This window comes from Triticum aestivum, chromosome 5A (genome assembly GCF_018294505.1).
Source record: "Triticum aestivum cultivar Chinese Spring chromosome 5A, IWGSC CS RefSeq v2.1, whole genome shotgun sequence".
Classification (NCBI taxonomy): Eukaryota; Viridiplantae; Streptophyta; class Magnoliopsida; order Poales; family Poaceae; genus Triticum; species Triticum aestivum.
The window spans coordinates 192,574,254-192,646,342 of NC_057806.1; positions in this window are offsets into that span (position 1 = coordinate 192,574,254).

The following is a 72,089-nucleotide window of genomic DNA, read 5'->3' on the forward strand; positions in this document are numbered from 1 at the left end:
GCAAACCAATATGACAATGAATGCTCAAGTCATGTATATGATGATGATGGAAGTTGCATGGCAATATATCTTGGAATGGCTATGGAAATGCCATAATAGGTAGGTATGGTGGCTGTTTTGAGGAAGGTATATGGTGGGTTTATGGTACCGGTGAAAGTTGTGTGGTACTAGAGAGGCTAGCAATGGTGGAAGGGTGAGAGTGCGTATAATCCATGGACTCAACATTATTCATAAAGAACTCACATACTTATTGCAAAAGTCTATTAGCTATCGAAACAAAGTACTACTACGCATGCCCCTAGGGGGATAAATTGGTAGGAAAAGACCATCGCTCATCCCCGACCACCACTCATAAGGAAGACAATCAATAAATACCTCATGCTCCGACTTCGTTACCTAACGGTTCACCATACGTGCATGCTACGGGAATCACAAACCTCAACACAAGTATTTATACTAATCCACAACTACCCACTAGCATGACTCTAATATCACCATCTTTATATCGCAAAACTATTGCAAGGAATCAAACATATCATATTGAGTGATCTACAAGTTTATGTATGATTTTATGACTAACCATGTGAATGACCAATTCCTGTCATCTCTCCAAATAGATATAAGTGAAGCAAGAGAGTTTAATTCTTTCTAAAAAAGATATTCCCACGCTCTAACAAATATAAGTGATGCAAAAGAGCATTCTACAAATGGCGGTTCTATGTAAAGAGAAACATGCAATCCAAACTTCAAATGATATAAGTGAAACACATGAAGCATTCTATAAAGACATACTCAAAATATATAAGTGAAGTGCATAGAGCATTCTGTAAATAAACCAAGGACTATCTCATACCAGCTGGTGCATAAAAGAAAAATGAAAACTAAATGCAAAAGACGCTCCAAGATTGCACATATCACATGAACGAAACAAATCCGAAAACATACCGGTACTTGTTGAAGAAAGAGGGGATGCCTTCCGGGGCATCCCCAAGCTTAGATGCTTGAGTCTCCTTGAATATTTACTTGGGTGCCTCAGGCATCCCCAAGCTTGAGCTCTTTCCTATCTTCCTTCTTCTCACATCGAGACCTTCTCGATCATCGAACACTTCATCCACACAAAACTTCAACAGAAAACTCAGTAAGATCTGTTAGTATAATAAAGCAAATCACTACTCTAAGTACTGTTGAAAACCAATTCATATTTTATTTTTGCATTGTGTCTACTGTAATATAACTTTTTCATGGCTTAATCCACAGATATGAATTGATAGTTTCATCAAAACAAGCAAACTATGCATCAAAAATAGAATCTGTCTAAAACAGAACAGTCTGTAACAATCTGAACATTCACCATACTTCTGATACTTGAAAATTTCTGTCAAAATTAGAAAAAATAAACAATTTGTATAGAAAGACATTGCAAAAGAATCAGAACCATTTGACATTCCAGCTAAAAATGTAAAATCACGCACTACAACCAAAGTTTCTGTCCTGCACCATACAAACCAACAAGCAAATGTAAACATCCTAAAGGCAAACCTTGGCACATTATTTTTATAATACAATGGAATTGTACAAGGGGATAATTATTTTTGTTGAAAAGTTTCTGTAATCAAGATTCACAAAGTTGTCGTGAGCATGAACAAAGTTCAAGGAGCTCTCCCACTTCAACAATGCCTGTCTTTCTCACTTTCACTTTCCTTTTTGAAAATTTTTGGGTTCCCCTCTTTATTTTTGTTGTTTTTAAACTATATGAAAGCACTCAACAGAAATAAATGACTCCCTAAAACTTCCGGGTTGTCTCCCTGGCAGTGCTTTCTTTAAAGCCATTAAGCTAGGCATATAGTGCTCAAGTAATGAATCCACCCGGATCCCAAGGTATATCAAAGCCAATTTTAATTAAAAATGAGTTGTAATTTAGTAGTGAGCACAAAGTAACATATACCATGCAAAAACGGATTCTAATTCTCTTCCTATGCATGGCATGTCATAAAAGAACAATTCATGCACAAAAAGTAAAGGCCAATGCATAGTATAAATAGTTTCTTGCAATTTTGTTGTATTGGAAACATAGAGAGGTGGGGATATAGTTCCTCTCTCATAATAATTGCAAGTAGGAGCAGCAAGCACAGGCATATTATATTCATCAAAATCATCATGTGCAACGGTATAAGGCAACCCATCAATATAATCCTTAATAAGGGTAAACTTCTCCGATATAGTGTAGTTGGGAGAATTCAAAAATATAATAGGACTATCATGCGTGGGTGTAATAGCAGCAATTTCATGTTTAACATAAGGAACTATAGCAAGTTCATCTTCATAAGCATAATTCATATTGGCATCTTGGCCACAAGCATAGCAAGCATCATAAAAAGGGATGTTTCAAAAGAATCAACGGGATCATAGCAATTATCATAGCATTCATCCTTCGGTAAGCATGAAGTGAAATTAAACAATGTATGAGTTGAAGAGTTACTCTCATTAGAAGGTGGGCATGGGTGATCAATCCGCTCTTCCTCGTTTTGTTCTTCGCTCTCCTCCTCATCTTTTTCATCCAATGAGCTCACAGTTTCATCAACTTCTTCTTCCATAGATTCCTGCAATATATTAGTCTCTTCTTGGACAGCGGATACTTTCTCAATAAGTGCATTAATACCATAATTGTATTCATAATTATCATAGCAATATTTAAGGATAGCTAAATTTTCAGGTCTATACACCGGATCATCAAAATCTTCAAACTCTTTAAACATAGATTCAATTTCATAAGCACCCATAAAAGCATCAATTTCTTCTATTTGTTCCACATCATAGTAATCATATATACCATTAGCATAAGAAGCTAAGGTTTTATTATCATTAAATTCGCATAAAAAGGGAAGGTGTGGAGCCTTCATCCTAGAGCAACAAGTATAATCATATCTCAAGCATAGTTGCCTAGCATACCAATTCAATATATGAATTTGATCCCATAATAGTTTCCCTTTTTGTGTCAAGCGGTAATCCCTAAAGTATTCACGTTGATCAAATGTTACTCCCATTACATAATCGAATGGGGTTTTCTCAGGATTATTAAAGTAGTACATAATATCTTTCACATAACCAGCATCGAGGGTTTTAGGAGGTTCCCCATCTCCATGAGCAGCAAGTACACCTAATTTTTTTTGGTCTTTCGTGTTCCATATCCATAACTAAAGATAAATAACAACTAAGAACAACAAATAAAAATTACTTAGTGATAAAGCAAACAAGCACACACGAGAATATTCACCCCACACTATTTCTCCCCGGCAACGACACCAAAAAAAGGTCTTGATAACCCACAAGTATAGGGATCACAACAGTTTTCGATAAGTAAGAGCATCGAACCCAACGAGGAGCTAAAGGCAGAACAAATATTCCCTCAAGTTCTATCGACCACCGATACAACTCTACGCACGCTTAACGTTCACTTTACCTAGAACAAGTATGAAACTAGAAGTATTATGTAGGTGTTGTTGGATAGGTTTGCAAGATAATAAAGATTACATAAATAAAAAAGTAGGGGCTGTTTAGGTAAAGACACTACTAAGTTAGTTTTAGTAAAGAGCTTTTTGTTACGAGAAAGTTATTTGTCCCTAGGCAATCGATAACTAGACCGGTAATCATTATTGCAATTTTATATGAGGGAGAGGCATAAGCTAATGTACTTTCTCTACTTGGATCATATGCACTTATGATTGGAACTCTAGAAAGCATCTGCAACTACTAAATATCATTAAGGTAAAACCCAACCATAGCATTAAAGCATCAAGTCCTCTTTATCCCATACGCAACAATCCCCTTACTCGGGTTTGTGTTTCAGTCACTCACGCAACCCACTATAAGAGAATCCTGAACGTATTGCAACACCCTACAGCAGGGATCCCTCATGCTTGCGCGACACGGAGAGCACCATAGGACAGCACCAATAATAAAACTTGCAACTCAAACCAATCTTGTTCATCAAATAGCCCATAGGATAAAACAGATCTACTCAAACATCATAGGATAGCTATACATCACTGGGAAATAATAAATAGCGTTGAGAACCATGTTTATGTAGAGATTACAGCGGGTAAGATAGAGGTTACACCGCTGCATAGAGGGGGGAAGAGTTGGTGATGATGGCGGTGAAGTTGTTGGTGAAGATTGCGGTGATGATGATGGCCACGGCAGCGTTCCGGCGCCACCGGAAGAGAAGGGGAGAGGGATCCCCTTCGTCTTCTTCTTCCTTGACCTCCTCCCTATATGGGAGAAGGGTTTCCCCTCTGGTCCTTGGCCTCCATGGCGTGGGAGTGGCGAGAGCCCCTCGAAGATTGGATCTGTTTCTCTGTCTCTCTCTGTTTCTGCATTCTGGTATGGTGCCCTTTCACCGTTTCGTGTATATATGGAGATCTGTAACTCCGATTGGATTGAAACCTTCACCCAGATATTTTTCCAAAAATTAGCTTTCTTGCGGCCAAAGTAGATCATCAACCACCTTACGAGGGGCCCACAAGGGTAGGGGGCGCGCCTGCCTGTAGTGGTCATGGGCCCCACCCTCGTGGCCACCTCGGGCACCGTCTCGCGTTGATTTTCTTCCCAAAAATCACAAATATTCCAAAATAATTCTCCGTCCGTTTTTATCCCGTTTGGATTCTGTTTGATATGGATATTCTGCAAAACCAAAAACATGCAACAGACAGGAACTGGCACTGGGCACTGGATCAATATGTTAGTCCCAAAAATAGTATAAAAAGTTGCCAAAAAGTATATGGAAGTTGTAGAATATTGGCATGGAACAATCAAAAATTATAGATACGACGGAGACGTATCAATTCCCGCTTCAGAAGCTAGTATACTATGTATCCACTGTCCTTACACCATGTAAATCCCGGTACCCCCATTAGTAAAAGATAGCATGCATGGTCTCCATGGCATCCCGAAAGCTACGACACTACTTCCAGGAGTGTTCGATCACGGTGGCTTCCGAAGTACCACTCAATGACATAATAAACAACCGCGATGCCACGGGCCGGATTGTCAAATGGGCCATTGAGCTCCTTCCATTTGCTATTACATACAAACCACGCCGAGCTATTAAATCCCAAGTACTGGCTGACTTCGTTGCCGAATGGACAAAGGCCGAACTCCCTAAAGAGTACGGCACATATTCCAACTGGGTTATGTACTTCGGTCGCTCTAAAATGCTAGCAGGGCTGGGACAGGGCGTCGTTTTGACGTCACCCATGGGAGACGTCGTTCAATACGTACTCCAAATACTATACACATACTCCAATAATGCAGTCGAATACGAGGCCTTATTGCATGGTGTCCAGATGGCTGTCTCCATGGGCATACAACGCCTGGAAGTGCACGGGGACTCAAACCTTGCAATATCTCAAATAAATGGAGACTTCGATGCCGAAGATCCGAAGATGGCGTCTTATTGTAATGACGTCCTAAAAATGTCAGCTCGGTTCGAGGGACTCGAGTTTCATCACGTGGCACGAGAAGGTAATCAAGCGGCGGACGTTCTTGCTCGTATTGGCGCCAAGCGCGACCTAGTCCCACCTAACATCTTTCTGGAAAGGCTTTTCAAGCCATCCGTAGTGTGGCAGGGGGAAAGCGGGAACACTAGTCCGGATCCGAACACAACCCCAGATTCCGAACACACCGATATCATTGGAGGCTCAGCCACCGAAATAACACCGTCGGCCCATCTCATTATGGCAGTCATTGCCCCATGGACAGAACCCTTCTTGGCCTACCTTAATAGGAAGGAACTTTCTGAGGATCAGAATGAGGCCCGCCGCATTGTTCGGCGTTCGAAGGCCTACAAGGTTCACAGTGGAGAACTCTATAAGAAAATCGCTACCGGAGTCCTTCAAAGATTCATCTCCGAGGAGGAGGGGTGATAGCTCCTGGCTGAGATTCATGCCGGTCTCGGCGGGCACCACGCCGCAGCTCGGGCCCTTGTTAGCAAGGCCTTTCGTATAGGGTTTTATTGGCTGACGGCCTGAGCATATGCACAGGACCTTATCCAACATTGCGTCGGATGCCAACTCTTCGCCAATCAAAGCCACATGCCTCCCACTGCCCTACAAACAATCCCCATCACTTGGCCTTTTGCGGTCTGGGGACTGGACATGGTTGGACCCCTTAAAGCAGGAAGCCATAAGAAAAAATATCTGCTGGTCATGGTGGATAAATTCACTAAGTGGATAGAGGCCAAACCAGTTAAAACGGCCGAGTCCAGGCCGGTGATATAATTTTATATCCGGTGACGTACACCGTTAGGGTGTCCCACACAACATCATCACTGATAACGGCTCTAATTTCACAGCCGACGAAGTGAAAACCTGGTGCGCTAATCTAGGCATCAAGCTCGATTACGCATCTGTCTATCATCCGCAGACAAACGGTCAAGTCGAACGGGCCAATGGTCTTATAATGAGCGGCATCAAACCAAGGCTGGTGCGGTCTTTGAAGGAATCAGACGCACACGGGGTCGAGGAGCTTGACTCCGTACTCTGGGGGTTGCAGACCACGCCCAACCGAACTACCGGATACACACCTTTTTTCATGGTGTACGACGCAGAGGCTGTGCTACCCTGCGACATTATACATGACTCACCTCAGGTGCGCATGTACGAAGAGAGAGAGAGAGGCCGAGCTTGATCGGCAGGATAGCCCAGACGCCCAGGAGGAGGAGCATGATGTCGCAAAAGCCCATTCCGCATTTTATCAACAACAGGCCCACAGATATTAATGTAGAGAAGTACGGGCCAAGACTTATAACGTTGGCGAACTCATTCTACGCTTGCCATAGAAGAAAAAGGACAAACTCAAGCCCAAATGGGAGGGTCCCCTCATCATTGACGAAGTCCTCACCGGAGGAGCGTACCGCCTGCGTGATGTGTTAAACAATTGCCTCGAGCCAAACCCTTGGAACGCGCCTAGACTCCGAAGATTCTATGCCTAAGCGCCGAACTCTTTGTTCGTCTCCTTCTCCCTGCTGTTTCCATAATACTTTTTTCTTTCCTTCTCTCTCTTTTAGTTTTTCTCTTTAACCTTAAAGCTTTCATGCGGTTAGACCGCGCACCTCGGACGCACACATATGCCTTCAAATGTGTACGTCCATTATACCTGGGGGGTTCTTGTATAGAAGCTTTCTATTATTCTCCGGGCATCAAGCTCATCACATACGCGTTTTCCCCATATGTACCTTTTCTTCGCCATTATATGCATTGACATGACTTAAGTTTTGGCCAAGCTGGGTTGCCTGGATCCCGTGCTTATGCCCTACGTTTCCGTTAGTTCGGCTAGGGCATAAAGGGAGCACCTCTGCGATTGTTACTGCCGGGTCATCCGGATGTGTATCTCAGACTGGGTGAAGCCGAAAGCTAGCGTTCTTAAGAGAATATTCGGTCGGTGAATTAAAGATGTTTTTTACATTCGCTCCATTTGCGAACCCCCAGAATATATATATATATATATATATATATATATATATATATATATATATATATACTGCGATTTTTTCAATCACAGTTCGGACATGCGCTCTAACGCATGCACACCCAGGGAAAGGAACCCTTAACGGAACTATTCTCTCTGGAAGATGTTTCTTACATAATGTAATATAACATAACTACACTACTAGGGAAAACCTTATACACAGAATCTTAGCAGCAGCGTGGTTCATTTCAAAATAGTTGACAGCTTATTTCCATTGACAGCTTATTTTAATTATTCAAACAATGTGCGGAACATGGTAGACAAAACCTACTACACCGATGGCTCTGAGTTAACTTATCAGGAGAAAAATCATCTGGTCGCATTTTTGTACTGATCTTGAGAATTACAATATCTATAATAAAACTCCTCCACATTATGGTCAATACGTGCCACTAGTGCACGTGTTAAACTACGGTAACATCCATGTAGATGTCATGGTAAGATTTTTTACTACTACGACATCCGTGCATCTTTTGCATAAATTCTTTTAAAACTTAACTACATTGCTAACTATGAAGTTATTACTATGTTCTTCAACAGAAAATTCTGGATGATTGTGTGCCTCATCTGATGAATCAGAAAGATCCCTTTAATGTTTTGAACATACAGCTAGGTCGTCCTATGAATCTCACCTGTCCATATCGGATTTCTAAAAGAGATGGAGACATGAAAATCACAAAATGGAAAAAAATGTATGGACAGTCGTAAGGAGCTACTTGGAAGCAACATTGTGCGAAAGGCAAGAATTGGATACATGATAATCTCCATTCTCCATAATGGAGAGTCAGGGGCTATCTTGTTTTATGCTATTTTACCTAAGAGAATATAGTAGGTTCTAAGAGAATGTAGTAGGTCCTATCAGGTACAATATTTATTATGTGGTACAATGTGTTAGAGTTGACGATGAGGAGTAGTTGTGATTATGACTAGTGACCAACTTGCTATGTGATGTCTCATTGATGAAAACGATGATCATGAGGAGCTGTTATATGACAATGATGTATTATGATGATAAGTTGTTAATGATATGATGATGATGACGATGACAATGATGACGATGATATTTATTATATCATTGGGTGAAAGAACCGCGGATTAGTTTCAAGTGGATGTCCATCCACTTGAAACTAGTCCACGTTTCTTTCACCTAGTGATGTAATAACTCATTATGATGTAAAAACAATCTCTAAATTGCCACTGTATGAAAACTTGTATAAAGGTGTATGAATAAAACATGAAATAAGAAAGAAATAAAATACAAAATAATAGTAGTAGCGCATGCAGGGAGAAGCACTACTAGTAATTACCAGTAGTGCTGTTTGGAGAAAACGCTACTACTAAGTCGATATAGCAGTAGCGTGGGTTAACCCACGCTACTGCTAACCTTTAGCTGTAGAGCCGTACCAGTAGCGCACCATCCCGCGCTACTAATAGGCCTAAAACCCGCGCTGCTGGTATGCTTTTCCCTAGTAGTGCTAGCCGGATACAACTTGTTTGTTCAAGCAACTATGACCCCTACGCCTGGTGTCCACGCATACCCCGGTCTATTCGGCTGCACGGGTATTTTGAAACACTGCGCGCCTTCGGGTCCAGAGGGCAAAGCAAAAAGGTCTGCCATGACAATCGTTTTACAATTCAGCTAGACGAAAAAATTGTAACATCCCAAAATTCTAAATTTTGGAATGTTATAATAATTAGATAGATTTGATTGATTGTTTGATTGATTATCTGAAAGTGAGTGAATTCGAAACTTTTTGAAAGTTAAATGAGAGGGAATAAAAGGACTTTCCCAAACTTTCATCTTGCATTTATGATCTCCGGGAATTCAAATTCTTTTCACCACGAAACCCTGGAGAGAAGATGACATGACTTCTTCCATTTATTTAAATGACAAGGGGTGTTGAAAATATTTGAATTTCATTTGAGAATATTTCCAATTTTGAAACTTTATGCAACTCAATGATTTTCGTGAGAGAAGATAAAATGCCTTCTTCAAATTATATGAAATATGAGTTGGGAGTTTCAAAGAATTAAATTCAAAGTTCTTTCGAATTTATTTTCAATTTGGAATTATTTGGGTTTTATTCAAATTATTTTTCTCCAAAAACAAAATACATGGAAATTAGGGTAACATGATTCCCTACAATAGAAAATTGGAGAAAAATTAATTTGAAACCATTTTGGTATTTTTTAAATGATTTTTAGTGGGTTTTATTGAATCAGTAGCATTGTTTGATTTATTGGAATTTTTGTAGATTTTATTTAAAGTTATAAAATTGTTCATGTTGTAGGAATTCTTTTTCTGAAAATTGTGATATATTATATGCCTATGTAAATTTTTTATTTATTTAGTTTTTATTTTTCTTTCTCTGGATTTTTTTTTAAAATAAAAAAATAAAAAACCTTCGGACCGACCGGACCGAGCCGACCCAGTTCGCCAGGCCACGGCCCAGCCGGCCCAGCACATCGTCTCCGATCTCGGGAGGATCTCCCGAGCAAGCACGCCGCCGCGCGCGTATCTCGCCTGGATGCCTCGCCGCCGCCTTTCCCCTGCCCCCTCGCGCACGCTAGCCAGCGCTGCACCTCTCCGCCCTTAAAAGCTGGACCCGGACCCCTGGACCTCTTCTCGCCGCCGCCTCCTCCGCAGTCGCCGCCGCCTCCTCCCGCAGTCACCGCCGCCCCGGCAAGATCCGCCACCGCGCCGCACCGCCGCCTCGCCGCCGTCGCCTCCTGCCGCTGCACGCCGCTGCCGTTTGCGCCGTCGCCGAGCCGTCTGCCGGTGCCCACGCCGCCCACTACCATCGCCGGTGCTGCCTTGCTCGCGGAAGCCGCCACCCCGCCTCGTCGTTGACCTCGCTGACGCTGACGAAGAAAAAAACCGACGAAAACCGCCGGTAAAACCGCCGAACTGTCCCGGTTTATTTTTTTTGGTTTTTCTTCGCGTTTTTTTTTCTCTGATCGGTTTAGATTAGTGATCGTTCGCTCATTTAGGATCTGGAGCGGACAGGTTCGTTAGTTAACGTTCGGTAGCGAACGTTCGTTATTTACAATTTTCCTTTTTTTGTTAAATTCGGCCAGGGACCTATATGTGAGGATTTTCTTTACAGATTAGTCCCTGTTCATCAATCGATCACTACCTTTTAGCCGTTTATCCAAATCCAACGAAACCAACGCCCACGTCTTCGTTACGATCTCCTCTATCCAGTAAAACAACTTAAACATGTTTTTGAAAAGTTTAAAATTTGAATTAGAACAGATTTGAATTCAAACTTCTTTTGATCATATCTTTTTATCCGTAACTCCGTTTCAGTTGATTCTTTTTGCAAATCGAAGCTCTTGACCTAAACTTTCTGATAAGGCCAAATTCACATAATTTTGGTACTATTAGAAATTGTTTTATGTTGCAAGAGTTATTTGTTTGGTTTTGATGTTTTCCGAATCGACTTCTTCGATCTTTCTGGTCTTTTGAGTGAGTTCTTATGTGTGCTTACTATTGCTTGCTTACGATAGATTGACCGGGGTGTGACGAGTAGAACTATCAAGAGTTATGAGTGCGAATCATCTTCACCAACATTGCAGGCAAGTTCACACTTTGATCATACCTTTTTCATACCCAGTTTTTATTGCATTAGATCAAACCTCCAACATTGCATGATTCAGATCTAATTAAATTGTGGGATGGGAAGTAGTTGATGAGGTAGGAACCTATTTCCCTACATTCGAACCTTGGGAGTTACATTTACATTATGCTTACATTTCCATGCTGTGCTCGTAGACGTGGATTGGGTTTTGAGAGTATTCATGACAGATGTGAGATTGTTAATTAATGGTTTACTTAAGGTGGCAACTTAAACACACATCTGGGTGGATTGAGGCACCTGGTTATTCTAGGATTGCCTTTCTAGGCACCTGGGTAGACAAGGATTGCCTGTTTTTTGATGGACCGCCACCTAGGCTCAAAGGGATCATGAGATTATTCATACTAGAAACTTCCGTGTGCAGCCACAAGCTATTATGGGCTCTAGCATAGTTGATTAAGTCGTGCGAACTCTTACAGGGTAGACTAGCAGATGTGGGGGAAAGTAGGTGTAACGGTCTATCCATCGTAAGGTGCTAGCGCTTCTGAAAGACTATGTCTCGGTCATCCGTCTTCTCAAACATCATGTAGTGCGAGAAACCAAACGGAGGCGATCGAGTCTTGTGGGGGAAAGTGCGCAAACCTCTGCAGAGTGTATAAACTAATCATGATTAGCCGTGTCCCCGGTTATGGACATCTTGAGTATCTAGTTCTTGGATTATCCTGTTGATCTCATCACGTTACTTTAAATGAATATTGTTGGGTTTAATGATGTTACTTAATTGGGATTGAGAATGCTGTCAACCATTCTCAATGTTCAACAACCACCATGATAGTTAAATAAAATTTATTCCTTTGCAGTAGGGAAAAATTGGCTTTACGGAAAACTATAACCATAGAGCTTTTCCACCAGCCAAATATGCATGTAGTGATAGCCTTTATTCATCATTCTCTATGGTGTGAATTTGCTAGTACATTCAATGTACTGACCCTTTGTGGCTGCAACGTCTCATGTTGCAGGATTTCTTACGATGAGTAAGTGATACGTTAGGGTTACGATTTCTACAGTTAACTTTGCCGTTGGTGTTGATGGGAATCCACAACCTTGTTACTTCCGCTATTTTGGATTGAGGTAATAGTATTTACGTTACTTATACATGTGATTTACCTTTGTTATAAATCCTCGAGTACTGTGTGTGTCAGCATACCGATCCAGGGATGACACTTAAGCACAGAGACTTGATCCATTCGGGTCGGGTCGCTACAAGATGGTATCAGAGCACATGTTGACTGTAGGACGTGACCCTAGGAACTAGCAAGACCATAGCAAAGATTTTTCTCTACAACTTTCCCTTTCAAAAGGATCTTTTACCTCTCTTCTCTTCTGAGCTTATTCAAAAATTCCCTTTAGTGAGACCATACCCCTTTCCCCTTTTGACCACACGAAGATTCGACTGATGAGACCACTTCAAGAAGTACAAGATATTGGACAACTAAGACCACTTCGGAATGAAGAGTATTTTTCATGCATCTGAATAATGGAAACTACAACGGTTGAAGACCGAAGACAAGTAGAATTTGAAGGCTCTGAAGAATTCCCAGATTTGTATGACCTAGGAAGGCTACCCTTATGGAACTTGGCAGACTATGGAAGTTGTCAATACCCGAGATCAAGGTGTATCGAAGAAAGACTGAAACAAGGAGCATGAGAACTCAAAGTTTTGTCAAAGAAAACCCTAAGGCAAGAGATATCAACTATGGAATGATAGCTCATGGGAATGACAAGCAGAAACATGGTTATCCGTGATGTCATTGCCCGCTGATGCTATTGTCACCGTGCTGAGTTAAGGATGCTTTCTTCAGAATGGATTTGATGGAAGAAGGCTGATGGAGCACCTATTAGTAAGATGAAGTTTTAACCTTAGCCGGTGTATCGCCAGGATCTGGAGTAGTACATCAAGAAGTTTAAGATGGAGCTCCGTGAAGCCGTATTAGACAAGGAAGCATTCCGTGAAGAACTCATGAACCAAAAGCTAAAAGTAGCCAAGCAGGAGGAGCAAAACCTTGAGATACCGGAGATTCGTTAAGAACTGAAGGACAGCAGGATCATGGTTCATGTCAAGGATGTTGAAACCCGGAAGTTTGGAATGCAACTCCAGAAATATTAAAGGACGTCACGAGAGAATTTGCTACAACAGAGATGAGCTGGCAAAAGAACTTGAGAAAGACAAGCATGATCGGAAGAAGCCATTGGAGACATGAACAAGGCTTGAAGAGATTGGAGGCGTTGAAGATTTATTGACCTTTAGAAGACCAAACCCCTGTTATATACCTACATTAGATGCGATGTTTGCGAGCTGTCATTTGTTTGATGTTTTTCCCGACAGCCACAAATAAAATCTGTGTTTTCAAAACTTTTGTTTGTATTGTCTGTATCCCTCTCTATCTCTCTTATCTCACCCCAAACCCATGGACCCAATAAAGGATGAATGAAGATGAGCTTATATTTTCTGGACCGATGAGTCAATTGGAGACGGACCAATGGATTCAGAACATGGAGGATCACATGGAGAATAACCCTATAGCTAGAAAGGATATGACCCAGCATGCTCTTCAGTGCTTTGAAAGAGGTGCTGCTACTTGGTGGAGAATGTACCAAACCATGAATGGATGGCAAGGAGTAACCACTTGGAAAGAATTTAAGTTGACTTTGCCAAAGTCTCGGTTTGTGTCCCAGAAGTTGAAGCCTTATGGAAAGGATATGAAGAAACCTTGTGCATGCAAGATTTGTGGAGAAATAGGACACACCCACAAAGAACACAAGGATGAATGCCCTAATTGTGAAGGAAGTCACCCAGTTGAAATATGCACAACTAGGCAGATTACTTGTTTCTTGTGTGAAGGGACTATCCACTATCTTGCTCAGTGTCACATTTACCCCATGGTACAACGAACCATCCAGCAGAAGAAAGAAGTAATGAAAGGAGCCCTCATGAAAATTTTAGAAGAAACGGTGATGAAGGAAGAGGTGCAGGACACACCTAAAGAAGACCCGAGTAAATCCTGCACTAAGTCTTGCTATTCATGTGGAGAAGAAGGAAACATCTCCCAAAATTGTTTGAATGGGGATCTAGTAGAATTCCTAACAGAGGAAGTAGAATATGACCCACAGGAAATAGAAGCCCTAATTGGAATTTAAAAGTCCAGAAAGAGAAGCAGAGTGGATTCCAGGAAGGATCTGAGTCATATGACATGTTATAGGTGCAAGGAGTCAGGGCACTACCTCAACAGTTGCCGAAAAATGAAACCTCGATACTTGTCAGAAGTAATATGTTTTAGTTGTAATGGAGCAGGGCACTTTGCCAGAGAATGCCCCAAGGAGAAGGAAACTTGTGCTAGATAGTTGAGTTTGCAATAAAAGAAATGGAGTAGTAGAAGTGAGAACATTTTCTTTTATATTGAGGTGTTGAGTTGAGACATGTAATGGAAAAGCGAGAGATTGTAATCACTTGAGAATGAATAAAGTTAGCATCATTGGTATTGATATGGATCTTGTGAGTTGTTACCCTAGGAAGAAGAATTTTGACCATTTTGAGGATATGAGAAATATGGTCTATGGAAGATTTGTGCATTTTAAGGGTGGTAGTACGCTGTAAGAATCCTTGACCCCTGGAAAAGATAAGGATACTCCACTGAGTGGATTTCAGACAAAATGAATATGAGTTTTGTCTCGATATGTGTGATACCCCAAGAGTGTGTGGGATGAAGTTGGAGACCGTAAGTTGTTGGACCAAATGTGATCAAGGAGTCAGAAGAGAATGTTAAGATGATTCGAGATAGACTGAAGGTAGCTCAGTCCAGGCAGAAGAGTTATGCAGACTTAAAAACGCAAGGAGGTAGTCTATGAAATTGGAGATAGAGCATGTCTTCGTATGTCCCCTCTGCGAGGAGTTAAACGATTTGGAGTTAAGGGAAAGTTATCCCCGAGATTTGTAGGACCGTACCGAGTTTTGGAGCGTATGGGAGAAGTGGCCAACAAGTTGGAGTCACCCGAAGGACTGTCAGGAGTTCATGATGTGTTTCACGTTTCCCAGTTGAAGAAGTGCCATGCAGAGATGGCCAATATTCCCCTGTAAGGACGATTGAACCTGGAAAGCATAATGATGTTCCCTGAAGTGGAATATGGACTTCGTAAGTATAAGTTTTTATCTCGGTATATTGGATATCCCACGAGGATGAAGAGATGAATTACTATTGGATATAAAGGAGGTATGATGTAGGAAATATGGATCAAGGGAAATTCCAGGATGAATCTGAGTAATCATGTCCTAGTTTGGTGCCAATAGAAGGAAGATAGTACAATAGGATGGATTTAAGAATACTAGGAAGTTGGAAGTTGGAAAAATGATCAGTTGCCCGATGATAAGTTCAAGGACTACAAGTGATAAGAGGGGCCATAACCCACATGCCCCAGGACCTGCCAAGAAGCGAGCACATTCTTTCTGAAGGAAAAACCCTGGTAGAAGTTACGATTTTATTGACAGATGATCTTATAGGAGTTTACGAAAACCTGAGAGTTGTGAAGGAACAATAGATGTTTGTTTGGCTTGCAGAATCAATGGATTATTTCAAACTTGGTTCGAAGACAAGAGAAATTCTGCAATGTTTGTGAGGATGACCGAGTGTTAGAATGCGAGATTCGCTAAACCGTATACACGGTAATGATTTGGGTGCGGGATGGATTGATCACCATACCGACTTACTCTTATTATTCGCCTTGCTATATGGGATGGTAAATCTGAGTGACTTACCTATAGTAGAGCGCCAACGATCAAAACCCTGTTTAAACTTAGAATGGTATAAGTATTTTTCCCTTGTACACAGCAGTTGTTGCCAACCGTAGGTTATACGGTGAGGTTCAACCCAGACTCCTTTCCTGCAGGAGAAACCATAAATTATTGACCACCATGAGATATCGATAGTTGTTTAGTTTTGGCGCCAGACCCGTCAGCTAAGAAGACCCAGTCTCGGAAGAACCTTACCAAGATGAAAGGACAGAAGAATTGTGGTAAAGGTTATGCCACTACCGAAAGAGCCCAGATAAGGAATTATCCTGAAGATCTGAGAAGACTGACACTTTTAACAATATGGATGAAGTATATGAGTTTTGATGGAACCGTAACCATGCGTCTAAGGGTGGTAGCACCCCAAACCCCCTCCTGCGACAATCAATGGATTTTGAGGAGACCCCAAACCTAACCTATTTCTTTCTAGCCTCTCCGAATCTCGAGGACGAGATTCATTTTAAGGGTGGTAGGTTTGTAACATCCCAACATTCTAAATTTTGGAATGTTATAATAATTAGATGGATTTGATTGATTGTTTGATTGATTGTCTGAAAGTGAGTGAATTCGAAACTTTTTGAAAGTTAAATGAGAGGGAATAACAGGACTTTCCCAAACTTTCATTTTGCATTTATGGTCTCCGGGAATTCAAATTCTTTTCACCACGAAACCCTAGAGAGAAGATGACATGACTTCTTCCATTTATTTAAATGACAAGGGGTGTTGAAAATATTTGAATTTCATTTGAGAATATTTCCAATTTTGAAACTTTATGCAACTCAATGATTTTCGTGAGAGAAGATAAAATGACTTCTTCAAATTATATGAAATATGAGTTGGGAGTTTCAAAGAATTAAATTCAAAGTTCTTTCGAATTTATTTTCAATTTGGAATTATTTGGGTTTTATTCAAATTATTTTTCTCCAAAAACAAAATACATGGAAATTAGGGTAACATGATTCCCTACAACAGAAAATTGGAGAAAAATTAATTTGAAACCATTTTGGTAATTTTTAAATGATTTTTAGTGGGTTTTATTGAATCAGTAGCATTGTTTGATTTATTGGAATTTTTGTAGATTTTATTTAAGGTTATAAAAATGTTCACATTGTAGGAATTCTTTTTCTGAAAATTTTGATATATTATATGCCTATGTAAATTTTTTATTTATTTAGTTTTTATTTTTCTTTCTCTGGAATTTTTTTTAAAAAATAAAAAAATGAAAAAACCTTCGGACCGACCGGACCGAGCCGGCCCAGTTCGCCAGGCCACGGTCCAGCCGGCCCAGCACATCATCTCCGAGATCGGGAGGATCTCCCGAGCAAGCACACCGCCGCGCCCGTATCTCGCATGGATGCCTCGCCGCCGCCTTTCCCCTGCCCCCTCGCGCACGCCAGCAAGCGTTGCACCTCTCCGCCCTTAAAAGCTGGACCCGGACCCCTGGACCTCTTCCCGCCGCCGCCTCCTCCCGCAGTCGCCACCGCCTCCTCCCGCAGTCGCCGCCGCCCCGGCAAGATCCGCCACCGCGTCGCACCGCCGCCTCGCCGCCGTCGCCTCTTGCCGCTGCACGCCGCTGCCGTTTGCGTCGCCGCCGCGCCGTCTGCCGGCGCCCACGCCGCCCACTGCCGTCGCCGGTGCTGCCTTGCTCGCCGAAGCCGCCACCCCGCCTCGTCGTTGACCTCGCCGACGCTGACGAAGAAAAAATTGACGAAAACCGCCGGTAAAACCGTCGAACTGTCCCTGTTTATTTTTTTTGGTTTTTCTTCGCGTTTTTTTTCTCTGATCGGTTTAGATTAGTGATCGTTCGCTCGTTTAGGATCTGGAGCGGACAGGTTCATTAGTTAACGTTCGGTAGCGAACGTTCGTTATTTAGAATTTTCCTTTTTCTGTTAAATTCGGCCAGGGACCTATATGTGAGGATTTTCTTTACAGATTAGTCCTTGTTCATCAATCGATCACTACTTTTTAGCCGTTTATGCAAATCCAACGAAACCAACGCCCACGTCTTCGTTACGATCTCCTCTATCCAGTAAAACAACTTAAACATGTTTTTGAAAAGTTTAAAATTTGAATTAGAACAGATTTGAATTCAAACTTCTTTTGATCATATCTTTTTATCCGTAACTCCGTTTCAGTTGATTCTTTTTGCAAATCGAAGCTCTTGACCTAAACTTTCTGATAAGGCCAAATTCACATAATTTTGGTACTATTAGAAATTGTTTTATGTTGCAAGAGTTATTTGTTTGGTTTTGATGTTTTCCGAATCGACTTCTTCGATCTTTCTGGTCTTTTGAGTGATCTCTTATGTGTGGTTACTATTGCTTGCTTAAGTTAGATTGACCGGAGTGTACGAGTTGAACTATCAAGAGTTATGAGTGCGAATCATCTTCATCAACATTGCAGGCAAGTTCACACTTTGATCATACCTTTTTCATACCCAGTTTTTATTGCATTAGATCAAACCTCCAACATTGCATGATTAGGATCTAATTAAATTGTGGGATGGGAAGTAGTTGATGAGGTAGGAACCTATTGCCCTGCATTCAAACCTTGGGAGTTACTTTTACGTTATGCTTACATTGCCATGCTATGCTCGTAGACGTGGATTGGGTTTTGAGAGTATTCATGACAGATGTGAGATTGTTAATTAATGGTTTACTTAAGGTGGCAACTTAAACACACATCTGGGTGGATTGAGGCACCTGGTTATTCTAGGATTGCCTGTCTAGGCACCTGGGTAGACCAGGATTGCCTATTTTTTATGGACCGCCACCTAGGCTCAAAGGGATCATGAGATTTTTCATACTAGAAACTTCCGTGTGCAGCCACAAGCTATTATGGGCTCTAGCATAGTTGATTAAGTCATGCAAACTCTTACAGGATAGACTAGCAGATGTAGGGGAAAGTAGGTGTAACGGTCTATCCATCATAAGGTGCTAGCGCTTCTGAAAGACCATGTCTCGGTCATCCGTCTTCTCAAACATCATGTAGTGCGAGAAACCAAACGAAGGCGATCGAGTCTTGTGGGGAAAAGTGCGCAAACCTCTGCAGAGTGTATAAACTAATCATGATTAGCCGTGTCCCCGGTTATGGACATCTTGAGTATCTAGTTCTTGGATTATCCTGTTGATCTCATCACGTTACTTTAAATGAATATTGTTGGGTTTAATGATGTTACTTAATTGGGATTGAGAATGCTGTCAACCATTCTCAATGTTCAACAACCACCATGATAGTTAAATAAAATTTATTCCTTTGCAGTAGGGAAAAATTGGCTTTACACAAAACTATAACCATAGAACTTTTCCACCAGCCAAATATGCATGTAGTGATAGCCTTTATTCATCATTCTCTATGGTGTGAATTTGCTAGTACATTCAATGTACTGACCCTTTGTGGCTGCAACGTCTCATGTTGCAGGATTTCTTACGACGAGTAAGTGATACGTTAGGGTTACTATTTCTACACTCAACTTTGCCGTTGGTGTTGATGGGAATCCACAACCTTGTTACTTCCGCTATTTTGGATTGAGGTAATAGTATTTACGTTACTTATACATGTGATTTACCTCTGTTATAAATCCTCGAGTACTGTGTGTGTCAGCATACCGATCCAGGGATGACAATTAAGCACAGAGACTTGATCCATTCGGGTCGGGTCGCTACAAAAATACACAATCATTTCGACTCAAAAATTTCCTCCTCTATACCCTCCAACAGGCTATCTAACTTACAATCCAACTGGGAATATTTGGCAGCTACTACTACTTGGTCATACACCAAATTAACGGGAAGTTCCTTCCCCTCTGACCCTAGAGGTCCGACCCGAGCCATATGATTTGGGTCAAGCTTGGTGTACTGTGTCTTCACCATGGCCCAGGCTTGTCGAGCCCCTTCCCGGTAGGCCGATATTTTCCACAATCGAAAGCGCCGCCGCCCCCCTTGAATAGCTCTAGGAGCTCCTCCATCTTTCCTGGAGGGGAGGCAGCTGGACACAAAGCTTTGGCAACGCTTCACATTGCCTGGCAAGCTTGCTCATGAATACGCGACAGCTCTTGTAGCAGATCACCTGAGAATCCGAACATCTCATCTTCGGGACGGCTGGTCAGCATACCTACAGATATAACTCTGTCAGTTCCTAATATCTCCGAACTATTATAAAGTAAAGTCGACCACATACTAAACATGCCACTGCGCAGCCTTTTATTCTCCTTCACGGAGTCGGCCAGTTGGGCCCGTACATCTTTCAGAGCCTTGCCCACTCGGGTATTCGAATCCTGGAGCTTGTTCTTCTCTAGTACGACTTTTGTGAGCACACGCTCGCCCGCGGCTAGCAGCTTCTTGGCTTCTCATTCTCCGTCCTGGGCAGCTTTTAGTTGTTCTTGCAGTTGACCTAGTGATCCTGATAGGAGGTAAGCAACTGTGTTTAACATTATTGGTATACCATTATGTTTTCTTGATGGATGGGAACATTACCAAGTGACGCCTTCTTGGATTTCTCCAGTTCGGCATGGGAAGCAGTTAGCTGCGTCTGGCACTTTTCTAGCTCTTGGGATAATAGTTCATTCTTCTTCGTAAGAACCTAGTTATACAACAATACTTAAATCAGTTGTACCAACTGCTTCAAGTCTTGGGGGCTACTGGCATATGGTTATCATAGTCAGACAAAGTAAACTTACCTGCACATCTTTTAAATGCTGCTTTGTGGCTCTGTTAAGCCCATCTCGAGCAAGTCGGATATATGCATCAGCCGAGCTGAAGGCATTAAATGCCTCTTCTGAAAAACCAAGGTCTTGGAAAACGGCCCTGCGGCACTGATGATTCATGGCGCTCTCCACTTCCGAGTTGGTGACGGATACATCATCCGAATCCTCGACTGGAGGACAGTCCAGCGTCACCCCTGCATCAGCCCCCGTCTTAATTGCAGGATCTGGATCCTGGCTGTGGGAAGTATGACCGGCCGGACCCCCAGATATAGTCCGGCACACCTTTTGCCTGATATAGGGTAAACGGAAAGGTCATAGTTGGATGTGACTGCCAAGGTGCATATTTGCAAATTCATACCTCTTTGATGAAGGCTCGACCGTATCTTTGTTTGCCTTCCTCTTTGAAGGCTTGCCGGGTGTGGGGGACGCTCTCTTCGGAGATGCCCCCGGGGCAGCATGGCGCACCGAATGCCTCCCCTTTTGAGTACAGGACAATGCGGTGGGTGAGGAGGAATGAGAAAACTCTCTTGGACAAGGTATCTTTGGATTACTTACATGTGAAGCAGGAAGGAGACCGGGGTAATCAGCGATGATGGGTACATCCGTACCGTCATAGCTCATCTGATAGAATATTCTATCCTCGAGCTCCACAAATATGTCCGGATCCTCTTCATATCCGGGGTTAAGATCCCGGTTACGAATCTCCGGCTGAGGAGCAGGGTCATGGATCCCCTCGACAACCTTTTGCCATTCATGTTATAAGCGGATAAGATACTACCTATCAAGAATGATTCAGGGACAGGAGTAAAATAGTGGAGCTGAAGCTTACCCAGCTGGGAGGATTATACATGGAAAATCCGTCTCGATACTGGAGACGGGTGAACTCCTCCTTCTCCCCTTTATACAACTCGGCCAGTATTTTGGCCAGGGCGGCGGGGGTCTTCGGGCTCTTTCGACCATAGCGCGAGGCATCGTCGTCCCTATTATAATGCCACATGGGTAGCCCTCTATATTGGAGTACCAAGACCCCCGCGCTATAGAGATTGCCATTACCTTGACTATTGACAATCCAGACTGGGCAAGCGTCTTAATCTTGCCCATCAGCAGGCTGATCTCTGCACTATCCTCTTCCTCGAGGCTCTGAGGACGCCAGCTATGGCATTTCTTCAGCAGAGCACTTGAAAACTCAGGGAGGCCCATACGGATGGGGTTGGGTAGAGCGACATCGTCGATGTAGAACCATTCAGAAGGCCACTCTTCGGAAGCTTTCTTCGGCGTGCCGGACAGGTATCTGGTCCCGGCGATGCGCCACACTTCGGCTCCTCCCACTTCAAAAATTGACCCACCTTGATTACGAGGGATGAGGCAGAACAATATTATCCATAAATCGAAATGGGCCTCGTAGCCCAGGAATAGCTCGCATAGAGCGATGTAACCCGCAATATGAAGGATAGAGGCGGGAGTGAGACTGTGCAGTTGGAGGCCGTAATACTCCAGCAGACCTCAGAGGAAGGGATGGATCAGAAATCTGACACCTCTTAACAAGAAGGGGACGAAGCATACTCGTTCTCCCCTGGACGGATGGGGGGAGTTCTCCGTTTGAGCCCCTCCCTTGAAGGACGTCATCCCTGCTCGTACGGGGACCAAGTCTGCGGGGGGAAGAAAGCCCTGTGTTTGCAGCTTTGCCAGCTGACTGTGGGATACGGAACATCTCTCCCAATCACCCTTTTTGGAGCCATGGGGATGAGAGGAAGAGCTGGGAGCGCTAGCCATGTTGGGGTGGTTTTTTTCTTAGCAAGCTCTGAGGATTTTCTGCGGGGTGTGGAATGGTTCTGAGATCTATTCTCATTAAATAGGCACCTTTGTGGTACGGTCGGGGTGGTATATGCAAAAAATACCCCGACCTCTCGCATTCGCTCGACATGTGGAAACTGAAGTTGTTGATGCGCAGAAGCCAAGGGGTACACCATTAAATGGAAGGCCGAACACACTACTCGGAAGTCATTGGTGGAGGAACCCGCCTTGCAATGTCGAAGATAATCTATGTGTCGAACACCTTGTCATTGAAGACTGGTTCATGGGCTACTGAGGGAGTCCTGGACTAAGGGGTCCTCGGGCAGTCGGCCTGTTAGCCATGGGCCGGACTGATGGGCTGTGAAGATACGAAGACCATAGACTGCACCCGTGTCCAGATGGGACTTTCCTTGGCGTGGAAAGCAAGCTTGGCGGCCAACTATGTATATTCCTTTCTCTGTAACCGACCTTGTGTAACCCTAGATCCCTCATGTGTGTATATAAACCGGAGGGCTAGGTCCATAGATGGACCGAATCCTCATAATCATAGCCAGACTAGACTTTCAGGGTTTAGTCATTACGATCTCGTGGTAGATCAACTCTTGTAATACTCATATTCATCCAGATCAATCAAGCAGGACGTAGGGTATTACCTCCGTAGAGAGGGCCCGAACCTGGGTAAACATCATGTCCCCTGTCGCTTGTTACCATCGACCTTAGAGGCATAGTTCGGGACCCCCTACCCGAGATCCGCCGGTTTTGACACCGATAGCCGATGTCGGTGGAGGCGCATGGAGGGCTCGGGGAAGGGAAGGCCCATCCTCGGGCAGAGCTACGCTCGCGTGTGAGGAGGCATTCAGAGGTAGACGGCGATGCGAGCACCCATGGCGATGTGGAGAAGCGGTGGCGCGGGTGTCGAGGGAAGCAGAGGCAACCAACGGATCCGGCCATGGCGGGAGGCAGAGTAGGTACGGGGCGACGGGGGCAGCCCGTGCTCGCCATCGTCGGAGGACGATGCTGCAGCGCAGCTGGGGCAGAGCAGTGACGGAGCTGGAGGCTTGCGCGCGGCATCGGGCGCTGTGCGTGCTCAGTGTTGGGGAAGGAGGCGGCGCACCGGAGGGGGGCGAGGGGTGAGGGAGGCTGTGGAGGGTCGAGAGGCAGGAGGAGGTGATGGGGATCGGGATCGGGTACTGGGTTCTGGCGGCGCGAGGTGGAGACGAGGGAGAGGTAGAGATCGAGAGGAGGGGGTCAGGCCTAGGGTTAAGACGGGGCACCGGCTGGGCTGCGGATGCACCTTAGAGGTCTACCGAGTGGATAGGGAGATGAGCAGAGGCCTGGCCTAGTGGCATGCGACTGCTGGGCTTCTTCTCTCTTCCTCCAAACAGAAAAGAATAATAAGAAAAGGGCAGGAAATAAATAGCAAAAGGGCTTGGCAAAAATATGTAACATTTTTGTGGGACTTACTGGAGCAAAACCAAGCCAACAAAGACAGTTCCAACAATTTGAGAAAATGTCTAAATTCAATATGATTGAATTTATACTAAATGAGGTAGAAGTGGATGTAGGAGTTAGAAGTGTCCAAAATGACGAACATTTGGTGGAGCTTGGGAAGGTGACAAAAGAATTTATAGCAAGGTTGGAGGCCAGGAGTTGAGAAGGAAAAGGCATGGAACTTAAACTGCATGTGTATTGTGGTTTATTCCAAAAGAATGGATTATTTTATAATAGCTCCCTAATATTGGGACGATATGTTATAAAGAGAAGTCATCGTGTGAATTCCCTCAATTTAAATGGATCAAGGATCCATGCAATTTATTTAGTTGAGTTTTAAAAAAGGGGTTTGTATGATGACATGATGCAATGCACATGATGCAATGAATGCAACCAACCAAATAAATCACACGATGAATCTCTGAATACATGGAAGGCATCTGAAGTGCCGGTCTTGGAGCGTCTATCGGATTCCGGGTTCCGGCAAAACCCTTGAGGGTCGAACTCTGGGGTGCGCACGAAGATATCTCCCCCCTAGCTCACGTCCTCGCCGCAATCTCAAAGCTCAACACATCAAACTCGCAGAACAAAGGAAACAGGGTTTATACTGGTTCGGGCCACTTATGTCGTGTAATACCCTACTCCAGTGTGGTGTGGTGGATTGCCTTGTGGGCTGAGGGTGAACAAGTACAAGGGAAGAACCGCCTTCTGAGGAGAGGCGTTCTTGAGCTCGGTGAGCTTGTGTGGTTGAGGATGATCTGAATGATCCGTTCCCCTCCTATGGTGGTGGCTAGTCCTATTAATAGAGGCCCTGGTCCTCTTCCCAAATATTCAACGGGAAGGGATCCCACAACGGCCAATTTGAAGGGGGACAACTAGTACAAGCTATGCTGACAAAAGGTGGTCTTTGCCTGCCAAAGGCTCTGGTGGTGACACCGTCTTGGGCTCCATGGCGACCTCCGTCCTGCCGTCCTGCTGGTCTTGGTCTTGTTGCACCGATATGGAAACCTTTACCTGATCCCTCAGGACTCCTCGCTTGCGCCTGCCTCTTTAGCACCAAAGAGGAAATGACTATGTTGCACGCGCTGGCGCCCGCCTGGCCTTGGTCGTCATGGCTTGCATCACAGGGACCTCGCGAGGTGCCCCTCGCCTTGATCTATCCACCCCTCGTGAGCCAGCCTAGTGAGGCCACCCCTGAGGAGGTCTTGTGTCGTCCGCCTATCGAGACTTGGAACCTCGCGAGGGTCTTGAGTGTTCTCTATGAAGATGGGCCGTACAGGGCCGCTGGTGGAGCCACGTCGTGGGCTGCAGGCAGGCAAGTATGGGGACCCCCGTTCCCAAGACACCGATAGTAGCCCCCGAGCCCAAGGCGCACTCGGACATGGCTTTGAGGCAAAGCCAAAGGGGCAAGTACAGAGCATTGCGGGCCCCAACAGCCTGCGGCCTCTGTTGACGCATGGCAGTTGATGGGACATGGGCATCTCCGTTTCCCCATGCTGCCTCGGCAACTACCCGATTTGACGAGTCCCTGCTGCGTGCAGAGAAAACCATCATTACCTATGATCGTGGGAGTCACCGGTTGGCCTTCTCCTACTATAAATGAGGAGGGGGGCGGAGCCCCCATCGCCCATCTCTTCCTACTCCGCTCGCTTCTCCTCCCTTCTTCATTGCTTGCAGCGACGCCCATGGCGCCTGAGAAGAGGTTGTTGGCCGTAGAGAAGGGGAAGGCCCGCTAGGAGGGGTCCGGCTCACCGCCGCCCAAGAGGGGGCACGGTCGCCTGCGTAAGCACGCCGTGACCCCCGCCGTGGCCCCTTGCAGCCGCAGCAGCGCCTCCTCGCGCGGTGCGGTCGCCCAGGTCGTGGCAGCCCCGTCGACAAAGTGAGGTGCTCCATTGTTGCGCGGCCTCCTCGGCCGCGCTTCCACTTGGCGGAGGTGATGTCGGAGTTCATTGTGTGGGTGGAGAACCCTGCCGGCACCTGGCTTTAGCTCCTGTGCTTCTTCGTCGGTGAACTGCCGGCCATGGGTCTCGGCGGTCATTGGCTGTAGGCGGACGGGTGCTGCAGTAAGGCTTCATGGGTCGCGGTTGAAGTCTCCGTCGTAGGCAATGCAGCCCTGGCCCGCGGCTGGCAGACGTTTGCCCCCGCACGCGGCCTGGACAGGTGGTGTACCCTCCACTTTAAGTACGATGGCGTCGTGACCTCTACGTGTGGGTATTCGGGGAAGATGGTCGCCGCGTCGAATGCTGCCCTGAGGACAACAACGGCGGAGAGGTGCTCGGCCTTGGCAATGGTCGTGGCGAGGATGAAGGTGGACTCGTCCTTGGCGCCGGCCGCGGCTCGTCCATATACAACGGCTCTTCTTCCGGCAACAACTCTAGTAGCGGCGGCTATGACCAACCGCCACGCCGCCGCGCCCGCTTCGAAGGCGGTAGGGGATCGTCTCATCGCCGTGCCCCAGTGAAGCGCGAAGAGGGGTCTGGTTGAGTCTAGGGGGGTGCCGAGGGCCTACCCTCAAGAACCGCTGCGGAGGTGCACATCACTTTTGTTTTGTTCCTTCCTTTCTTCCTGCATTTCAAAATAATCAAGTATGGGGCCCTGCAGGGGCGTGCAACGAACCGTGATTTCCAAGTCGTTATGTTAGTTTTATCGTTCAAGTGTCATGTTGCAGCATGAGCGTTTTATGTAGGCGTGTAGAGATAACTTAGCTTGATGTGTATGAAGTAGTTTCCGCCTCGTGAGACGCGCCTCTCCTAGTACCTGGTGAGACCTTCGTGCCGTTGGCTTGGGAGGCGTCAAGGAACTGCAATTTTTTTAAGAGCCACTTATTCTTCCAAGCCCAGGTCGTAGACGCGGCCGAACATGACCCAGAGCTCCGCATCGCGGTACCTGAGGGGCACAGATTAAGGGAGGAGCGCCAGCTTGTGAGCTCGAGCGAGGGTGCCTCGCGAAGAACAGGAAAAAACGCTCATGAGTGCACCTGTCCAGCCCCCTCCCGGGGCAAGTGAGGGAGAGTACGGTCCAAAACAAGGAACCGAGGGAAGAACAGAGGAAATGGCGATCGAACCAAGATGACAAGAAACACCAGAATGCGAACTTCCATTAAAAAAGGGGGCAAGCCAACTACGGAAAGCAAATGAAAAGCCGCGTCCGGCACCTAGTCTAGTCTTCTCACCAGCACGGAGCTAAGTGCTGCCACTAGGACGTGGGAGCGAGCCCCCGAGGCCCGAGGGCGGCACTCCTGAGACTCTGGGGTGTGTACAGCCCCACTCATTATTATGTGAGAGTGTCATGGGCGGAGACCTTCACAGGCACGGGGCCTTGCTTCACAGGTGTTGGGCCTTGCTTCATGGGTAGAACTTTTGGAGGTGCTGGATGTTCTAGGCGTTCTGGATGGGGACCCTATCCTGCGTCTCCAGGCGCACAGTGCCAGGCCTGGAGACGTGGGCGACCCTAAATGGGCCCTCCCACATGGGCGAGAGCTTATGCAACCCTTCCTTATAGAGCACCCGCCTGAGGATGAGGTCGCCCACTTCGAGCGTCCTGGAGCGGACGCTGCGGCAGTGATGCCGCCGCAGTGCTTGCTGGTATCTTGCCGCTCGAAGCGTGGCTTCACGGTGGCGTTCCTTCCCCAGCACAAGTTCCATCCCTCGCATGGTGTCCTGCTGCGTCTCATCAAACGCCAGGACCCACGTAGAGCGATGCTTGACCTCATGAGGGAGAATCGCTTCTGCTCCGTAGATAAAGAAGAACGGTGTCTCGCCTGTTGGCTTGGTGGAGGTGGTGCGGATGGACCATAGCATATACTAGAGCTCGTCGTGCCAGCCCCTGCCGCAGTCCTCGAGCTTCTTCTTGAAGGTCCTGGTGTTGAGGCCTCTCAGGACCTCCGCGTTGGCGCGTTCGGCTTGGCTATTGCTCCTGGGGTGTGCTACCGAAGCGTAGCAGATCTGCATTCCAAGGTTAGCACAATATGTCTTGAAGATATTGCTAGTGAACTGCGAGCCGTTGTCGGTGATGATGTGATTAGGGACCCCGCACCGACTCACGAGACCTTTGATGAACTTGACCGCAAATCCGGCCAGGATGGTGTAGACAACTTCTACCTCTGCCCATTTGGTGAACTTGTCGACGGCGACGTAGATCTAGCGGTAGCCCCTAGGCGCTCGAGGGGACGGGCCTAATATATCCAGCCCCGAGCCTACAAACGACCATGAGAGCGGGATGGTCTGGAGGGCCTAAGCTTGCTGATGGATCTGCTTGGCGTGGAATTGGCAGGCCTCGCAGGACTTCACCAGTTCAGTTGCGTCGTTGAGCGCCGTAGGCCAGTAGAACCCGCTGCGAAACGCCTTGCCGACGAGGGTTCGTGACAACGAGTGGTGCCCGCAGTCTCCATCGTGTATGTCAGCCAGCAACTCGTTCCCCTGTTCCCTGGAGATGCATTGCAAGGAAATATCATTTGGCCGCTTCCTATATAACTCACCGTCCTAGATGCAGTACGCCATAGCCTATCGGGCCACGCGCTCCACGTCCTCCTCGTTCTTTGGTAGTGTCCCTTGTGTCAGCTATTCCTTGAACTCCTTGGTCCAGCACCCCTCCTGAGGCTCAAGCGCCAGGAGTAGGCGCACTCTCGAGGCCGGGCCGCATGCCGAGGCTCTCAAGGCAGGTGGTTGGGGGAGCTCTCCCGAGGCGGCGCCGGCCTCGAAACCGGGGGTGCTGCCGATGGCTTGAAGAGCCGCTCCTCAAAGAAGCCAGGCTCTTGGGGTTTTCACTTGGACACCCTTTTGGCGATGTCCTCGGCCTCCTTGTTGGTGCCACGGGGCACGTGCTGCAACTCTACACCCAGGAAATGCTTTTCCATTTTGCGTACCTCCACGAGGTATGCCTCCATGTGCTTGTCCCTCGGCTCATATACCTTGTTGTAGAAGTTGACGAGGAGCTGCGAGTCGCCCCTGATGGTGAGGCGCTTCACCCCAGGGCCACCGCGACCTTGAGGCCAGTGATGAGGCCTTCGTACTCCTAGATGTTGTTGGGGACCTTCTCGCCTTGCTGGAAGCAGAGCTGTACGATGTAGTAGAGCTTGTCCTGAGTGGGCGAGATGAGCACTGCTCCAGCTCCCGTGCCCTGGCGTGCGAACGCGCCATCGAAATACATGACCCAACCATCTGGTGCTTCACTTCCTGGCAAGAGGGATCGATCCTCGCCTGCTTGAAACCCTAGGGCATCAGTCCATTCTGCCACGAAGTCGGCGAGCGCGGCTCCCTTGGTGACCCTAGTTGTGCTGAACTCCAGCTGAAATGCTTGCAGCTCGATGTTCCATTCGGCGACTCTTACAGCAGCATTGGGGCCCCTGAGTACCCTCTCCAGCAGGTAGGCTAAGACGACCTTGATTGGGTGACCTTGGAAGTAGTGCCGCAGTTTATGCGAGGCCACCAAGAGCGCTAGCAGGAGCTTTTGAGGCATGGGGATGCTTCATACGTCTCCAACGTATCTATAATTTTTGTTTGTTCCATGCTATATTATATCCTGTTTTGGACAATATTGGGCTTTATTATACACTTTTATATTATTTTTGGGACTAACCTATTAACCGAAGGCCCAGCCCAGAATTGATGTTTTTTTTCCTATTTCAATGTTTCGCAGAAAAATAATATCAAACGGAGTCCAAACAGAATGAAACCTTCGGGAACGTGATTTTCGAAACGAACTTGATCCAGAGGACTTGGACCCTATGTCAAGCAATCAACCAGGAAGGCACGAGGTAGGGGGCACACCTACCCCCCAGGCGCGCCCTCCACCCTTGTGGGGGCCATGTTGCTCTACCGACATACTCCTTCCTCCTATATATACCTACGTACCCCCAAAATACCAGAGACGGAGCCAAAAACCTAATTCCATAGCCGTAACTTTCTGTATCCACGAGATCCCTTCTTGGGGTCTTTTCCAGAGCTCCGCCGGAGGGGGCATCGATCATGGAGGGCTTCTACATCAACACCATAGCCCCTCCGATGAAGTGTGAGTAGTTTACTTCAGACCTACGGGTCCATAGTTATTAGCTAGATGGCTTCTTCTCTCTTTTTGGATCTCAATACAAAGTTCCCCCCCTCTCTTGTGGAGATCTATTCGATGTAATCTTCTTTTGCGTTGTGTTTGTTGAGATCGATGAATTGTGGGTTTATGATCAAGTTTATCTATGAACAATATTTGAATCTTCTATGAATTCTTTTATGTATGATTGATTATCTTTGCAAGTCTCTTCGAATTATCAGTTTGGTTTGGCCTACTAGATTGATCTTTCTTGCAATGAGAGAAGTGCTTAGCTTTGGGTTCAATCTTGTGGTGCCCTTTCCCAGTGATAGTAAGGGCAGCAAGGCACGTATTGTATTGTTGCCATCGAGGATAACAAGATGGGGTTTATATCATATTGCATGAGTTTATCCCTCTACATCATGTCATCTTGCTTAAAGCGTTACTCTGTTCTCTTGAACTTAATACTCTAGATGCATGCTGGATAGCGGTCGATGTCTGGAGTAATAGTAGTAGATGCAGGCAGGAGTCGGTCTACTTGTCTTGGACGTGATGCCTATATACATGATCATACCTAGATATTCTCATAACTATGCTCAATTCTGTCAATTGCTCAACAGTAATTTGTTCATCCACCGTAATACTTATGCTCTCGAGAGAAGCCTCTAGTGAAACCTATGGCCCCCGGGTCTATTTTCCATCATATTAATCTTCTAATACTTATTTATTTCCTTTGCCATTTATTTTACTTGCATCTTTATTTCTCTTTATCATAAAAATAACAAAAATATTGTCTTATCATATCTATCAGATCTCACTCTCGTAGGTGACCATGAAGGGATTGACAACCCCTTTATCGTGTTGGTTGCGAGGAGTTTATTTTTTTGTGTAGGTGTGAGGGACTCGTGCGTGGCCTTCTACTGGATTGATACCTTGGTTCTCAAAAACTGAGGGAAATACTTACACTACTCTGCTGCGTCACCCTTTCCACTTGAAGGGAAAACCAACACAGTGCTGAAGAGGTAGCAGGTACCGTGCCCTTGCATCGCGCAGTACCGTGCTGACAAAGTATACTGGGTGCTCGACGAGGACGGGGGTGTCGACGGAGCCTGCGCCTGTCGGAGGTCGGGGCGTCTCCTGAGGGGATGGGACCCCAAGAGCCTAGCCGCCCACTGGGGCCTCTACAGGCCCGCGAACGCCGCCTTGCTGGGCCTGGTCACTCGTTGGCGTTGCTGCAGCCTTTGTGGTGCCCTCTGGGTCCTGCATTACCCCGACTGAAGGTGCGGGGCAGCGCGGCTGGCCCTTGGCCTGGCGCTCTTCCCGAACCGCCACTAGGGCTGCACTAGCGGAGTAGGGAGTGGCGGCAAGGTAAAGCACCAGGGGCTCGAGCGGGCGAGGCGCCACCATCACTGGAGGGCTGGTCAGATATATCTTGAGGTCTTGAAATGCTTGGTCAGCCTCCGGCGTCCACTCGAATGGGCCCTTCTTCTTCTTCATCAGCTTGAAAAACGGCAGGGCGCACTCTCCCAGCTTGGAGATGAAGCGCCCCAGCAAGGTCACACAGCCCGCAAGCTTCTGCATCTCCTTGAGAGTTTGTGGTGGGCTCATGTCTTCTATCGCCTTGACCTTCTCCAAGTTAGCCTCGATCCCCCTGTGGGACACGAGGAAGCCCAGCAGCTTGCCAGAGGGGACACTGAACACGCACTTCTCTGGGTTGAGCCGCAGGTCTACCTGGCACAGGCTTGCAAAGGTCTCCTCCAGGTCTTGAATCAAAGTCCTTGCCTCCCGAGACTTTACCACAATGTCGTCGACACAGGCTTCAGAGTCCTCCTGTGTTGCTGACCCAGGGTGATGTGCATCAGCCGCTGAAAGGTCGGGCGTGCGTTGTGCAGCCCGAATGGCATGCAATTGTAGCAGTACACCCCACACAAGGTCAGGAAGGTCGTCTTCTCCACATCCTCCACTACCATCTTGATCTGGTGATGGCCTGAAAATGCGTCTAGGAAGCACAGCAGGTCGCACTCAGCGGTGGAGTCGAAAATCTGGTCGATGCGCGGGAGTAGGAACGGGTCTTGGGGACATGTCTTGTTGAGGTTGGTGAAGTCGACACACATGCGCTCCTTCCCGCCCTTCTTCAGTACGACGAAGGGGTTCGCCAGCCATTCAGGGTACATAACCTCGCGAATGACACCTACTGCCTCCGGCTTCCGGGTTTCCTGGATGATGAAGGACTGATTCTCTATGGACTATCGTCGTGCCTTCTGCTTCACAGGGCGCGCATTGGGACACACCCTTAAGTGATGCTAGATCACCCCTCTTGGGACCCCTACCAGCTGCTTGGGTTCCCAAGCGAATACATCCTTGTTCGCACGCAGGAACCTCACCAATGCCTCCTCCTGATCCGGGTCAAGGTTGGCGCCTATGGTGAAGGTCGCTTCTGAGGACCCATCTTCCTTGATTGGCACCTGCTTGGTTTCAGCCTGATCTTGAGTGAACAATTGCTTCTTCTTTGCTGGCGCGACCCCCGTAACCCCTGGGATGGCCTCGTTGGCTGGTCACGCCGCCGCGGCAGTTTTGAGGGCACACTTGAGCACCGCCAGAGCCTCCTTGGTGTCTCCAACTACAGTGAGGACGTCCTTGCTCCTGGGCATCTTCATGAGGTTGTAGGCCAGGTGGGTTGCCACCATAAACTGAGCCACGACCGGGTATCCGAGGATGGCGTTATAGGGGAGGCCAATGCGGGCGATGTCGAAGTCGATCAACTCGGTGTGGTAGTTGTCGCAAGTGCTGAAGGTCACAGGAAGGCGGATCTGCCCCAAGGGGCTTGTGGAGCTGCCGCTGACCCTGGAGAAGGGCTTGCTGGGATGGAGCCGTTCGAGTGGTACATGAAGAAGGCTTAAAGCCTCCACAGAGAGCACGTTGAGACCAGTGCCTCCGTCGATGAGGGTCTTGGTGACAGCTGTGCTGCAGATGGTGGGTGTGCAAAGCTTTGGAAGCACGCCCGAGCCGACGATGGTGAAGGGGTGATCCCCCGAGTCGAAGGAGAGGTCGACCTTGGGTGCCGCCCAGCCCGGGGGAGCTCCTTGCCGCACAGAAGTGGCGCCAATCTGGCAGAAGAACGACTTGGTGTGACGGTCGGAGGGCGGTGCTCGGGAACCGCCGAGGAGGGCCGCGACGGCGAGGGGTGCCGGTGCCGAAAAGCACGCGATGAGGAGGCCGTGCAACTCCTCCCAAGATGCCACTAAGGATCCTGGGAGGGCGAGCAGCCAGGTGCGCGGCACACCATTGAGGGCCATGGGAAGCCAGTTAGCCATGACCTTGTCATCACCCCCAGCCTTCAGGACGACCTCTTCATATGCCAGCAGGAAGGCTGATGGGTCCACCATGCCGTCATAGTGCATCGGCATCTCTGGCTTGAACTTGGGCGGCCATTGTACCTGTCGCAAGGCGGGGGAAAAGGCCCTGAGCCCCCTAGCACTGTCGTGGGCATCCGTTATCCCAGTCGAGGGAGCAACGCCGGCCATGGGGACAAGGCGCGGAGGTGGCAGAGCGTGGATCGACGGAAGGAAAGCTTCAGCGCACCCCTACCTGGCACGCCAAATGCCGGATTCCGGGTTCCGGCAAAACCCTCGAGGTTCGATCTCTGGGGTGCGCACGAAGATCTCTCCTCCTCCTAGCTCACGCCCTCACTGCAATCTCAAAGCTCAGCACATCGAACTCACAGAACAAAGGACACATGATCTATACTAGTTCGGGCCACCAATGTGGTGTAATACCCTACTCCAGTGTGGTATGGTGGATTGCCTTGTGGGCTGAGGATGAACAAGTACAAGGGAAGAACAACCTCCTGAGGAGAGGCGTTCTTGAGCTCGGTGAGCTTGTGTGGTTGAGGATGATCTGGATGATCCGTTCCCCTCCTATGGTGGTGGCTAGTCCTATTTATAGAGGCCCTGGTCCTCTTCCCAAATATTCGGCAGGAAGAGATCCCACAATGGCCAATTTGAAGGGGGCAACTAGTACAAGCTATCCTGACAAAAGGTGGTCTTTGCCTACCAAAGGCTCTGGTGGTGACGCCGTCCTGGGCTCCATGGTGACCTTCATCCTGTTGTCCTGCTGGTCTTGGTCTTGTTGCACCAATATGGAAACCTACGCATGATCCCTCAGGACTCCTCATCTGCACCTGCCCCTTTAGCACCAAAGAGGAAACAACTATGCTGCGCGCGCTGACGCCCTCCTGGCCTTGGTCATCATGGCTTGCGTCACAGGGACCTCCCGAGGTTCCCCTCACCTTGATCTCTCCACCCCTCAAGGGCCAGCCTTGTGAGGCCGCCCCCAAGGAGGTCTTGTGTCGTCCGCCTCGCGAGGCTTGGCCCCTCGCGAGGGTCTTGAGTGTTTGCTATGAAGATGGGCCGTAAAAGGCCACTGGTGGAGCCACGCCATGGGCCGCAGGCAGGCAAGTCTGGGGACCCCCTTTCCCAGGACGCCGACAGCGTCACACCATCATATCGGGCATTCTTTATCTCTCATGTGCATGAGCGACGATTGATGTTCCTCTATGTGTGTGTACATATAGCTAGGTCTTTCATAGTTTTCCACACAAACTGATCAATCTATATATCTAGTGAGGTCTCACCCTGTTTCCCACGTCCACATCGATCAATCTATACCTTTCTATATAGGATTACATAGCTAATACACCCACATTAATTATATATCCAATATACCCCTCTCATCATCCATGCCTTCCGCTTCATCTCTCAGGCGCACGCATAGTGGCGAAGACAGGGGGCAGCAAGGGCCCTGCCCCCTAACATCACTATATATCAAGGCTAATATGAATCTGATCATTAGACAATTGCTGGTAAAATGGTTTAAGTTGATGAATTGGCCCTCCTCGTAAAGTATTAGCAATGCTTGGCCCCCTAGCTCATTTATTTTTCATGGCTCTGCCACTGCGCGCAACAGCGCACGTTCTCGCCCCCTCTCTTTAAATATCGATCTCACACTTGTGCACTCCTTCATAGTCTCCCTCCACTTGGCCCCTCGCACCATCTTCTAGCCCCCACCGGATTTTTCCACATGTACAATCTAGTAGACTCCATGGTTGAACTTAAGCATAATGCACAAACCTCAAAACACAAGTGTTTCTCCTTTGTTCTAGAATATTCCATATCATAACTGCCCAAACTTTTTTTCTAGTTGAATTGCCATTATTTGTTTTTTTACTTTATGCTTTACAACACACAATTCCATGAATCATAAAATAGATTAAGGGATTCTTTGATTCAAAGGATTCTCAAAGGAATTTTGGAGGATTCTAATCATTAGGAATTTTTCCTATCTTGGTTGTTTGATTCGAAGGATTGTAAACCATAGTAATCTTTCCATAGGATTCATTTGCACTAGATTTCATAGGAAACATCCCATCCACTCAAACCTGTTTGAAAGAATCCTGTGTTTTTTCTATGCATAATCAAACACTCGTGGAATCCTATAGGATTCAAGACGACATTCCACTCTAATCCCATGTTTTTCCTATTCCCGCGTTTTGGAAATCCTACGAATCAAAGAGGCCCTAGATTTTTTATAAAAACTAATTGATTTTGAATGGGTTGAACTATAAGAATTAAACCAATGTCTACATCAGGCATATATGACTCAAAGCTTACATGCTACAGTGTGGCATTTATTCATAATTTGGTTGCCAAATCTGATGCGTGCAATGCACGTGTACCTTACTAGTACTTCGAGTATGTGCAAAACACGTAAATTAGAATTCCAATGGCACGCTACAAAATGTCTCTCTTACTGTTCATGAAGCCACATGGCACATGTGGAGGTCGTGACTTGTGGACTAAACACAGTGACGTGTTGCTGGTCCTCTCTGAGGCACACTGGTGGTACATGCACGAAGGGAAGATGTGCACGCATGCCACACATGCTCTCATTCCCTAGCATGCACACGTGGGTACATGGGGGGACGCATTTTTGTATGAAGATCCACCCCATGTGATACTTTGACGCGTGTAAAGTCCTTCACTTCATTGATGGTCAATTAATACAACGCATGCAAGTTGAGTGGACGTGAGGGAGGAAGAAAGACATTACTACTCCACTGCGTGCATGCGAGTAGTTAAATCATGGGTTGCTACTTCCATTGGTATCCTTCATATTTTGTGCCAATTTTTGACCATATTTTTAAGTAACATAGTATTTATGCATGTCATAAAAAGTGGCACAAAAAAGGGGGCCAATAAACCAGGATGCAGGCAGCATGATCAATTTTTGCCAGGGCTACTGTTGGTGGCCTTTGTATTTAAATATGGACGGAGTGGGGTAGTACTATCTTTATCTTAGCCTCGTAGGGCTCTCCCAGCACCTAGGCTCGCCTCCCCGCCTCGCCCACCAGATCCCACCATGGTGAATCCCTCCATGGATAATCCCTTAGATCCCAGGATCCCGCGGGCTGCCCTCTCGCTGCCGCCCGCAGCACTGCCGCCTTTGAGAGAAACCCACATGTGTTTTAGAGGGGATCCATTTCTCTGGAATCCCAAATCGATGGCCCCGGAGGACATGCAAGGGCTGCGTTTCTGGTGGTGGGCAGCAAGGGCAAATCGGATCGAGGAAGCATCGCATCGATTGGAGAGAAGTTCCAAGGAGTTGCGCCTGGTGCAGCACAAGGAGGAGGCGCAAGTTGATCTCAGGGGAGAGATGATGAGGGATGTCAGCATCTGGCAGCGTGGCATTGATTTCGAGCTAGGGCTAATGGCGGAGATCATATTCATAGAGTCGACTGCAGAGGAAAGATTGTGCATGCCTGCGCAATGGCATGAGCAGCCAGTGCAACTGTTCAAATGGGCTGTAGGAGAAGCCAAATCCCAGGACCAGTTGCGGCGGCACCGCTGGCATGCATCGTAGGCGAGGTGAGCTGCCTTCCTTCCCCACCAGTGATGCAATGACCTAGTCGGTTGCTGCTGCAGTGAACTTGCAACTCCATGTCGGTTTGCAACCTTGACAATCACTCCATCTATATGTATTGTATTCCTGTGAAAATACTTGGTCATTTGGAAAAAGATGGTAATTGATTTATCACTAGTTTTAGAATGCTTGGTTGTGACAATCAACCGAAGCCACAACCAGAAGTCTCCATCCCGTAATACTTTACGGTCAGTCGAACCCGCGTCTCACCGAAGGGACACGCACCGGCTTGGTCTGACATGTACGACCAGTTACATCACTGACTTGTGTGACCGCATTTGAGCAGTGTAGTACTCCCTCTATCTCAGTTTACAAGTCTTGCACGTGTACCTAGGTCATTAATTTGACCAACTTAATAAGAGGCATACATTACAAAAAATCATTACAAACTTCAAATATTCAGAGTATTTTTTATGCTAAACAATTTATTTTATATAAGTTACATTGATGACCTAGATACACATGCAAGCCTTGGAAACTGAGATGGAGGGAGTACTTGAAATTTATGTTCCACTAAACTCATCGGGAGCCGTTTTGGGCCTCGAAACCAAAACCATCAATTAATCTTTAGCTTGTTCCCATCACATTCCAAAAGTGCATACAAATGCTCCCACCTTGTTTCTTGTTTCTTAACATACCAACCAATAAGAGATGTGGGGCATGCATGTTTTCAATGACTCAAGACTACCAAACACGACATGTAGTGGTTAGATCATTGCTTGCAATGCTATCAATTAGCAAATAAACATTAAGTTCTCTTGTTCTCCCCTCCTTCTTAGTCACAGTGCACAACCTAAGATGATTTATTCACCTAGATGGAGGGAGCAGTATAATTAAGTGCAAACCTGCTCACACCTAGTACGTATTAAACCTGAACGTGTTCCCACTATGCATGTTTTAGTACTAATGCTAGTACTAGGTTATAAAAAGGGGAACTAGTACCTAGCCGAAAATCACTCTACCTCTTCCTCCTCATAAGTCTTTCTTGTTCGACTGTCCTTGCCATGGCCGGTGTGCAGAGCTCTAGGTTGAGAACTATCTGAACTACTCGTAACAAGGGAGCAGCCACCAAGACTGCGGAAACAAAAGAGAGGGCTCGCCGCCTCGCAGACCTCAAAAGATCTCTCACGGGCAGGCTATGGCTCCCAGGAGCGCCCTAGCCGCGGAGGAGAACATGCCGGCATGCCCGATCAGCTCAATAAGGACCTCAATAAGCAGAAGGAGTTCATCCACGGCTTGGTGGAGCTGCTGAAGGAGAGCCTCAATGACATGCCCGCTGAGCTCAGTGAGCACGAGAGTTGACCGACGACTTGGTGATGCTGCTGAAGAAGAGCATTCCCTCGGAGAAGAAGGTGATCGGAGAAATCCTGCAACTTCAGGAGGACAAGGCGAAGCTCTGCCACGAGCTCGACCTGCTGAAGGAGGAGAACGCTGGATGGAAGAAGCTGCATGAGAATAGTAGTTCCTCGATGAAGATGCTACAGGCCCTTGTCATGGAACAGAAGGAGGAGTTGGCAAAGCTCTACATCGAGCACCCGACTGCTATCAAGGTACATAATGCGGGCCTGGAACAGATGTGAAGGCTTGCGTCGAGAAATCCCGCGTCTTGGACAGAATGAAGAAGATGGCAGACGAGACGCGCAAGGAGATGGAGGTTGTGGAGGCAACGAAGAAGTAGTTACGACTCTGTAGCCAGCAACCCTTCATGTAGTAGATAGCAGCGCCCAGACTTTTGTCTGTGTCTTCCTTCTTTTTTGGGGGTTATAATCTTCCTTCTTCTTTTGCTCCTATGTTTCTTATTTTTCTTCGGGTGTTTCGCCGCACGTGTCACGTTCTCTGCGAGGCATGAATAGAACAATGCTATCAATGAGATGACCAGCAAATTAGATCATTTTTTATCAGCATATCGCACTGGGTTGTCGTGTTTCGTGCAACTCCGTCGTACTACTCCAGTGGAAAACTTGAGTATAGCACACGGTTCTTTGCTCCTCCTCAGGTTGTCGGCACATTTATACGAGCAGTCAAATCACAAGGCCCCGCCTTCCAGCAGTAATGAGCCGTCAAATCACAAAGGCCCTCGCCTCTCTTGAAACCGACCAAGCTAGACTGCCCTACCCTCTAGCCATTTAAAAAATGTATACTTTTGTACAGTAGTAGTATCGATGGATTGCGCCATGGAGCAAAACTAGCAAGATGGAATTAAAAAAATGGTGGTGCATATAGAGAGCGCTCGTTGCCAAATTATGCATATAGTACTATTAAAAAAGCTAGTACGTGCTTAAATGGGGTGCTAAATTATACTAAAGAAATTAGCATACCTATTTAATTCTTCGGTTCTTATTATTTATGCCACTAGTTGTGTATCACTACTTAGTTTTGCCATTAGAAGTTACAACTACTCAAAAATGCCATCGATCCGTGAGATGACTGCTCAAAAATGCAATTAGATATCTCAAAAATGCTATTGTTAAGTTAGATGTTTGCTCAAAATGCCATTAGACATTGCTATTTTCACGTCAAACCTGTTGACCATGTTATATGAAAAAAAATAAGACGACTCTCACAATGATAAGTGCGGCCCCACTTGTTAGGAGTAACCAAGCGAATAATTTTACAGGAAAATAATTTTACTGTAGTGAGATAGAGGGAGAGCTGGCATGTTGGTCCATCGGTATTTATTGCGTTATAACATGGCCAAAGAGATTTGAGTCACAATAATGGTGTCCAGCACAACACACCCCTCAAATAAAACCAAGCACCCTGAAATTCTTTGACAACTAAACGGCTGGCTATATGATGTTATATAATGTGAAGAAACTAGTGGTAGTACTATACCAACTAAAAGATGAACTATAATAAATACTAGTATGCACGTACTGAAGAGTTAAAGTAACAAGAAGGAACATAACATAGTTATGCTGGGGGCTCAGCACAACACACCCCTCAAATAAAACTAAGTGCACCTAACATTAAACTAAGCAACTAATCCGGTAGACACTGCATTAGAACCACCATGAGCAACGACACTGCCACCTTACTCAGACTCCTCGTCCACGTGCTTGACTTCGTCCTTGTCCCTCTCCCCCTTGGGCGATACTTCTTTGCTTGAACCGCACACTTGGCTCTTGCTCTTCATCCAACCGTTGTAGATATTGAAACAAAGGTAGCCATCCATTGCAGCGTAGTGGATGTGGTCTATATCTAGTACATTCCACTCCCATGCATGATGAAACTTGAATGGAGGTTTCTTCAGTGTACCGTACAAATGATGAACCATGGCTCCTGTCAGGGTCAGCATTGAAGGCTGATCACGAAAGGGCACCAGACCATTCTTCTAGAGGTCGAAGGAGTTGCCTACAACGAGGCCTATCCAATCCAGGACATCCCTGTCGTTCCTAAAGTCTACAGTAACGAATTTGACTCGACGGACCTTGAGGAAGTTCTTAAATTCCTCGCACTCAATGTCGGCATGGCATATGTGGTAGACCAAGCATAAGTCATGCAGGAAAACCTGGATCACGGCGAGCTTCTTCTTCTCTGCCTCCTTTAGATTCTTCTCGCTTTCCAGGACTGTGGTGTACTCAACATCTAGCCTAGCGACCCACTCATCCTTTGAGTTTTCTAACATGCGTCTGAAGCGAGCAAGGCATCCTTTCACTATCGCGGAAGAACGGGTGTAGATGACGTCGAACTCATCGCCGATGATGGTTCTAACACTACTAGGGAAAAGCCTAGTAGTAGCGTGGGTTTCATGCCTATTAGTAGCATGGGGAACCGCGCTACTAGTAAGGCGCTACAACTGTTACTTAGCAGTAGCGCGTGCGGCACACGCTACTGCTAAGACATATAGTCGCAGCGCGTGTTTACCCCGGCGCTACTGCTAATCTAACTAGTAGTAGCGTGTTTCTTGTCCATCGCTACTAGTTTTATTTCTTTCATTTTTTATTTTTAGTGTATTTATACGCCGTTATACAAATTTTGGTATAATACCAATTATGAGGTTGTTATATCAATATGTCCATAACAATGTGTCAAATGAAGGTGGATTAGGTTCAAGTGGAGGCAACATGTGGTGGATGTCAAAAGTATACTACTAATCCAAACTTGATCTAGTTTGGACTAGTAGTACTTTCGATGTGCACCACATGTTGCCTCCACTTGAATCTAATCCGTCAACACAAGCTATTTAATCATCATCATAGTCATTACCACCAACAGTAGCTATTTAATCATCATAGTCATAGTGTAGCACACATCATTATCTTCAAACTCATTCTAGCTAGCTAATCACCAACAACACTAGCCGCAGTAGCTATATCTAATCACCACCAACACTAGCTAATAATAATCATCATAGTCATTACCACCAACACTAGCTATTTGATCATCATAACTCATTTCTAGCTAGCTAATCACTCCTGCTGCTCTCTCTCAGGTAAAATAGCATAAAACATGTGTAGCACTCCTGCTTCATCAAGTTGGAGCATGCAAATGAACCTGTCTCCTAATTGTGGGCTGCGCTTCTGATTGCTTCCCCCTAGTACTTCTCTGCGATCATTCACAATTTTGCTCTAGTCTTTCACTATTAAGCATTCCTCACTATTAGAAATCCTGAATGCACTAAAGTGCATTGTAGGATGTCTTGGTCGTAAGCTAACAATTCTCATGCGACCTTTAGTCTCGATCCAATGAGGGACAACATTCATCGGGAGTCCCTGTTAAAGAACATCGTATAGTAACATACTTAGCAATGAAGTTTAGCTTAAAAATAATGTATGCAAAAGATGCACTAAGGACAAATTGTAGAAATCTTACCATCTTTCCTAAATAGATATGACCGTAGTTCAGTACGAACACTATTGGTCGCACGTTTTGAGTACTAAGATTTTTAAGTCCAGAAAAATAATTTGTCTTGACAATATGAAGATCCTTAAGCCATGAAACATAATGATTGTCGGAGTTATTGGCGACAGGTACCACGAAGACGGCAGGATGATATTTCAAGACATCGGGGCTAGCAAAGCCCCTCAGTCTAATTGATCAGGCCGCCCAGGCGCCCCCCAGTCCGACTGCTCCACACGGCCGACTACCTGGCCGGCTGCCGACTGCCGACTGTGCCAACCGGCCGGCTGCCGACTGCAGCCCGACCCGACACCGACAAGACCCCAATGGAACGGCCATACTGCAACGTCATCTACCTTGTACCGTGTCCCCTGGACATTGATTTATAAAGTGCCCCAGGGGGACAAGCATAGCATGTACCATGCCTCACACATGGCTTGGTTTGTAAGCTAACCAAGGTAGCTTACAACCAACGCCACCATGCCCATGCCTACCTAGCTTACTCTCTAAGCTAGCCACACTATAAAGCAAGCCATCCATCCATCCATCCACCAGGGGATGCACCTACACACAAACACATTGAGCCACTAGCAAGCTAGCTAGTCGGCCACAAAAACACATCCATCCATCCATCTAGACACAAGGCACTCCGGCTCCCATTCCACACACACACATATACGAGGCCAGATGCCTGCAACACTGACCTCAGATACAATTCCAGGAGCAACTCTGTACCAGATATACCAGATATACTCAGACATGCAGGAGTAGGGGTATTATCTCTCTGGAGAGCCCCAAACCTGGGTAAAATAGCGCATGCTACTCGCGTACCCGTCCCTGGATATTCCGACAGCAGTCTTGCCCTCACACTAAACCACCTTGTGGCAGCTGTCGTCTTGCACCCCCGTGAGAATACCATGACAGTTGGCGCCCACCGTGAGGCGGTACTATGATACCGCGCTGCTGCTGGTTTCGCAGTCTGGGCAGGACCATCTTCGTCTTCACCACCGTGGCGGCGCACCGTCTCTTTGATAGCGGTCGGGGGCTCGACATCGACATGCCCCCAGGAGTGGCCATGAGGGCAGCGCGTCCTCGCCGTCGGCCTCGCCATCTTCATCATAACCACGACATCGTCGTCGTCTCTCTGGCACTAGTCGGGGGCTCGACATCAGCATGCCGCCGGCGCGACCATGCTAGACGGCGCGTCATCGTCATCTGCCCGCGGTCTGCGCGCTCGAAGCTCTGTGGTTGTCCCGAGCACCTCTGGTCTCTATGAATACACGCGTTCGTACACGGCTAGCTAGCTCAATTCGTGTGCGCGCATGTGATCCGTCAGACGAGTGAGCCCCGTTGTCGCTCCGGCCAGCGAATCCTTCGCTGTGCTGCGTTGTTTCCGTTGTTACCTACCACCCCACTCATACATTTCCTAGATGCAAGTCGTACAATGCTCATACACAACTCCTAAACTAACTATGCATCAGTCAACCATGGTCAATTAGCCAAACACACAAGTCGAACATATCCAGTACGCATCCTAGACAATGACGCGGTGTATTTCTTGCATCTACGCCATGCTGCCTCCTTCGCGCCGTGTCAGCTTCCTGGTTCGCATCCATGACCACACGCGCGCACCAGCGAGCCTGCCGCCTTCGGTGTATGGCCCTCCACTCCGTTGCGCCATCCTAGCGCGTCTCTCCCACGTGGCGCCCGACAACCCCAGCGCTGGTCGCCTCCTTCCCCGCGTGCACTGCTTCAGCCTCCTGCGTCGAGTGCCCGCTGATACGTCTCCGTCGTATCTACTTTTCCAAACACTTTTGCCCTTGTTTTGGACTCTAACTTGCATGATTTGAATGGAACTAACCCAGACTGACACTGTTTTCAGCAGAATTGCCATGGTGTTATTATGTGCAGAAACAAAAGTTATCGGAATAACCTAAAACTTCACGAAATGTCTTTTCTGGAAATAATAAAAAATCCTTGCAAAAGATGAAGACCAGGGGGCCCACACCCTAGCCACGAGGGTGGGGGGCGCACCTGCCCCCTTAGGCGCGCCCCTTACCTCGTGCGCCCCCTGGAGCTCCTCCGACCTCAACTCCAACTCTATATATTTGCTTTTGGGGAGAAAAAAATTAGAGAGAAGGATTCATCACGTTTTACGATATGGAGCCACCGCCAAGCCCTAAAACCTCTCGGGAGGGCTGATCTGGAGTCCGTTCGGGTCTCTGGAGAGGGGAATCCGTCGCCATTGTCATCATCAACCTTCCTCCATCACCAATTTCATGGTGCTCACCGCCGTGCGTGAGTAATTCCATCGTAAGCTTGATGGACGGTGATGGGTTGTATGAGATTTATCATGTAATCTTGTTAGTTTTGTTAGGGTTTGATACCTAGTATCCACTATGTTCTGAGATTGATGTTGCTATGACTTTGCTATGCTTAATGCTTGTCACTAGGGCCCGAGTGCCATGATTTCAGATCTGAACCTATTATGTTTACATCAATATATGAGAGTTCTTGATCCTATCTTGCAAGTCTATAGTCACCTACTATGTGTTATGATCCGGCAACCCCGAAGTGACAATAATCGGGACCACTCCCAGTGATGACCGTAGTTTGAGGAGTTCATGTATTCACTGTGTGTTAATGCTTTGGTCTGGTACTCTATTAAAAGGAGGCCTTAATATCCCTTAGTTTCCGCTAGGACCCCGCTGCCATGGGAGGGTAGGACAAAAGATGTCATGCAAGTTCTTTTCCATAAGCACGTATGACTATATTCAGAATACATGCCTAAATTACTTGATGAATTGGAGCAAGTTCTGTGTTACCCTAGGTTATGACTGTTACATGATGAACCGCATCCGACATAACTCTCTATCACCGATCCATTGCCTCCGAGCTTTCCATATATTGTTCTTCGCTTATTTACTTTTCCGTTGCTATTGCTATCATCACTACAAAATACCAAAAACATTACTTTTGCTACCATTACCCTTTACTACTGTTACCACTACTATCATATTACTTTGCTACTAAACTCTTTGCTGCAGATATTAAGTTTCCAGGTGTGGTTGAATTGACAACTCAGCTGCAAATACTTGAGAATATTCTTTGGCTCCCCTTGTGTCGAATCAATAAATTTGGGTTGAATACTCTACCCTCGAAAACTGTTGCGATGCCCTATACTTGTGGGTTATCAAGACTATTTTCTGGCGCCATTGCCGGGGAGCATAGCTCTATTCTTTGAGTCACTTGGGATTTATATCTGCTTATCATTATGAAGAACTTGAGAGATACAAAAACCAATATTTATCCCTCAACTATGAGGGGAGGTAAGGAACTGCCATCTAGCTCTGCACTTGATTCACCTTCTGTTTTGAGTAAGCTTGCGACACCTAAACCTGCTTCTGCTATTCATTCTGATATGTCGCATGTTATTGATGATGCCACTTCTGCTATGCTTGATACTATTGTGCCACTTGGTGAATTTCTTGATGAACAACTTGGTAGGGTTAGAGAGAATGAAAATATTGAAACTGATAATATTGATGAAAGTGATGTTGAAGACTCTCCCCCTAATAAATATGAATTGCCTGTTATTCGTGAGGGTTATGTTTTTGAAAAAGAAGCTGCTCTAGCTATTTTATCTTGCAAAGATAGATACGAGCTCAAGAGGTTATTAGGTAAATGGAAGCAACAATCTCTTAATGCTAGAATGAAACCTGACTCTGCTTTTGCTACTTCACCTATCTGTGTTACTGATAAGGATTATGAATTCTCTGTTGATCCTGATATAATTACTTTGGTTGAATCTGATCCTTTTCATGGCTATGAATCTGAAACTGTTCTGGCACATCTTACTAAATTAAGTGATATAGCCACCCTGTTCACTGATGATCTCGCTACCTTTATATCCTTAAAATATTTCTGTTCTCATTAAAGGGTGATGCTAAGATATGGTTTAATTCTCTTGATCATGGTTGTGTGCATAGTCCCCAGGATATAATTTCTCTGCTAAATATTTCCCTGCTCATAAGAAACAAGCTGCTTTGAGGGATATATATATATAATTTTGTGCAAATTGAAGAAGAGAGTCTCCCACAACCTTGGGGGAGGCTTCTCAAGTTACTTAATGCTTTGCCTGATCATCCTCTTAAGAAAAATGAAATACTCGATATCTTTTATAATGGACTAACCGATGCTTCTAGAGATTACCTGGATAGTTGTGCTGGTTCTGTTTTCAGGGAAAGAACACCGGATGAAGCTGAAATTCTATTGAATAATATGTTGACAAATGAAAATAATTGGACACTTCCTGAGCCAGCTCCTGAGCCTATTCCTAAACCAACTCCGAAGAAAATAGGTGTTCTATTTCTCAGTCCTGAAGATATGCAAGAGGCAAAGAAATCTATGAAAGAAAAAGGTATTAAAGCTAAAGATGTTAAGAATTTACCTCCTATTGAAGAAATACATGGTCTTAATTTACCACATGTTGAAGAAACATATGATCTTAATCCATTACCTATTGAAGAAAAACATGGTCCTAATAACCTGACGTAGGTAGTAAATGTAAATTCTCTCTATAGATAAAGCTGAAATCCCATTTACTAAGTTTGCTAGCCCATGCTTAGATGAGTTTGATAAATTTATGGTTAAGCAAGAAGACTTCAATGCTTATTTTGATAGAGAATGAAAACGCAGTGCTGGTATGCTTGAACACTTGGGTGATTATATGGCTAATGTCAAAGGTGAACTTAAACTTATTAGCAAACATGCTTCTATGGTTACCACTCAAGTAGAACATGTACTTAAAGCTCAAAATGATTTTCTCAATGAACTAAATAGTAATAATAGTGACTATGATGTTAGAGTGGCTACTAGAACTGGTAGAATGACTCAGAAACCTCTGTATCCTGAAGGTCGCCCTTAGAGAATTGAGCAAGATTCTCAGAAAAATAATATAAATGCACCTAGTCCTTCTAAAAGGAAGAAGAATAAAAATGATAGGACTTTGCATACTTCTAGTGAACCTGTTATTGATACACCTGAGAATCCAAATGATATTTCTATTTCTGATGCTGAAACACAATCTGTTAATGAAGCTGAAACTAGTGACAATGTTAATGATAATGTTCATGATGATGCTCAACCTAGCAATGATAATGATATAGAAATTGAACCTGCTGTTGATCTTGATAACCCACAATCAAAGAATCAATGTTATGATAAGAAAGACTTTGTTGCTAGGAAACACGGAGAAGAAAGAGAGCCTTGGGTTCAGAAACCCATGCCTTTTCTTGCCAAACCATCCAAGAAAAAGGATGATGAGGATTTTGAGCGCTTTGCTGAAATGATTAGACCTATCTTTTTGCGTATGCGATTAACTGATATGCTCAAAATGAATCCTTATGCTAAGTATATGAAAGATATTGTTACTAATAAAAGAAAGATACCGGAAGATGAAATTTCCACCATGCTTGCTAATTATACTTTTAAAGGTGGAATACAAAAGAAACTTGGAGATCCAGGAGTACCTACTATCCCATGCTCCATCAAAAGAAACTATGTTAAAACTGCTTTATGTGATCTTGGAGCCGGTGTTAGTGTTATGCCTCTCTCTTTATATCGTAGACTTGATTTGAATAAGTTGACACCTACTGAAATATCTTTGCAAATGGCTGATAAATCAACTGCTATACCTGTCGGTATTTGTGAGGATGTGCCTATTGTGGTTGCAAATGTTACTATTTTAACGGACTTTGTTATTCTTGATATTCCCGAGGACGATAGTATGTCCATTATTCTTGTAAGACCCTTTTTGAATACTGCATGGGTTGCTATTGATTGCAACAAAGGCAATGTCACTTTTCATGTTAATGGTAATGAGCATACGGTACACTTTCCGAGGAAACAACCTCAAGTTCTTAGTATCAACTCTATTGGAAAAATTCCATCGATTTTTATTGGAGGTTTTGAATTTCCTCTACCTAATGTCAAAAAGAAATATGATATTCTTATTATTGGGGATGTGCATATCCCCGTTGAGGTAACATAGTGTTATTTGAAATTTCTCTGGTTCCATGTTATTCGGAATGAGTTTGTTAACAAGACCTGATCAACGTTATTAGTGGATTCCTTTTGATGAGCATGAGATGGATGAAACTAGAAGGCACAACCTTCTGTACCCTCTTTTTACTTTCTGTTATTTATATTAAATAAAATAAAAATAGTATTTTCTATCTGCTATCTGAATTATCCATGCAATATAAAAATACCCCGAAAATAAAAGTTCTCCAAATGCCCTGAAATTTAAATATGATTTTTTCTGGAATATTTGAGAATATTTGGCACTGAGAACACAGCACGGGGGGCATCCACCTGGCCACGAGGGTGGAGGGCGCGCCCTACCCCCCTAGGCACGCCCCCCTGCCTCATGGGCCCATGGTGGCCCTCCTCCACTTATTCCTGCACCCACGCACTCCTTCTTCCTCCCACAAACACGATTATCCAGTTCAAACCCGAGTCGAAGCTCTTCTTGCTGCCATTTTCGATCTCCTTCCTCAAAGCACCTCTCACAAAACTACTTGGGGTGATTGTTCCTTGGTATGTGACTCCTCCATTGGTCCAATTAGTTTTTGTTCTAGTGCTTTATTCATTGCAAATTTGTGCTGCCTAGGTGACCCTGTTCTTGAACTTGCATGTCAAATTTATATGGTTCCAAGTAGTTTTGATGCATGATATAGGCTCTAGGCACTTGTAGGAGTAGTTTCTATCAATATTATTGAGTTTGGTTCACTTTTATTTTGAAGTTACTAAAAATTTCAGAAATTTTTCAGAGGAAGAAATATGCTTAGGAAAATGTACCAAGGTGGTCCTTCAAGGAAGCAAGGACCCAGGCTTGCAAACTTCCACAATGGGGTAGTGCTAGTGAACCCCACAAATCTGAATTTAGAAATTTCCTTGGTGGTATAACTGTGGGGGAATCTAGAGACATAGCACAAGCTACCATAGGGAGCGTTCATCTTGCTGCTATACATTATTTTGCTCTCTTCATAGGTAGGTGCATAAATGGTAAAGATGAAGCATGTCATATGTGTGTTCCTGTCCTCAGTATTCTTAGGAGTGTTGTGTTAGGAGACAAATCTTATAATTTGGGAGCCATTGTTGCACGTAGGTTGCATAATAATAGATTTAATGGAGATTTCTTTGGAGGAATTTATGCAACCCGCTTAGCTGATTTTCTTGGTGTAACCATACGTAATGATGATATTGAATTGCCTCCTGCTTACCTAGACTTTAATGCTATGGTTCACCACTAGTTTGTCGAGAGGAATGAATCACCTCTCTAGTATCGCTTAATCTTTGACAGACGCCGTGCTGTCCGTATTACTCTCCCTGCTCCTGCCTTCTTTGATTATCAGGCAAAAGGAAGATATGTTATTACCAGAGAGGAGGCAGATGAGTACGAGAGGAGGGCAGAGGCCGCTCGTCGCCATGCTGCAGCTCAGGAGCTGATAGCCGCAGCATCTCAGTACGACCCCGGCTACAACTATGGACATCCGCCAGGCCAACCGTGGCCATAGACCAACTTAGGCCAAGAGCCTAAGCTTGGGGGAGTACGTATTTCTCACCGACATTACATTCATGTTCACACACTCATTGCTAGATGTCGATGCTCATACTTTTTCATTGTAATATCCATGCTAGTTTATTTTCCTTTTTATGCTTTCTTCTTGTGTGTTTAATAAACCTTAAGAAAAAAACCAAAAAATAGTTGTAGCTTTTAGCTAGTTTTACTTTCCATGATTGTAGTAGTAATTAAAAAGAAAACCCAAAAAGATTTCATGTTATTCTTTTTGCTTGTTGGGAGCTTTCCCGTGTAAATAGTTTTATTTCTTTTCTTTTCTTTGGGGGTCGATAGGAGAAGACCATAATTAAATTGTTGAAGTGGCTCTTATATGCATTATTGTTGATCTAAAAAGAGCCCATATTGCCTTGTCTTTTCCTGTTTATTGAATGCTTGCAGATTCCAGCTTAGTCCAATGCACATGCACTATTATTATTATTATCCACATCGTTTGGTCGTGCAAGTGAAAGGCAATTATGACGATATATGATGGGCTGACTGAGATGAGAAAAGCTGGTATGAACTCGACCTCTCTTGTTTTTATAAATATGATTAGTTCATTATTCCCGATTCAGCCTATTATGAATAAACATGTTTGCAATGACAATTAGAGATTATAGTTGCTTATGCCATGCTTAATTAGATAGGAGCTTATAATGGTTTACCTTGCATGCCAACATGCTATTAAAATGGTTGTGATGTGGTATGATAGGGTGGTATCCTCCTCTGAATGATTTAAGTGACTTGACTTGGCACATGTTCACGCATGTAGTTGAAACAAAATCAATAAAGCCTTCACGATATTTATGTTCATGGTGGATTATATCCTACTCATGCTTGCATTCGGTGTTGATTAATTTTAATGCATGTTCATGACTGTTGTTGCTCTCTAGCTGGTCGCTTCCCAGTCTTTTGCTAGCCTTCACCTGTACTAAGCGGGAATAGTGCTTGTGCATCCAACTCCATAAACCCCAAAGTTATTCCATATGAGTCCACCATACCTACCTATATACGGTATCTACCTGCCGTTCCAAGTAAATTTGTATGTGCCAAACTCTAAACCTTCAAATAAATATCCTGCTTTGTATGCTCGAATAGCTAATGTATCAACTAGGGCTGTCCGTATCTTCCATGTAAGGCGGGTTATTTTCAGGATGAGTGGACTCCGCTCCTCACTCACGAGAAAGTGGCTGGTCACCGGGATGCCTAGTCCCATGCTTTATGCAAACTAAATCAAAATAATTGCAAACAAAACTCCCCCTGGGACTCTTGTTAGCTGGAGGCACTCGTTGTTTCGAGCAAGCCATGGATTGATGCTCGTTGGTGGAGGGGGAGTATAAAATTTACCATTATGTTTGGGAACCTCCTATAATGTGCGTAGCATGGAAGATATCGCCATCTCTTGGTTTTTATTTTGACAATGAAAGTATACCGCTCAAAATATTATTCACCTCTATTTCAAAACCGAGCTCTGGCACCTCTACAAATCCCTGCTTCCCTCTGCGAAGGGCCTATCTATTTACTTTTATGTTGAGTCATCATCCTCTTATTAAAAAGCACCAGTTGGAGAGCACCGCTGTCATTTGCATTCATTACTGTTAGTTTACATTGAGTATGACTTGACTGGATCTCTTTTACCATGAATTACAATGTCTAGTCAGTCCTTGATCTTTAAAGGTGCTCTGCATTTATGTTTTGCGGTCTCAGAAAGGGCTAGCGAGATACCATCTTGTTATATCATATTATGATTGTTTTGAGAAAGTGTTGTCATCCAAGATTTATTATTATTGCTCGCCAGTTGATTATGCCATTGATATGAGTAAACATGAGACCTAAGCGTTATTGCGAATATGGTTAGTTCATAATCTTTGCTGAAAACTTGAATGCTGGCTTTACGTATTTACAACAACAAGAGCAAACAGAGTTTGTAAAAGTTTTTCTCTATCAATTTTAGTTTTTCAAATGAATTGCTTGACGACAAGCAATGTTTTAAGTTTGGGGGAGGTGATACATCTCCGTTGTATCTACTTTTCCAAGCACTTTTGCCCTTGTTTTGGACTCTAACTTGCATGATTTGAATGGAACTAACCCGGACTGACGCTGCTTTCAGCAGAATTGACATGGTGTTATTTATTTGCAGAAACGAAAGTTCTCGGAATGACATGAAACTTCACGGAACGTCTTTTTGGAAATAATAAAAATCCTTACAAAAGATGAAGACCAGGGGGGCCACACCCTAGCCACGAGGGTGGGGGGCGCGTCTGCCCCCTAGGCGCGCCCCCTACCTCGTGGACCCCCTGGAGCTCCTCTGACCTCAACTCCAACTCTATATATTTGCTTTCGCGGAGAAAAAAAATCAGAGAGAAGGATTCATCACGTTTTACGATACGGAGCCGCCACCAAGCCCTAAAACCTCTCGGGAGGGCTGATCTGAAGTCCGTTCGGGGCTTTGGAGAGGGGAATCCGTCGCCATCGTCATCAGCAACCTTCCTCCATTACCTATTTCATGATGCTCACCGCAGTGCGTGAGTAATTCCATCATAGGCTTGCTGGACGGTGATGGGTTGGATGAGATTTATCATGTAATTGAGTTAGTTTTGTTAGGGTTTGATCCCTAGTATCCACTATGTTCTGAGATTGATGTTGCTATGACTTTGCTATGCTTAATGCTTGTCACTAGGGCCCGGGTGCCATGATTTCAGATCTAAATCTATTATGTTTTCATCAATATATGAGAGTTCTTGATCCTATCTTGCAACTCTATAGTCACCTACTATGTGTTATGATCCAGCAACCCCGGAGTGACAATAATCGGGACCACTCCCGGTGATGACCATAGTTTGAGGAGTTCATGTATTCACTATGTATTAATGCTTTGGTCCGGTACTCTATTAAAAGGAGGCCTTAATATCCCTTAGTTTCCGCTAGGACCCCGCTGCCACGGGAGGGTAGGACCAAAGATGTCATGCAAGTTCTTTTCCATAAGCACATATGACTATATTCGGAATACATGCCTACATTACATTGATGAATTGGAGCTAGTTCTGTGTCACCCTAGGTTATGACTGTTACATGATGAACCACATCCGCCATAATTCTCTATCACCAATCCATTGCCTACGAGCTTTCCATATATTGTTCTTCATTTATTTTACTTTTCCGTTGCTATTGCTATCATCACTACAAAATACCAAAAACATTACTTTTGCTACCGTTACCCTTTCCTACCATTACCACTACTATCATATTACTTTGCTACTAAACACTTTGCTGCAGATATTAAGTTTCCAGGTGTGGTTGAATTGACAACTCAGCTGCTAATACTTGAGAATATTCTTTGGCTCCCCTTGTGTCGAATCAATAAATTTGGGTTGAATACTCTACCCTTGAAAACTGATGCGATCCCCTATACTTGTGGGTTATGACCCGCTCCACCCACTCGTCGCACCCCACTAGCGCCTCCCACGTGCCTCCCCGCTGGCCTCCCGCGCTGCCGGGCTCGCTGCCAGGTGGTCTCGCCTGCGTGTGCCGGCTCGCCAGCTCTGCCCATGGCCGCCTGCCCGCATCTGGTCGCCAGCTTCTTCCCGCAGTCAGCCGGGCCACTTGCATCCCTGCGTTGGCTCCCTGCTCCCGTGCGGAGCTCGTCGCCGGCCGTGCTGCCCTGGCTGGCTCCCTCCGCAGCCGGCTCCCACGAGCACGCCCATGCCGGCTCCTCCGCCTCCCCGTCTGCCGGCTGCGCCGGGCACGCCATCCCGTGGGGTTCAGAAAGAAAGGACTAAAAGATAAGAGTCCGGTTGCTGGAAAAGAAAGTTGAGCCGGCCTGCTCTGCCTCCGCACCCGGATGCCGACTCCCGGCCTCCCGCATGCTGGCCCTGCGCCGCTGCTCTGTCTCGCCCGCGCGGGCTACGGTTACGTCCGCATCCCGGCCGCTCTGTCGGTCCTCCGCGTCCCCGCCGCCAGCCGGCCCTCTTTGCCCCGGCTGCTGGCTTGCCCCGCCCGTCCACTCGTAGCCGGCTGCTCATGTGGCCGGGATCCAAAGAAGAAGAAGAAGAAAGATGGGCCGGCTGCCCTAGTGGCCGGCTGAAAAAAGTGGTCGGGTGCCCAAAAAGAAAGAAAGAGAGATGCCAGGTGCCGAAGAAAGAAAGAAAAAAGAAAGAGAGATGCCGGGTGCTGAAAAAAAAGATTTGTGTCCGATTGTTCTTAGCCGGCGCAAATGAAGAAAAGGAGAAGGCCGCTCGTTTGCCTGTGATGCTACTCCGCCAAGTAGTTGCCGGGAGATCCGGCCCGACTGCACAGCAGTCGGCCCGAATCTCGGGGGCTACACCAAGTGGGTGCGCTGGCGCGCCCCCACGGAACATTGCAGACAAGAGAAGAGTTTTGTCTGGCTCCCAGCAGCCGGTAGAAGAAAAAAAGAAGAAAATGGATGCTGCAAGACGCCTCGCCTCCTGGCCGGTCGAGCCTGGCCGGTTGGGACCCCCCTTTGAGCATCTGGTGGCTCGAAGGCTACACCCAGTGGGTGCGCTGGTGCGCTCCATGAGCACCGAGCCGCGCCGGCTGTCTTCACCAAACTCCGCCTCGGCTACATGAAAACCAATGTGAGCTACTCACCCGCATATTTTTGCACCACGCAAGCATGGATAACCCGGAGCGATGCTTGGGGGACTATCTCCGCATTTCATTACAGTTGCATCACTGTTCGCCCCGGCGCCAGCCAAAGTTGGCCCGGGGGCTGGCTGCTTGGCCTGAGACGTTAGTTCCCACAGACGGCTTAGTAGCGTGCGTGGTACCAAAGGCCCACTCTTAGTCACAGACCGCAGAGCGACTGTCCGGCTAGCAAGAGTGAACGTTGGAGGTCACTCCACGCGAAAAATGTTCAGGAAGAGAAATGCTTCGGGCGACCCAACCGTTTCCTTTACAAGTATCTACTCGGTCGAATCTGCTCCCAGACTCTGAGTACTATACACTCCACTTCGCGGCCCACTCTCAGCCACAGACCACAGAGCGGCTGTCCAGCAAGCGAGAGCACAAGCCAAAGAGCGGAGGGAACATGAAAGATTAAGGGGGCTCGGACGAAACCGAGTCGGCTCACTCCACATAAAACTTGCAATGCTAAAAAAGCAATAATTTGATATATCTACGTGGACTAACTTTGTCTTTTGCATGATCATTTCCGAGGGGAACCGCCCCCTCCTCGCTCGGAGGCTCGGAGACTACATTAAACACCTGCCAAGCAACCTCCGCCCAACTTTGCCAAGTTGCTCGGAGGCTCGGGGGCTACTGTCGGAGTTATTGGCAATGGGTATCCCGAAGATGGCATGACGATATTTCAAGATATCAGGGCTAGCAAAGCCACTTAGTCTAACTGCTCAGGCCGCCCAAGCGGCCCCCTGTCTGACTGCTCCACACGGCCGACTACCTGGCCGGCTGCCGACTGCGCCAACCAGCCAGCTACCGACTGTGGCCCGACCCGACACCGACAAGACCCCGACGGGACAGCCATACTACGACGTCATCTACAGTGTACCATGTCCCCTGGGCATTGATTTATAAAGTGCCCTAGTGGGACAAGCATAGCATGCACCATGCCTGACACATGGCTTGGTTTGTAAGCTACCGAAGGTAGCTTACAACCAATGCCACCATGCCCAGGCCTACCTAGCTTACTCTCTAAGCTAGCCACACTATGAAGCAAGCCATCCATCCATCCATCCATCCATCCATCCATCCATCAGGTGATGCACCTACGCACACACACATTAAGCCACTAGCAAGCTAGCTAGTCGGCCACAAGAACACATCCATCCATCCATCTAGCCACAAGGCACCCCGGCTCCCATGCCACACACACATATACGAGGCCAGATGCCTGCAACAATGACCTCAGATACAACTCCAGGAGCAACTCTGTACCAGATATACCAGATATACTCAGATTTGCAGGAGTAGGGGTATTATCTCTCCGGAGAGCCCCGAACCTAGGTAAACTAGCGCGTGCTACTCGCATACATGTCCCTGGATATTCCGGCATCAGTCTTGCCCCCACACTAAGACACCTTGTGACATATGTCGTCTTGCACCCCCATGAGAATACCACGACAATGACTTATCTCCTCGCAGTTTAGTTCAGCCCCGGGACAGTAGTAGGTCCTATCTTCCAAGCGCTGGACATGTTTTCTTGAACGGAAATAAGCTGTCAATAGAAATTAGTTGTCAACTATTTTTTAATAAACAATATCGAAGACATAAACATGGTTGAGAAACTCACATAATGGTATAACTGGAGGCGTCTGCACATCGACCCAGATGTCGATATTACCTTCAATATCTTCTTCCGGACGAATATCAAAGGTGATAACCATATTAGGCTCAAATGCATAAGTCTTGCATAGTGCTTGCCAAGTTTTGTATTCAAATAGGTGTAGGTGTCTACGTTGTATAATTTTGCATGGAAAGTATAACCATGCTCGGTCTTCAAGTAAACTCTCTTTACCTCCATAGTAGTTTTCATAGGACTGAAACCTATCTTGTCCAAGACAAAAACTCTTGCATGGCAGGGGATACGCTAGTACAATAGTAAAATATTTAAATTATAAGTTGAAGCAGATGTCATGCTTAATTACGAAAAAGAATTGTCATTGTGACTTACTGTATCCACTTCAAAGTTCTCGTCCAGCTTGATGCTGAAGCGCCTATCATCATCTAGGAAGATTCTGTCGCACAGACCGCGCTCGTCTTCGTAGTATTCGCAAATACCAAAATCCTTTTCATCGTCAGACATTTCCTATGTTCATAGTTGAAACATTAATTGAAAATCGATCGAAGGCAACTACCAGGATATTCAACACACAAATCCGAGGCACTCGATATTTCCTACATGTTCTGGCACAAGTCATGCCAAAATTCACGGAAAAATCTGGCATGACCTTTGCTAAAATAGGACATATCGAGTGCCTGAAATTTGCCGAAATGGAAATGAATCAACACTCCGGCAAAACATAGGCCACTCGGAGGTGTAACCTGCAAACATGACCGGCCACTTGGGCAAGCACATATCCTATTTGAGCAACACAAGATATACATTTCGAAATATCTTATAGGACTCATATTGACATGAGCATTCAATAAGCAAAACCAAATCATAAAATAAATAAGTATTCAAATTAGCATGCATTCAATAATCAAAAGTAAATCATCTCATGCGTTCGTACATCATCGAATATTATCACTAATACATCATGAGTAGTATCATACATATAACATAACTAATACAACTAAAACCCTAGTGCACAATGGGTATCGGCGCGGGCGGTGGACACCCAAAGAGAAGGAACCATCACAGGATCATAGCTCCAATGAGATCCCTGGAGAACCTGCCATGTATTGGAGAACATGTTCTCCAACGCAAACAAGCAGCGACGGACGTGTGTGCCTCCTCCCTGACACGGTGACGTACCACCTCCGCGGGGTCCTCAAGCCCCTGCACCGTCACTGGCCCACGCGACCGCCACCAAAGAAGGTTCGGGTCAACGACGGGCTGGGTCCTCACCAAGCTACGCCCCCTGGTAGGTAGCGCCTCCCAGTACCAGCCCGGCGAAGCCCAGTCCCGGTCATGGCCCATCTGGTCAAGAAGGTGTCCTCCACCGAATCGACAATGAGGATGCGGGATAGGCATCGTCGACGTTGATGCAGGAATAATTGCTTTAACTAAAAAAATAACAACAATGTGACATGTTCAACTAGTTCTTACTAAAAAGAAACTTACTATATATAAAATTAAACTAGTACCTAATTAGTACCTAGTTCTTACTAACTAATTAGTACCTAGGAACTACTGCCCTAGTTACCATCTAATTTGATGAACCTAGGGGTGGAAAGTTGTAGCGGATAATCCGAAATATCCGATATTCGTATTCGATAGGATATTCCAATTATCCAACTTAAAAGTGAAATAAGTTGTCAAATTTTACTCATTTTATGATTAATATTAGAAATTATTATGCATTACAAAAGTGTTTGTTCATAAAACGAGTAAAATTTGAAAACATCCAATTTGTTTCCACCGCTAGATGAACCCTAACTAATTTGATGCAATTACAATTTGAAGAACCCTAGGCAGAGGTAGGGGAGGGAAGGAGCAGGCATGCTCACCTCGGGTGCCTACGGCGAGGTCGGGGCAGGCGGCATCGGGGTCTGGGTCGGGGCTCGGGCGCGCGGCGGAGGGCGGCGTTGAGGTCGGGGTCGGGGGCGGCGGCGAATCCTTGGTCGGGGGCGGCGTCGAGGGTCGGCGGTGCCCGGTGGCCGATGGGCGACGGCGGCGGCGACAGCGCGGAGGAGTTTGGATTTGGGGGAAGTGACCGTGGGGATTAACGAACCGCGCGGTTAAGTCTACTGCTAAGTTAGCTATAGCGCGTTTCCGGATAAGCGCTACTGCTATTCCTTTCTCTCTTTTTTCCCTTTTTTCATTTATTTTTATTTTTCATTTTATTCTTTTCCTTTCTCCTTTTTCTATTTCTTTCATTTTCATTTACTTTTCTATTTGATTTTCATTTAATTTTATTTCCTTTAGCAGTAGCGCCTTCCTGCGTAAACGCGCTGCTACAAACCAACTAGCAGTAGCGCTGTTCACAGTAGATCGCTACTACTATGTGTAGACTATCGGCTTGGCAGTGGGAGTTTTAGTAGTAGCTCTTTTATCTTCATGCGCGCTCCTGCTAAAATAGTATCTGTAGCGCGGTTTGCGCCAACGCGCTACTGCTACTTTGCACTAGCGTGCTTTTTTAACACGCGCTGCTGCTAAAGTTCTGTGTATAAGGTTTTCCCTAGTAGTGTAACCTTGTACTCATTGCTGATCATGGAGATTTGGGACGCCATGGATTTGGGTGGAGGGTTAGGATTAGTGGAACTACCATAATGTGAAAGCACGTGACGACTAGGAGCGAACTGCTGTAATGTTAAAGGACGTTCGGGGACGAGTAGGAGCGAACTGCCAGTGGTTTTTGTAAACAATCTAAGTGGGGCGTGCGAACAGCGGGGTACTAGCTTGCCTGGTGGATAAACGGATTCATGCACAGTACTATGTGTGCCCAATTAGATGTCATGTCTACTCGACGCCCAATTAAATGGCTTTCGATGTCATGTCAACCGTCGGGAAAATTACAGGTGATACGAAGCTTTCCATTCTCCCATGATACGGGCTTCTGAGAGCCCGTGGATCTGAGATCGAGCGGTTGCATGGCGTGATTCTAGACCTATGGGTGAATATCCTATCCTGGAGGGCTATTCTACAAATTTTCAGCAACTTAGCATGTGACCGTTCGATCTCAGATCCAAGGGCTGCCAGCAACCCGTATCATGGTCGCGCCTACCGCGAATGTCACCTCATCCGCGGGGTCGCGCCCTTGGAGATTTAACACGGTGCCTTAGGCTATCTGATGTTGGCATGTCATACATAGTCATCACTTAGTCACTCATACAACAAGGTAAGCTATAAGGTTGGCTATAAGAGTATTTTTTTACTTCTCTCTATCTCTTTCTTCATAGTATTTATTGGATTTGCCAAGGAGTGACCTCTTCCAATGAAATGGTAGTCTCAATTCATTAAAAGCATGCACACCCCACATCTCTTATTGGTTGATATGTCAAGAAACAAGAAACAATGTAGAAGTTAATGCACCGCGCCTAAGTGTTTTGGGATTATTTGGTTTTCGTAAGATGACTTGCACACCTAGACGGAGGGAGTAATTAACTTGCGACATCAGACTTTATGACTATGTGGCAGGCTTAGCACCTGTACGAGCAAGTACAATAGTGGGCTATAAGCCCGCTTACATGGCCTTTTTGCATATGTGGAGGAAAGAGGCAAGGAAAAAGTGGAGGAGTGGGCTCTCATGCAAGAGCCAACCTCTACATGGTGGACCATTGGGAGAGGCACCTATATACCATGGAGGTGGTCAGGAATCGGGAGACTCACGCTGGTCGTAGTGTCGCAGTTCAAATGATAAAATGGCAAGTCAAATCACGGTGCCCCACCTGTCCAGCAGTAACTCGCTGTCAAATCACATAGCGCTACATTTGCAGCAACCTACTCCCTCATCTTCTTGCTTCTCTGTCGAACCGACTAGGTGGAACTGCCCCGCCTACCGCGCGGGAAAAGCCCCGCCCTCGACTTTTAAATAGTACAGTATACTAGTTTTGTATCCATGGATTGCGCCATGGAGCAAAGCCAGAAAATGGCGGTACACATGTACATAGTAGACAACACGCCCGTCGCATTCGCGTTGCACCCCAGACGGTCGGTCGGTCTGGCATGCCGCACTCCAAATGGAACGCGCGTCATATTGCATTTGCACACACATGTGGGACCGCAATCGAGAACCGACCATAGGCACACTCCCCGGCCCCGAAAGTCGGGTGAGTTAACAGAAGAGAGAGACGAGCGATAGTACTAGAGAAGTGTTGTACAAACGTTAGTGGCTGGACGATCCCTGCATGACACGGAAGACCAGTTCGTCCATGCATGTGACCAGACACTAGCAGACACGCCTGGATTGTCTATTGTCTATGTATCATGCAGGCTGTGTTGTATAGGGCTGTAGTTCTGATGAGAAATCTATAAAAAAATTCTTGTCATCTTGCAATATTAGGTGTCATGTGCTTCAGATCACTGCGAGGGTTAAACAGCGACAACTGAGTTTCTCCATGTTGCTGGTCATTGGGGGCACATGCACGAAGACTACTCGGCTGCCATCTAGGTCAAGTTGGCGATGTTAATTAGGACATCTATCGATGGACCCCTTTTCCACGAGTTTATCTTTAATTTGAGCTTTGATCCTCGTCTAGTTTGTCCGTCGGGATTCATGTTGACTCCTTTGGGCAGTGAGGTTATGGTTTCTTGTCATGTGGCATTTTTTTGTGTTATATGTTATAATCCGGTGCTTCAGATCAACATGACGACAATTGCGCCTCCGGGGCACGTGCATGAAGACTTCTCGACAGTCATTGACGAGGTCAAGCTGACTCCGGTAGACAAAAGAAAACTAGTACTCCACTATATAGGCAGGAGCCTCAGCACTTGCTTGCTAGTGTTGCTCTCTTCAAACTGTCTCGTCCTATCCAGATCTAAACACGACAGCGGTGGCAATACTATCTGCTCACCGCTGGTCACAGATCCAGCCGGATCCTCTTTGCCGGGGAAGGTGAGAAGGTGCAATGTTCACGTGGTCGTCCTTGGCGACAACTCTTACCCACTGTCGGCGCGTCCTGATCAGCGTGCCTTGCCGTTCTCTCCCAAGCACCACTGGCTAAGGAGGGCCTTCGACCCCTTCTTCCTCGCTGTCGTATTGTGGGCAGATCCGGCCTCCCGCCGCCCACCTAGAGACATCCCGGTGACCCTCAGGTATAACTTCCTTCGAAACCGTCCTTGCTCTACTTCCCGAGCTCCTGACGTTGCTGCATTTGTATCTTTTACTATTTCCCAGTCCCCTCATAGATAGGATCGATCGGCTGTTCAAAAACCACCTAAATTTTGACTGTTAAGAGGTAAAACTATTTCATGCACTCGAATCTAGTACTACTTGGTTCAAACAAAGAATAAAGGGGGTGGGGGTGGGTGAAGATCTGTAACCTGAATGTAGGACTTGGTCGAAAGAGGAAATAATGGGGGCCAAAAGTAGCAGAGACTGGCTATCCAACTAGTCTCTTGGTCTAATAGGGAAATAAAGGGAAACGCAGTACAAACTCAATATAAACCCAATCTATTGGTTGAAAAAGGAAAGAAAGTGGGTACTGGGGGACAAGTCAACAGAGTAAGTCCAACACTAGATTTGCTAGCCTCACAAAGTGTAAGGTGGCTATACCGAACAAAAATGGGACCAACCCAGATATCCCGTTCTGATGTTTGTTGCCCCGAGCCACTCTTATGTAATGCCACTGGTAAAATGTAGCAGTCGGACTGTTAAAAGTAAGGACACGTTAAACCAATGTTGTTTTCAGTTTAATGACTATAGTAATATGAATCAATGGCACTTTTTTTCATGTCCTTCTAAATTTCCCATTAAGATAATTTGCTTCTTTTCGTTAGAAATGCAATGGGCCTGGACCGCCTACTCTCCCGTGCCCAAATACCAACTCCATAGCAGTTGTTAATGTAATGTTGCTGGTAAAATGAAGCAATGGCACCATTAAAGTAATGTCGTATTTAACGGTTGTTATAGTTAATCCTAATGCCCACACTAATATCTAGCAATGCTGGTGCTTAAGAAATTGCTACTGTCCTTGTAGGATTGCCATTCAGATAAGGAGCATGCTTCTTTTCATTTGATGTATGTTTCATCACTTGTTAGTCACCCTCCTTTCCACTTTTTTTGTGCAAACAGAGATATACATTTCATGCTTGATCTTAGTTAAACTGCACAAATGATATCCTAATTATAGTTGAACATTCCAGGAGCTTCACAACCAACCTCGATGTTGCTCAATTTTATTGCAACTAATGAAGAAGAAGCTCTGTGGGTTTCGCTTTCTGATGGAAATGGAACCGAGGCTGGAGCCTTTCTCTTTAAAAAAATGAAGAAGAAGCTGCTAGCTCATGGGACATTGCTTCATTTTAGGTGAACTGCACCAAAATGTCCCATGAATTGAATCATCCATGTTCGTGACTGGTGTCATCCCTTCTACGATGGTGTTGACTACAGATATGGTTCCCATAACGAGGTATATTCCTTTTTGGTCTGACCATTTGCTAAAGATCCTGCATGTTGAGTCTGCTCTTGTGCTACTGTTTTGGCACTGCCATGATAAAGAAGTAATGTTATTATTTTGCACCTTAATCTAGTGGCACTATTAATTTGAGGCAATGTTTTGGCACCGCTACTGCCACTAATTTTTTATATATATCGAAAGAGGGGGTTTCCTCCGATTTCATTAAAGAAACCCTACCATAGCGAACCATTATTCGACAACATCTCAGTGTAAACGGGCGGTCACTACTGCAGGATGCTGATAACGTGACACTACGATCAGAGACCCTTGGATGAAACTGTGTGCAATGCCATAATCGCAAACAGTGGTGTAAAAAAACCGTCAAAAGGTGCAAAACATTTGCGATGGAGGATGCATCAAACATGGTTCAGATTTTAGTTGCATGTGCGATGCAGGGCATACGGCTCAACTCAATTAACTATTTGCGATGAGGAGGAGCAAAAGAAATGGGAAGCTAGATGAAGGTGTGTGCGATATACATCATACAATTCACTCGGATGAACTGTTTGTGATTAGGCAACATAAAAGAAATGGGCAGCCAGATGAAGGTGTGTGCGATATACGGCATGCGGTTCACTCGGATGAACTGTTTGCGTTGAGGCAAGGGAATAGAAATGGTTTAATTTAACAAGATGTTTGTAATACGCGACAAACAGGTCTATAATCAGAAATGTGTGCGAATACCGATAATAACATAAACGGTTCCCTAGTGTGGTCCGTGTTCATCTGATCATCATCTCGTTCTTGTGCTAGCTCGATGTTCCTTCTATGCTAAGTTTCCATTAATTGATGGCGTATGAACACGCCACTGTTTCCTGCCATTTCCTCACCTGTTTCTCGCCACCCAGCGATATTGTGCATAGGCGGCGCGTGACGCACGGAGGCGACAAGCGCAGCCTATAGCACATCCACCTTTTCCAAGCATGCCAACCGACCAAAGCGCCACCTCTACCATCAACCTCGTCGACGAGGAAAACAAGTAGGCACCACGGCCCGTAGAGGCCGAGGCGCTCCCTGGCAACACGATGGACGACGTTGTGATGCGCGTCATCGCCAGGGTTGAGCAGACCTTTGGCGCATGGCACTTGAGCGCCATGGATCAAGATAGGCATGTCAGCGCCGACAGGCTGCAGCTCGCCGCACAACATGATCGATGGTGCACCACAGAGCAAGCTAGGCGCGTTCGCGCCGATAGGCTGCGGCTCGCCGCATGGCGAGACCGTTGGAGCACTGCAGAGCGAGAGGCGCGGCTCGCTGCACAGTAAGAGCGGATCCATTGGCGCTTGCCTGCTGTCGACACGGCGTCGTAGGTGGGTACACGTCCGGTCAGTACCCCCATTCCTCGCCAGGAGTGGGTAGAGGCCCTCAGCGCCGTACTTGCACCAGAGGTTGGCCACGCCGTACTAGCACCAGACGCCCGCCGCACCGTTCGCCTTGTCCGCGGCCCACTGGATGCCAACGCACTGGTCTGTAGGCTCGACCGCCTCCTTGGCCCATGTGTTCACCTGGGCACAGTAGAGGAAAATGGTCGTCGCATCCTCAAGCTGGTGATCTCCGATGAAATAGACAAATGGGAGCTCGAGATTGTGCTCCAGATGTACCGCGAGCGTGTCGACCACTTGGACAAACGCATGCACGAGTTCAGGCAGAGCCAAGAGCTACCGTAGGCAAGGGCTGCTGGTCATGGTCTCATGGACGTGTTTTATTTTGAAAAGTCATTTTGACGTGGATAGCTATGTATTCACAGCAATCATAGTATTGCTCTGTTTATTGCCCTGTTTCAATGTGTGTACTCTGTTTTCCATTCTTATATGTTCTGTTTTAATGTGTGTATATACGCTTTCCATTCTGTATATGTGGATGATAACAACTAGATTCAAATTAGTATACAAAAACAAATAGAAAATGGAATTCATAATATATATATATATATATATATATATATTAAATGGTCATTAGTTCATCACAGAATATATATATATAATATCATCACATATACGTGATGATACTTAACTACTAGGTACAATGCATAAAATTGAAAACGAACAATACTAAAACTAATAATCCCTCTTGGGGCCAGTATTCCGGTAGCCCCTCGCCAGCAGCTCCCTTGTGCGCGGTGTCTTCCCAGTGCGGAGGCAGTACTCCACCTCGCAGCGCTTGATGTACCGATCTGCCTCTTGCTGGCGGACGCGCGCGGCCGATCTTGCCATTTTGTTGGGCGCCCACCGGAGCTCCTCGTCGGTGGCATGCTGGAGCTTATCAGCTCACCTCCACTCAGCGACGAGGCGCCCAACGCCTATGACTTTCCTTGCGAAGTACCCGTCTTCATACATCTCCTTGGCACGATGACACACCCACCCCCAAAGCTCTGCCGCCTCCTTTTTCCAGGCGGCATCACGGGCTTCACGGGCCGCGTGGTACCTGGCTTCCTCCTCCGTCATCTCATTCTTGAACTCCACTTTCCTGGCTTTCTCAGCCGGCGGCAGCGACTTCCACAGACAAAGATTGTACTGGCCCCAAAACCAATCCAAAGATGGGGGGTCCGGCGCAACCTTGTCAGGCGGCGCATCGGGGTCCTCGTCATTGCTTATCAAGTGAGCGTCCTCGGGGGGTGGCGAGTCCTCATCGGCGCCTGGGTAGACCGGCGGCGCCATGGCAGAGATTTGAGAGAGAGAGAGAGAGAGCGAGGGGAGGATGTAGATAAGAATGCACGCGGGACGACGTGAGCAAGGTAGTATTTATTGGCGGCCGGAATCTAGATCGACGGGGACCATACACACGCTGGTCGCCGGAATTTACGAGTACTATAGTTTGGATTACACACGATTCCCGCAGCAAAATCCGTGTGTGAACATAATAGCCAAAATCCGTGTGTGAACATAATAGCTGATGGTTTCCAATGCAGAACCGTGTCTGATTAATGATCCCCGACACTCACCTACCAAACCTCAAGCCACGAGATAGAGTGCCAATCGTGTGGGGGCCGGTTGTCTTGCCAGATCTTTACATTTTCTTTTTTGAACACCAGATATATTACTTAAATATCTTGAAAAGGTCAAATGACCCCTGAAATTTTCCAAATTTTCACAAGACAGTTGTATTAGTGCATGTTAAACGTAGAAAAAAATTGAAGGCCATAAGAGGAAGCTATCTCCCGTTCGTCATCAAACATGCATTATTCCCTCTCGGAACCACGAACCTTCTAGTGAGTTGCTCCGGTTTGTGAGGGGTGTGTGTCCAAACTTTCGTCAAACATGCCAATTTTTTTACCACATCATATTGGTGGCATGACATTAAATCAAGCAAGGTTTCGTGTTTTTCTGATCATTTTTAAATTTTTTGGAATTAAAATGCCATGGCACTTCATGCATGTGTGTCCATGCCTTGAGACCAATATGTTTGAAAATTCCTTCTAATTTACTGCACGTGGAATTAACTTAGACACAAGTACACAAAAATATGATTTTTCAAACCGTTATGGTTAGGCGTTGCATGTAGATGTAGTTCAAATCTGAATTACGGTCATTAAATGGCCAGAAAATCACTTAAATGTCTTTAAAAGGTCAAACGACCCCTGAAATTTTCTAAAATTTCACATGACAGTTGTATTACTGCACATTAGATGCAGATAAAAAATTGAAGGCCGTAAGAGGAAGGTATCTCCCGTTCATCATCAAACATGCATTGTTCCCTCTCAGAACCATGAACCTTCTAGTGAGTTGCTCCGGTTTGTGAGGGGTGTGTGTCCAAACTTTTGTCAAATAGGCCAATTTTTTAGCACATCATCTTGGTGGTATGACTTTAGATCAACCAAGGTTTCATGTTTTTCTAATCATTTTCCTAATTTTTTGGAATTAAAATGACATGTCACTCCATGCATACGTATGCATGTGTCCATGTCATGAGACCAATATGTTTGAAAATTCCTTCTAATTTACTGCACATGGAATTAACTTGCACACAAGTACACAGATATGATTTTTCAAACCGTTTTGGTTAGGCGTTGCATGTAGATGTAGTTCAAATTTAAATTACGGTCATTAAATGGCTAGAAAATAACTTAAATTTCTTTAAAAGGTCAAATGACCCCTAGAATTTTCAAAAATTTCACATTACAGTTGTAGTAGTGCACATTAGATGTAGAAAAAAATTGAAGGCCGTAAGAGGAAGCTATCTCCTGTTCGTCATCAAACATGCATTGTCTCCTCTCGGAACCACGAGCCCTCTAGTGAGTTGCTCCGGTTTGTGAGGGGTGTGTGTCCAAACTTTTGTCAAACATGCCAATTTTTTACCACATCATCTTGGTTGCATGACATTACATCAACCAAGGTTTCATGTGTTTCTGATATTTTTTTAATTTTTTGGAATTAAAATGCCATGTCACTCCATGCATACATATGCATGTGTCCATGTCGTGAGATAAATATGTTTGAAAATTCCTTCTAATTTACTGCACATGAGATTAACTTGCACACAAGTACACAAATATGATTTGTCAAACCGTTATGGTTAGGCATTGCATGTAGATGTAGTTCAAATTTGAATTAAATGGCTAGAAAATCACTTAAATGTCTTTAAAATGTCAAATGACCCCTAGAATTTTCCAAAATTTCACATTACAGTTGTAGTAGTGCAAGTTAAACATAGAAAAAATTGAAGGCCATAAGAGGAAGCTATCTCCCGTTCGTCATCAAACATGCATTGTTCCCTCTAGGAACCATGAGCCTTCTAGTGAGTTGCTCCTATTTGTGAGGGGTGTGTGTCCAAACTTTTGTCAAACATGCCAAAAAAAATTCCACTTCATCTGGGTGACATGACATTACATCAACCAAGGTTCCATGTGTTTCTGATATTGGTTTTTATTTTTTGGAATTAAAATGCCATGTCACTCCATGCTTAATTAATTGTGTCATAGCCTTGAGACCAATATTTTTGAAAATTCCTTCCAATTTACTACACATGGAATTAAATCGCACACAAGTACACAAAATATGAGTTTTCAAACCGTTATGGTTAGCTATTGCATGTACATGTAGTTCAAATTTCATTTACGGTCATTAAATGGCTAGAAAATCACTTAAATGTCTTAAAAGGTCAAATGACCCCTGAAATTTTCCAAAATTTGACATGACAGTTGTATTAGCAGTACAAAATTTCTCGTACGTTTTAAACACCATCCGTTACCACTGTACTCCAAATTCGTCTTTCACAGCTAATAAAAAATATCTACAACATCACACACAATTGTTTTCTAGGAACCTTTTGCGATGAAAATATCTGGGTCTATTTAAGTCTCGCTCCTTAAGCTTTGCCGACTCATCTCCTCCAGTGCCGGCAACCCCCGAATCCATGAATCCCGACCACCATTCCTGCACCCTCTTCTTGCAAAGATGACGCCATGGAAACGCTTCGTGAAGGCCCGTACGATGGCCGCGTCCCCCCAGAGCGCTGCCGCCTGCGCCAAGAGTGCGGCCGCCTACGCCGAGAGTGCCTCCGCATCCGCATTGAGCGCGGCCGCTTCCGCCGAGAGGGTGTCTGCGACAGCTGACAGGGCAGCTGCAGCAGCCAAGATGGCTGTCGCTACTGCTGCGATGGCGGCTGCAAACACCGAGAGCGCTCGAGCCACCGTCAGTGCCGTTGATGTTGCCCTGGCCCGGGTCAAGGCCATCCACGCCAAGATCGAGAATGCACACGCCAAGATATTCTAGGCCACCTCCGACTCTAGCATGCAACCCACGTCTGAAAAGGCGGTGGTGGCCATGGAGCACCTGCTTCCTCATGAGGTCGCCAAGCGGGAGCTCGAGATGCAGGAGGCGGCGAAGATCAAGGAGTGCCGGGAGGAGGAGTTGCGCGTGGCCGAGGTCGAGGTAGAGAAGAGTCTGTCCGACGAGGAATCAGTGGTGGAGTACCAACGCGAGCTCTGGCGTAGCCACTACTATGAGTACTACAACTTTGAGGGCGGCGCCGAAGATGAGGACGAGGACGCGGTCGACTTTAGCAAGGGGGACACGGAGTCCACCAACGGCGCCATGTCGCCAGGACAAGTCATCGACGTCTCATCTCACACTGGCGATGCATAGGTCGGCGCGGCGGCGGATTTGTTAAAATTATGCGTACTTAGGCTTTGTTTTTAATGCTGGTCTTTTGTTAGAGCAATGTTTAGGTCAACTGGCTCTGTTTAATTACTAAAATTGCTCGATTCAGTAAGTGTGGTCTGTCGGTTGTATGCTCTTTTGTGTGCCCTAATTAGCAAGTGATGTTAAATTATGCAATGACGTACCCAGGGAAATTTCCACCAAAATTTGAATTATCAAACTCATCCCATGCGCGTAAAGCAGAAGAATCGTCTGTGATGCACACAATCGTTCAAAGTGAATGGTCCGGCGGCACTGCGCGCAAAGTTACCCTCCACATTTCCAAAATTTAGGCCTACCGCCAAAATATCTACCCCGCCGCCTTCCCCCCTTCCCCACCCCCTTTTCTCCCCAACCACAAGTCACATCTACCCTGTTTCCTCCTTCCTTCCTTCCTTGCTAAGCTAGAGCCGCTTCCTCGCTCTCGCCGTCTCGCATCCTACCACCAGGGTCGCCATGGTCTTCTTCAAAGACCTATCCAGCGGTTCCTCCTTCGGCGACTACTCCTTCACCACCCAGGTATACCTCTCCTCTCTCTCTCTCGGGCTATGACTTGGAATGAATGATTTTTACCTGGTGGTCGATTTGAGTCATTTCTTCCTCTTGTAGCTCCCTAAGACCATCAGTGGCAATGAATGGAGCGGGGTGGCTGAAGATCTATCTGCTCATTGTGACCATCAGTCTCCATGCACGAAGCTAGTTGCGTTTGATTATGTGGACAATGCGAGGAAGTTTCTGGCATGTGCAGAGAAGGTTAGACCCTCTTTCATTGTTACAAATCATTTGTTAGATGTGATTTAGACATTGTCACGGTCCCAACCCATTCATACCACACCTTCAACCACACACATCCTAAGACAGTGTCACAGTGTACCTAGTATCTTAAATTATTGCCATCTCATTAGCGGTGCCATTAGAAAATTATTTGGCACCGCTTCAGCAGTTTGTGCAGCCAACTTTGGTCCACACATCCGAACAGCCAAGTAGTAAAATACTAAATCCTTATGGCACAAAGGAACTGGGCATTAGAGCAACGACGTGCTCTGGAGTCCGGGTCCCTGATTTTTTTCCCCGCTGCATCGGGTCGCCAGTGCAGGGCACCGGTGTGATTTGTAGCAACAGTTGTCTTTACCCTAGTTTTGGCATACATAGTGGACGACCTTAGTGCTATTAGTTCTATGTTACTAAATTTGTGCATGTACACACCTGTTAGTATCAATTTGCTGTCATCCAAAAACTGTCGCTATGTTGTTGCAGTTATATTTACCTTCCTCATAAAATGTTCAATTTGTTATTTATTGTACATGAGTAATAACTTGTAGCGTCGTTGTAGTTAATCATAGCTTCTAATGTTCCAGAATTTGGTTGTTGTCTCAGTACCAATTATTTCATTTGCACATTGATCTTTTTGAGAAGATGTGTCATAATTAACATGTTTCTTCATTTTTCAAAATAAGCATTGGTGATTTTCTATGTTGCTATAAACCCATTTCCCCTACAATTGTTACTAATCTAGTTTTAAATATTATAGGATGAACGGAAGTGTTCTTACTTGGAGTGGGTTGATCAAGAGTGGCCACAGTCTTTGAAGATGTGCCTAGCGAAGCTCTGGAGCATGTATGAGGAAGAGGACACACGTAGGCTTAGAGAAAGTGTTGTCAACCCTGAAGCATATTTCAAGATGCAGGATAAAAAGTTGATGGTGGAGAATGAGCTAAGATTTTCTAAATCAGACTTTGCTAAGATGCTGTTGGCGAAGGAGGAGGCACTTTCCAAGTTGGCCCATGCAAAACGGGTTCTTACTGAACTGAAAGCAGAGGTGGATTAGACGATCCTGGATGATCTCGATTAGGAAAATGAATATATTGTTCTTATGAAGTTGAACTGGCTATATGTTGTATTGTGATATTTTCATGTAGCTACCGTACTATGATGTTATAATATATTTATGTGCCTGATATGAAATTGGCAAACATCTGTTCGATATGAAATGTGAATTTGCGTTAGACTGGAATTATTAATTGTAAACTAATAAACCTGCTAAATGTGTCATGGACCTTTGCAAACGGTTCTAGCAGAAAAAGTGCTTGCGATGGATAGCCCAATGCCACACAGTTTTCTTCATCAAATCGTGTGTGATATAGTTGGTAAAAGCAAACAGTTAACCATGGCAAACCATGTGTGATAGTTACACCTTCCGCACACGAGACTACACATAGAACTGTGTGGGATATACATACGAACGGAAACATTTTCCATGGATTGACTATGTGGGATGTACATAAGAACGGAAACATATTTCTTGGATTGACTATGTGTGATATACATACCTACGGAAATGATTTTCTTGGATTACCGGGTGGGATGTACATACCTACAGAAATGATTGGGTTTCGATGGCTCGCCCGATCGCACAGGGCCCCAGCCTGGGTCCCAAGAGGGCCTATCCCCGATGATTTCTGTGTCGTGTGCGAAGGACACCCTATCGCACACACTCACTTGGCGACGGTTCCAAATGCCGTTGCGGAAAGGGGTTAAAACCGTTTGTTTAGGACCGACGCGCACCAGTGAGTTATGCAACTACCACTAGACCGGACTGAGTACTAGCAGGAGACAAGTTCGCCACATAAGCTAGGAAGGTAGGGGGACGCATCACCAGCTCGACCAAGTTTGGATTACAACCCAAATGCTACCACAGAAACATTAGGGGGAGATAGAGCCAGCTTCAGCATCCCAGTCTAAGCACCCCTGGCCTCCATCCTCGTGACGCATGGTACACCTCATTTGCCACCTACTCGACCCTAGTGCCATTGATAAAATAAAGTAATAATAGAGTTAAAATAGAGCGAGTGTCCTCTCTATCATTTTCCAATGTAGATAAAGAAAGTGCTTCTCTTTGTTAGTATATGTTTCATCAACTAGTCCCATTGTTAATGTTTAAGCGTTTTTGCAAACTGGGGTGCTTAATTTTAGTTGATCTGCACAAAAATTGAGATTTTAATGTCTCAAGGCCCCTCCTTGTACTACTGCTGTACACTGATGTTCATCACTAGCAGAAGGTGTATCATGGAGACTTGGGTCGATTTCCAGTATGAGGCGTCGCAGGGCCCATCTCGCCCTCACAGCATGGCATACTATGATGTTGTCGCAATATTTTCTTCTATTTATTAGTGTATATTTCATCAACTAGTGCCACTATAATGTAATCATGCTTTTTCATTATATGTGCAAATAGGGTTATTCAGCTGCATTTTGGTAGAACTACACAAATGTACGGATGGAACCGGCATATATGTAGAGTGCAAGGTGTGCCAAGTAAAAATACTGACACCAACCATGCTGCATGCACGCATTGGCATCCACCATAATTAGTGGGATGTGTGGTGCTCTCCGTGGACAGATCTTTCTCGGCAGCAAATCCTCTAAGACCTCTTCCGATGCAAAGATGCTTAGATGAGGTGCTAAGTGCATGGAATACCTTAGCAACTCAACTCCCCAATGCATAGGTGCTGAACTTGTTGCTAAGCACACTTTATTTAATGAGTAATCATCTAAAGTCTTTCATGCATTGGTCAAATTGTTTCATTTAAGTGGTTTGCCTAGGTTCTCGCGTTTGCAATTGGTTCTTCCTGAAATTATCAAAGTGCTCTCTCTCCTCTTTAAATGTTGTGTCATGTCATATTTTTGCTTATGTGGCATGCTTGGCACCTGTCCATGGTGGAGCACTGGGAAAGGCCTAACCAAATAATAGTAGCTTATATCGGCAGTTTTCTAGGGAGTACTCTTTTCTGAA